The sequence below is a fragment of the Lolium perenne genome, chromosome 5 (assembly GCF_019359855.2).
Source record: "Lolium perenne isolate Kyuss_39 chromosome 5, Kyuss_2.0, whole genome shotgun sequence".
Lineage (NCBI taxonomy): Eukaryota > Viridiplantae > Streptophyta > Magnoliopsida > Poales > Poaceae > Lolium > Lolium perenne.
Window position 1 is genome coordinate 30,250,760 of NC_067248.2, and position 71,703 is coordinate 30,322,462.

The window sequence follows — 71,703 nt, forward strand, 5'->3', positions numbered from 1 at the left end:
GTGGATGTCGCGCGGGATTTTGCGACCTTCTTTGGCGGTGACACATCGTTGGAATACTCCGGAGATGCTGCACTTGTAGAGCTCATTGTTGATGATGGTGAAGGACTTGCAGCGGCGCACGATCATGCATGCTTCTGCCTCGTCCATTGGCAAGGCTTGCCGCTTAAGGTAGCTCATGTACGGTTCCGTCCAATCTCCAGCATCTGAGACGAGTGCGACTAGCACGGAGTTGGGTGCGGGTGGCTCGACGATGTCAATCTCTTGGGGCATACGCACCGACGAGTGAGTAAGGATGTCAAGGAAGACGCCTGGAGGACGTGGCAGTCGCTTGGACCCGAGCATGGCCAGTGCGTCCGCTTCTTCGTTCTTGCGCCTGTCGACCCATTCGATGACGTGACCGGCGAAGCTGGCGCCGGCCTGGTCGACCGCTCGTTTTTAGGCGATCATGTTGGCGTCGGTGGCGTCCCAGGTGCCGGAGGTTTGGCTGGCGACGAGGTCGGAGTCGCCAAGGTAGCGTAAGCGTGTCGCGCCCATCTCTTTTGCGATGCACATGCCATGTAATAGCGCCTCGTATTCGGCCATGTTGTTGGTGCAGGGTTGGAATTGGAGCTGCAGGACGTGCCTCACGACGTCGCCCTTTGGATAGGTGAGGATGACCCCTGCTCCTGCTCCCTCGAGGTTCTTGGAGCCGTCGAAGTATAGTGTCAAATTCTTGAGGTCCACCGGGGGGCATGGCTGCTGGGCTTCTTCCCAGTCGGCGAGGAAGTACGCTAGCGCTTGAGACTTGACTGTGTGGCGTGCCTCGTAGGTGATGTTGTGGACGCCGAGTTCGACTACCCACTTGGCGACTCGGCCGGTTGCGTCGCGGTTGCGAATGACGTCGGCGAGGGGCGTTGAGGCGACCACCTTGATGGGATGTTCATGAAAGTAGGGGGCCAGTCGCCGATGGGCCCTAAGTACGGCGTACACCAGTTTTTGGTAGTGTGGGTACCGCTGCTTCGATTCGGTCAGGGCTTTGCTGATGTAGTAGACTGGGCGTTGTGCGAGCTGCTCCTTTCCTTCTTCCTTGCGCTCGACGACCATGACTGCGCTTATTGTGCGATTGGACGTGGCGACATACAGTAGCATGGTTTCCTGCGGGAGCAGGGCGACGAGGACGGGGGCGTTCCTCAAGGAGTTCTGGAGTTCCTCCAGGGCCTTTTGTGCTTCGTCCGTCCATTCGAACGAGTCTGATTTTTTCAGGAGGCGGTAAAGTGGCGTGGCCTTGTCACCGAGTCGGGGAATGAAGCGACTAAGTGCTTCCACTCGCCCGGCAAGCTTCTGTGCGTCAAGCAGGCAAGCTGGCCTTTTTGTTCGCATGACCGCCGAAGTTTTTTCCGGGTTGGGCTCGATGTCTCGTTTGGAGACGATATAGCCAAGGAGCTGTCCGGAAGGAACCCCGAAGGTGCACTTCAAGGGGTTGAGCTTGATCTGGTAGCATCGTAGGTTGGCGAAAGTTTCGGCGAGGTCGACGACTAGGTCATCTTGCCGAGTCGACTTGACCACCACGTCGTCAACGTAGACGTGGACATTGCAACCGACCTGGCTCTCGAGACTGCTGTTCATGCACCGCCGGTAGGTGGCTCCGGCGTTTCTGAGGCCGAAGGTCATGGCTGTGTAGCAGTAGGCGCCGAGTGGCATGATGAACGCGGTTTTCTCCTGGTCCTTGGCTGCCATCTTTATTTGGTTGTACCCGGAGTATGCGTCGAGGAAGCATAGTAGCTCCGAGCCCGCGACTGCATCGATGATTTGGTCGATTCGCGGGAGGACGAATGGGTCCTTGGGGAAAGCACGATTGAGGCTAGTGTAATCTATACACATTCGCCGTGTCTTGTTTTTCTTCAGCACCAGGACTGGGTTTGCCAGCCACTTAGGGTGCTTGATTTCCATGATGAAGCCAGCAGCGAGTAGCCGGTTCACCTCTTCGGCGATTGCGCGTCAACGCTCTTCGCCCACTGGCCACATTGTTTGCCTTACGGGACGTGTGGTGGGATCAAAGTGGATTTTGTGCTCAGCAAGTTCTCTCGGGACACCTGGCATGTCAGAAGGTTTCCATGCAAAGACATCTCGATTCTCACAGAGGAACTTGATGAGCGCGCTTTCCTATTGGGCGGACAAGCCCGTCCCAATGGTAACCTACCTACTCGAGTCATTCTCTATGAGGTCTACTTGGCGAGTGTCTGTTGTTGGCTCGAAGGTCGTCACGGACGAGTCGAGCTCAGTCGGTTTCTCAAGGATGGCGGGGTCGTTGCGGTCGACCGGGTACTTGGCGAGTCCGGCGGTGTTGTCACGTTCTGCGGTGATGACGGTGTCGGCGAGCTTGGCGCCGTTGTCCTCACACTCCACGGCCAGGTCCGGGTTGCCGTGGACGGCGATGACACCGCGTGGTTCGGGCATCTTCATCATGTTGTAAGCGTAGTGCGGTGTGGCCATGAATTTAGCGAATGTGTGCCGACCGAGGACGCAATGGTATGGGCTGCGGAAGTTGACCACCTCGAAGGAGATCCTCTCGGTGCGGTAGTTCGCATGAGTCCCGAATGTTACCGGCAGTGTGATCTTGCCGATTGGGAAGGCCTTCCGCCCTGGGACGATGCCATGGAAGCCGAGTCGTCATAAGGTGTCATAATACATGATGTTGATGGAGCTTCCTCCGTCCATCAGCATCTTCGATAGCCAGTAATCGGCGACCTTGGGCTTGACGATTAGCGCCACGCGCCCCGGGTACTCGGTGTGTGGAGCGTGGTCGTCGCGGCTCCACGTGATGTTCTGCTCGGACCAATTAAGCCAGCGTGGGATGTCTGTGATGACTGCGTTCATAGCCATCGCCCGTGCGAGGACCTTCCTGTCGCGGCGATCGCTGATACGTCCAAAACGTATCTACTTTCCCGAACACTTTTGCTATTATTTTGCCTCTAATTTGTGTATTTTGGATACAACTAACACGGACTAACGCTGTTTTCAGCAGAATTGCCCTGGTGTCTTGTTTTTGTGCAGAAACTCAACTTTCAGGAAAATCCCCGGGATTAATTGCAATGGGCTTATTTTCACGGGGGATTGACGGAGCCAGAAGACGAGACGGAGGGGGGCCACGAGGCGCCCACCCCACAAGGCGGTGCGGTGGGCCCCTGGGCCGCGCCGCCCTATGGTGGCGACACCTCGGGCAGCCCCCGACGCTCCCCTATGGACTACTTAAGGGTTTCGACCTAAAAACGCACGGGGGTTAGATGAAATCGCCAGAAGACATCCAGAACACCGCCGCCATCGCGAAACTCCGTCTCGGGACCAGAAACTCCGTTCTGGCACTCCGCCGGGACGGGGAATTGGAGGAGATCATCGTCATCATCACCACCGACGCCTCTCCATCAACCAGCCATGTTTCCCCCATCCATGTGTGAGTAATTCCCCCGCTATAGGCTGAAGGGGATGGTAGGGATTGTATGAGATTGGTCATGTAATAGCATAAGATTGTTAGGGCGTAGTGCCTAGTATCCGTAATTGGTACTTTTATGATATTGTTGCAACTTGTTATGCTTAATGCTTGTCACTAGGGCCCGAGTGCCATGATCTCAGAGCTGAACATGTTATCGATTCATGATGATATTCATTGCTTTATGATCTTACCTGCAAGTTGTATACATATATTGCTGTCCGGAACCCGAGGCCCCAAAGTGACAGAAATTGGGAGAACCGGAGGGGAAGGCGGTGATATGAGGATCACATGTGTTCACGGAGTGTTAATGCTTTACTCCGGTGCTCTATTAAAAGGAGTGCCTTAATTACCAGTAGATTCCCTAGAGGCCCGGCTGCCACCGGCTGGTAGGACAATAGATGTTGTGCAAGTTTCTCATTGCGAGCACGTACGACTATATACAGAACACATGCCTATGGTTGTTTATTACTTGGATACTGTTTTATTACTATCTGCAAATGCCCTACCTTGATTGTTACATGAGTTCTCTCATCCATGCAGCGCCCGTTCATCCATCCCTGTACCTATAGTATTTTAATCCTGCTGTTTACTATAATCACTACTGCTGTCTTTGTTACACTACTGCTGATATTTCACTACTGCTACTGCTATAAAACTGTTGCTACTGATAAACTCTTGCGAGCAAGTCTGTTTCCAGGTGCAGCTGAAATGACAACTCCGCTGTTAAGGCTTACAAATATTCTTTGGCTCCCCTTGTGTCGAATCAATAAATTGGGTTTTACTTCCCTCGAAGACTGTTGCGATCCCCTATACTTGTGGGTCATCAAGACTATTTTCTGGCGCCGTTGCCGGGGAGCATAGCTTTATTTGCAAGTTCACTTGGATTGATATTGTTCGCTGCAAATTCTCCATCATGGGTAAACCTCGCGATACTAAAGTCGCCATATTACCATCCACTACAAGAAAAGGTACAACTCTGAGTACCTCTGCTGCTCTTGATTCACCATCTGTGATAAGTCAACTTGTTTCACCACCACAAGCTTCACATGCTAGTACTTCTGCTGAATCTGAAAATTCCTCTTATAATTTTAGTGATGCTTTTGCTGTGCTTGATGATAGTGGTTCGTTAGGATCTTTTCTAGATGCTACAATTGCTAGGTCTAGACAAATTGAAAATACTGAAATTCCTAATGAAAATACGGTTACACATGTTAATTCACCTGAGTCTGTTGAATACTCTAGTGATGATCTTGATGAAGATTATGTGGAACTTGATGATGATTTTATTGTTAAATGCAATGCTACTACTGGTACAAGTAATATTAAAAAGCTTCTTGCACAACATACTGTTAGATATAAACTGTCTCCTGATCCTAAATTTGCTACATCTCCTATAAACATTAAGGATAAGGATTATGATTTTTCTCTTGATTTATCTCATATATCTATTGTTGAGAAAACACCTTTTTGTGGTACTGAAAAAGAAAGTATTGTAGAACACATGAATGAGCTTTCTACTTTGAGTAGCTTGTTTTCTGATGATATCAAGAAGCGTACTTATTTTGTTGCTAAAATTTTTCCTTTCTCGTTAAAGGATGATGCTAAAACTTGGTATAATAGTTTGCCTCCTGATTCTATTGATAGTCCAAGTGGTTTGCTTGATGTTTTCTTTCGAAAATACTTTCCTGCTAGTGCTCAACATATTGCTTTGCAGAAAATTTATAGTTTTGACCCAGAAGATGGAGAGAAATTGCCTGAAGCTTGGGCAAGGTTTTTGCTCTCTTATCAGAGCTCGGCCTGGACATGATCTGGAAAATCATGATTTACTTGATATATTTTATAGTGGACTAACCATTGAGTCTAGAGCATACCTGGATAGTTGTGCTGGTTGTGTTTTCAGGAAAAGAACTCCAGACGAAGCTGAATAATTATTGGCTAGAATAGGCCGAAATCATGATGATTGGACTACACCTGAACCAACCCCAACGCCAATATTGAAGAAGAGGGGTATGATTAAATTAAATGATGAAGATATGAGGGAAGCCAAGAAATCTCTTAAGGAGAAAGGTATTAAATCCGAAGATGTGAAGAATTTACCTCCCATAAAAGATTTGTGTAAGATAACTCCCCATTCATCCATGATTGAGGTACATTCTCTTCAACGCTTTAGTAGGGAAGATATTACTTATTCAAAACCACCTGATCAATGCTTAGATGAGTTTGATAATTATATTGTTAAGCAAGATAATTTTAATATGAGAGTAGAGTCTCATTTAATGGAAAATTCTCAAGCTATTAGTAAATTGCATGATATTGTGGAGAGAACCTCCAATGACGTTAAGATGCTTGTTAAACATTTTCATATGGTTCAAACTCAAATTGATCAACTCACTAAAGTGCAAAATGACTTGTTAAAAAATAGTTCTAAAGAAAAACATTCTTATGAAGTAACAACTAGAGGCGGTGTTTCTACTCAGGATCCTCTATATCCTGAGGGGCATCCCAAAAGAGTTGAACAAGATTCTCAACGAACTGAAATTAGTGCTCCTTCTAAGAAAAAGAAGAAGAAACATAAAACTGTTGTAGAATCCTCTGAGCTTATTAATGATCCTAATAGTATTTCTATTTCTGATGTTGAAACTGAAAGTGGTAATGAACATGATAAAGATAATGATAAGAATGATGCTTCTGATAAAGAAGAGGTTGAAGATGAACCTGAAAAGCTTGCTAAAAATAAAAAGTATACGAAAGAAGATTTTATTGCTAGGAAACATGGTAATGAAAGAGAACCTTGGGTTCAAAAGCAAATGCCTTTTCCTGCTAAGAAACTAAAATCAAAGGAAGAAGAACACTATAATAAACTTTGTGATTGGATGAAACCTTTGTTCCTGCAAATCCCTTTTGACTGATGCTATTAAATTGCCTCCTTATTCAAAGTATATGAAAGATATTGTCTCTAACAAAAGGAAAATTCCTAATGAGGAGATTTCCACTATGCTTGCTAATTACTCTTTCAATGGCAAAGTTCCAAAGAAGCTGGGCGACCCAGGTATACCAACTATTCCTTGTTCCATCAAGAATAATTATGTTAGAACTGCTCTATGTGATTTGGGAGCAGGAGTTAGTGTTATGCCTTTTTCTCTTTATAAGAGACTTTATTTAGATAAGTTGATACCCACTGATATATCTTTGCAAATGGCTGATAAATCTACTGCTATTCCTGTTGGTATATGTGAGGATGTTCCTGTTCAAGTTACTAATAATTGCTTAATATTAACTGATTTTGTTGTGTTGAAAATGCCTGAAGATGATAATATGTCTATTATTCTTGGAAGACCTTTTCTTAACACTGCAGGGGCTGTTATTGATTGCAATAAAGGAAAGGTTACTTTCAATGTTGATGACAAGGAGCATACTGTTTATTTTCCCAAGAGGATTGATAAAGTATGTGGAGTTAATATGATTTCTAATGTGAGAACTATCAAAGTGGGAATTATTGATTGTCCTATATATGAGCCTAAAGAAGGATATCAAAATATTATGATTGGATCCATATCAATACAATACAAGGTAACATGATTGATTTGAGGTTTATTTCTTCTTATGTCATGTAAAATTTATTTGGTGGCAAGACTTGATCAACCTTGTTAACAAGTACATTTTATATGCATGGAAGAGCTAAACAACATTTCTTTCTTCCTCCACTTGCTTTACTTGCTGTAGCACTAATTGTTTTGCAAGATGCTTTAGTGGTTTAGAGGTTTGAAAAATCTTTTTCTGCCCTGTAATAATAATTTTAACACCCAGAAATGTGCATTTTTCAAAGTTTTCAAAAAATTACAAAAATTATACCGTTGGTCTTATTTTTCGAAGGCAACCTAGGAGTGCCTGGGGCTGACCAGTGGGGCACCCCAGGGCTGCCACCCATGTGCCGGCGCGGCCAAGGAGGGGGCGCGCCACCATGTGGTGTGGGCCCCTCCTTGCCCCACTAAGTCATCTCTTCCTCCCATTCTACTCTCTCTCCAGAAAAAACTCGTACCAACTTTCTCTCACTTGCGTTTTTTCTAAAGAGCTCAGGATTTCTCGATCTCTTTGCTCAGCCCAGATTTCTGTCTGAAATTTGGCACATTTGCTCTCCGGTATGTGACTCCTCCGATTATCCAAAAAGAATTTTGTTTGGTTGAGTATATCTTGAATATTTTGCTGTTGTAGGTAACATGTTAAGTGAGCTTGCATGCTTGTTCTAAGTTGTAAAAATTAGTTTTGATGCATGTTTAGTACTCTACCAAGTTCCTATAGTAGTTACCCTCATTGATATGTCTCAAAATCAACTTTTATAATGTTTGTTGAAAAATTTCAGAAAAGGAAGATGGATAATTATAACTTTGGAGAAGTGTTCGAAAGAGAGACGACAAGCACAGGGAGACCCTCAAGGGTAGCCACTCGAATTAGACGATCCTATAATGAGGATGTCATCGCACCGAGCTTCGAAGTTGAAGAGGATAATGGAGTTCCTAATGCTTCATCCTTTCCATGCTATGACTTTTTGTGTAATGCAGGGCCGCGTGATGACTTCTTGTTCCTCATCAATAATGTGGGCTTATCTACCTATATGGAAGATGAGAGGATTCAATACTACATGCTAACTAAAATCTTTGTTGAAAGCTTTAAGTTCAACAATGCACACTTCTCACCATCAGTTACATTTAGGATTTATGACAGGCCTATCACTATGAAGTTGAAGGATTTTTGTGCTGCATTGGATATTACTCCTGTAGGTACATCAAAGAAGATCGAGAAAAGTCTCAAAGCTTTGACGGAGCTCTATCGAGAAGTTACCAATGATGATAGCCGCACCATTCAGCGCGGCAAGATAAGAAACATTCAACTCCCTGCCATTAGATATTTCACTTACTATCTTGCTACTAGCATTCTTGGTAGGGAGAACACTAGCAATATTTCTAGTTATCATCTTGCTTTTCTAGTTGCTGCACTTACTGGAAGTACACCTTATCATCTTGGTGCTCTCATTGCTCGTCGTTTATCCAATAAGGGGCCTATTTTTGGAGGAATTGTTGCCTTACGTATTATTACATATCTAGATCTTCCTCTTGATCCTAGTGATGAGAAATTAACTCCTATAAGGCTTGATATTGCTGCTATGAAGAGTCACCAATTTGTCACAACTGACTCTAGTTTAGAAAATATTGTCTATAAAATGTTGTTCATTGGCGGGGATGAGAGAAAAATCCCTTTGCCGCAGGCCGATTTGTTCAGTATTCACAGGAGACCGTGGTCGCGCTCCAAGGAGGAGGTGGATGAGCAGCTGAGGATACATGGTTTCCACCAGCAGCATGACTCCGAGGATGCCGAGCCCTTCGACAGGTACACTGTCACGTATCCTGGTGCATCTTCCAGCACATACCAAGAATAGGATCCTTCTTCGTCATACTACAGAGGTGCCACCTCATGGGCACCATTGGATTGATCTCCACTTGGGCCAAAAGCCTAAGCTTGGGGGGAGGTGACCCCTAATAAGAGGAAGATGATATTTGGGGAAGTGCTGTCTAAAAACAGATTCTAGACTGCTACCAAAAAAATTCCTAAAAACAGCCAGGACGTTATTTTGCGAAGCCAATTTTTCTGCATGTTCCCCAGGTTATTATCTAACTTTCATTAGTTGAGCACTTTTCGAGCTGAGCAGCGGAAGATTTTTGTAAAAATTGATTACTGAACTGCTGTCAAGTTTGACGGATTTCTGCTACTTTGTGTTTATGTGACTCTTTTAGTTTTCATTCTTTTGTTTTTGCTTTGTTTCTTTCCTAAAACACAAAAAGACCAAAATTATTTCTGTTGTTTCTCTTTACCATTTGTTTATTTTGGTTTCTTGTTCCTATTTTGCTTTATTTGCTATCATTGGTTTGCTATGAGAAAATCCAAAAAGATTTTGCTTTGTTTGCTTATTTCCTTTTGTTCTTGTTTTCAATTCGAAAACACCAAAAATATTTGTTGTTCTTCTTTGGTTTTGTAAAGTTTATTATGGAGTTCAGCGGTCTTTGGTGGCTGGAGCTTGGTTTTCATTTCATATTATTCAAGCTACACAAGTGAAAGGCAATAATGATGATCTACGACAACTCGACTGTGGTGAGAGGCTGGTATGAACTCTATTTGTTTTCATTTTTGTACATATACTCATCCATGTGAGCATGCTTAGTTGGTTCATGTGAGGTATATGTCATTTAATGAAAGTCTAGTAGTTCATGATCTCTCATGTTTAGCTCCAATCTATTAATATGAGTAGCATGTCATAAATATTTGCTTGCATTGTTTTATTCATAGATAGGTATGACATTGTGGTATCCTCCTCTCAATAATTCACTTGAATCAACTTGGCACATGCTCATGCATGCATATGAATGAACAAAAGTCAAATAAGCCTCGATGATTTACTTTGCCTCAGAGTTCTTGTATCACTTTTATGCCTCCGTTAATTTATTTTGTCGCAAGCATGATTATGACAGTTACTACTCTCTTGATTGTCGCTCCCCAGTCTATTGCTAGCCTTCACTTGTACTGAGCGGGAATGCTGCTCGTGCTTCCAAACCCCTGAAAACCAAGTTATTCCAAAGTGTCCACAATAAATACCTATGCATGGCATTTCAAACCATTCCAAGTAAATTCTCATGTGCTACCTTTAAACCTTCAAAATACTTCTCAATTTGTGTCGATGTTTTATAGCTCATGAGGAAGTATGTGGAGTTTTATCTTTCAACCTTGTCATTTACTCCTGACAGACTTTCATTAATGGACTAGTGGCACATCCGCTTATCCAATAATTTTGCAAAAAGAGATGGCAACGGGGTTCCCAGCCCCAATTAATTAACTTTCATCAATAATTCTCTTCACATGTTTTGCCCTGATTTATCAGTAAGCAACTTAATTTGCAAATAGACACTCCTCCATGGTATGCGAATGTTGGAAGGCACCTGAGGATTCGGTTAGCCATGGCTTGTGTAAGCAAAGGTTGGGGGGAGTGTCATCCATAATAAAACTAAAGTACGTGTGTAAACAAAAGAGAAGAGGGATGATTTACCTTGCTGGTAGAGATAACGTCCTTCATGGGAGCCGCTCTTGAAAGTCTGGTTGACGAGGTAGTTGGAGTGCCCAGTACCATTCGTTGACAACAACAAACACCTCTCAAAATAATTTTACTCCTGTTTTAAAAATGAAAAGCTCTAGCGCATGTTAATCCCTGCTTCCCTCTGCGAAGGGGCAATCTTTTAATTTTATATTGAGTCGCCATCCTTTCTTTGAGCACCTTCTTGAGAGCACAACTGTCATTCTTAGTATAATATGCTTGTCCCAAAATGTGATTAACTGTGGTATAACTTTGATGCTTTTATCTTTGATAATCTCTACTTCCAGTCTTTCCATGAACTTCAAAGGTGCCCGGGCATTTATGTTTTGCTGTACAAATACGGGCAAGCGAGATACCACTTTATCATATCCTTTTATGAACATTGCAATCTTGCTGATAGACATGATTCATGATGCTTATTATTAATTTGTTGGTACCTTTTTCCATGATTGACATAGCTATTAGATGACTTTATTTGCATGTATCTTATTATGAATTGCCTAAGTACTTGTCCATATCATGAGAATATTTACATCATATGAACAAATGTGTTCGTGAAAGTTCTTTTATCGCACTCAGTTGTTAATAGAATTGCTTGAGGACAAGCAATAAGCTAAGCTTGGGGGAGTTGATACGTCCAAAACGTATCTACTTTCCCGAACACTTTTGCTATTGTTTTGCCTCTAATTTGTGTATTTTGGATACAACTAACACGGATTAACGCTGTTTTCAGCAGAATTGCCCTGGTGTCTTGTTTTTGTGCAGAAACTCAACTTTCAGGAAAATCCCCGGGATTAATTAAAATGGGCTTATTTTCACGGGGGATTGACGGAGCCAGAAGACGAGACGGAGGGGGGCCATGAGGCGCCCACCCCACAAGGCGACGCGGTGGGCCCCTGGGCCGCGCCGCCCTATGGTGGCGACGCCTCGGGCAGCCCCCGACGCTCCCCTCTGGACTACTTAAGGGTTTCGACCTAAAACCGCACGGGGGTTAGACGAAATCGCCAGAAGACATCCAGAACTCCGCCGCCATCGCGAAACTCCGTCTCGGGACCAGAAACTCCGTTCTGGCACTCCGCCGGGACGGGGAATTGGAGGAAATCATCGCCATCATCACCTGCAAGTTGTATACACATATTGCTGTCCGGAACCCGAGGCCCCAAAGTGACAGAAATTGGGACAACCGGAGGGGAAGGCGGTGATATGAGGACCACATGTGTTCACGGAGTGTTAATGCTTTGCTCCGGTGCTCTATTAAAAGGAGTACCTTAATTACCAGTAGAATCCCTAGAGGCCCGGCTGCCACCGGCTGGTAGGACAATAGATGTTGTGCAAGTTTCTCATTGCGAGCATGTACGACTATATACGGAACACATGCCTATGGTTGTTTAGTACTTGATACTGTTTTATTACTATCTGCAAATGCCCTACCTTGATTGTTACATGAGTTCTCTCATCCATGCAGCGCCCGTTCATCCATCCATGTGCCTACAGTATTTTAATTCTGTTGTTTACTATAATCACTACTACTGTCTTTGTTACACTACTGTTGATATTTCACTACTGCTACTGCTATAAAACTGTTGCTACTGATAAACTCTTGCGAGCAAGTATGTTTCCAGGTGCAGCTGAATTGACAACTCCGCTGTTAATGCTTACAAATATTCTTTGGCTCCCCTTGTGTCGAATCAATAAATTGGGTTTTACTTCCCTCGAAGACTGTTGCGATCCCCTATACTTGTGGGTCATCAATCGCCGACCCCGGTGAAGGTGTGCAACGAGCCGGCGTTATGGACGAAATCATCTTCCTTGTGCTGGTCTTGGTCTTTGTTGCGATCCTTGTTCTGGTTGCCAACGTTGCCTTCCTTGGCGCGGCGGGCCTTCTCTATCTGTTTCAGGGAGAAGCAATTCCCAGTCGTGTGGGTGGATGGCTTTCCTTCCCTGCTGTGGTAAATGCACGGGGCGTCTAGCAGGGTACGCGCGTCGAACCGCTTGCCCTGGGGGCGGTCTTCCCTTGGTCCGGGGTTGTCGCGGTGAAAGGACTTTGGGTCGCGATGCTCGTAGTCGGCGTTGGCGACGAACTCGGTGTGACTGCTATCGGTGCGGCGCTTGCCATTGCTTGATCGGGCGTTGAAGCGATAGTCGCCACGGCGGGTGTCGGTGTGAGAGGGGAGGCGATTGCGCCGCTGCCCGTACTCATCGTCCGAGTTGACCGTAGGGTCTTCGTCAGCGTAGCGCTGAGCGATGTCGAAGATCTCGGTGATGGAGATGTTGTCTCTGCTGACACGGTGGAGCTTGGCGCCGAGCGGCTCGTATCGGCAACACCGCTGAAAGCAGTGTATTGTCGTGTCTGTGCTGATGCCGCTGGAAGTCGTCCACATGTCCTGCCAGCGTTGTACCCATCGGCGAGTCGATTCGCGTGGGCCCTGGATGCAGCGGTCTAGGTCCTCTATGGTGGTGGCGTGGGTGTACGCGCTGGCGAAGTGTTGGATGAAGGCGACACGAGCTTCTTCCCATGAGTCGATGTTGTTCGGGGTGAGGGTGTTGAACCAGTGGCGATTCACTCCGTCCATCATGAGGGGCAGGTAGCGCGCGGCGAGGAGCTCGGAGTAGCCCTAGATGCCCATCGCCATTGTGTACGAGTCAATCCAGACCATGGGGTCGATATGAGTGTCGTACTTCTCAATGTCGCGAGGGCCCTTGAATCCCACGGGGTAGGGCTCGCCTCTGATCATGGGGCCGAAGCACGCTGGGCCGACTGGTTGAATGCGCTCTAGCGCGGGAGCTCGTCGGCGTAGCCGTCATTCAGGCGGTTGCGCGCTCACCATTCTTGGTTGTTGACGATGTGTGTGCGTGCGTCGATGGGCTGCCCGTTAGCAGCGACCATCACTCGTGCTGTGGGCGGCGCGGGGCGTCGGTGGCGGGCAGTTGTCGGCGTTGGTGACTAAGCGATTCGCTGCTGCTGATGACACGGTGCGGCTGGCCGACGAGCGTGAGTAGAGACGTCCCTGGAAGTCGGCAGCGACATGCTGCTGCTCTAGGTCCTAGGCGACTAGGGCCTTGGCATGCTGGACGAGGATCGCGCCATCTCCTGTTTCGGGTAGTTTGGCGAGAACGGCTTGTGCAGCCGCGACGTTGTCGGCCAGCGACGAATGAAGAGGTAGGCCATTGGCGTTGACCTCTACGCGGGGAGCTGGCCGTCCCTCGGGTGGTGGAGGGGGTGGTGGTGGTGGCGCGACATGCGCTATTCTGCCGGTGACGGCCCGACTCGACTCGGGGGCGCCATAGTTCTGGATCTGGGCGACCCGGACCTCCCCGTCTGGATCGTCAAAGTTGAGGCGGGCGTTGGGGAAGCCCTGCACGCGGGCGCGCTCCATGCGCAGGCGGTTGCGCTCTTGGCGATAGTGGAACACGACTCTCACCTCGTCCTGCTCGAGCCGTTCGGCGAGCTCCCTTTTTTCCTTTGCTCCTCGTGGGCCGCCCGAATCGCCTCGATCTCGGTCGCATTAGCGGTTACGGGGAGGGGCGTGGAGAAGGCGTCGTTCGGAGGTACTTCATCGCCACCCACCATGAAGACGGCGATTGGGTATTGATCGTGCGGGGCGTCGACTGAGTCGGTCTCTGAATCGGAGTCGAAGAGAGGGAGGACGGAATTGTCCTCAAAGTCGCTCGGGTGGGAGACTGGGGCAATGGAGTCCCCCAGTGACGCCGCGGTGATGGATCCAGCGACCGACGCCGCGGCCGCCGAATCAGCGTCGTCCTCCAGAGCCGACTCTCCCTCGGCATGCGTGTTGTCGGAGAGGGGGAGAGTGGCCGTAAGGAGCTACCCTGGCGCGAAGGGGTCGCGTTGCGGGCTGGGGCGGGCTTCGTTGGGGTCGTTAACACCGGCGAGCCCGACGAAGAGATTGATCGTGCCGATCGGCACCATCCAAGCGTGGGCGAGGGGCGATGTGGCTGGCTGATAAGAGCTCGACTGGATGTGGAAGAAGTTGCCCGTGGCGATCATCCTGCCAGAGGCGATCGGCCGGCGGATTGGCGAGTAGGGCCTCACCGCAGCTCGGAGGCCGGATGTTCCATGCCCCACGGTTGGCGCCACTGTCGTGGATATGACCACGGCAGGTGCTACGGGGGGGCAGTACTTCGTTGATGCGGGGGCAAGGGAACTTAGCCATCTGCGGAACGAGGTGCACAAGACGCAATGTTTACCCAGGTTCGGCCCCTCTGGAGAGTAAAAGGCTTACGTCCTGCTAGATCTATTTCTCAGTGGAGAATTACAATGGGGGGCTCAGTCGGCGCATACGCCAAGAGCTATCAGGGAGATCGGATCTCAGATGATGTGTCTTCTAAGGCCTAGCTCGGGGGTTTATATAGGCACCCCCGATCTAGGGTTACATGAAGAGAACTCCGAATCATATCAGTTGCTACTAATCCGGGGTACATCACCCCTCTTGCAAGTAATCTCCTCCCTTCAGTCGCGTGGATCTTCATCCAGTCGGCCCATCCAAGGGTTTTAGCCCAATCACTGCAGGGCCCAGTCACCCAGTCGCTTGGGCGACTGACAGCTCCTTGGACCTCCATCTTCATGGCGAGTGGGACTGGTGACACACCCCCTAAGGCATATCCCCATCAGTCGGGGCCATGTACCCCGCCTCATGTAGGGTGCAGCTGTCGAAGTCGTTCTCGGCGGCACCGTCACCCTCGTACCTCTCAGTGATGGTGACTGCGGTAGAGGATTTTAGGGTTTGGGAGGCGTGGGGAACATAGGCGACAACAACAAGAGAGGTGGGTGTGAGAGCGACGCAGAAAGACAAAGGGGTAGAAAATAGACAAAGGGCAAACGGGACAGGGCAGATGGTACCGCATTAACACCGATGTGTATCGTTGATGCGCTGAGAGCCTGCTCGCCTGTCGCATCTGATGGAAAAGCTGCGGGCGCAGAGACGTAATGAGTCACTGGCGAGTTGGGCCCGCCGACCATGCCGAGATTGGGGTTGGCCTGAGAGCCCCAACAACAACAAAAAAAAACATTTATTACAACACCCTCGGGAAGAAAGGTAGAGACCTGAATTTTCACCTAATACCAAACACTGGAGATTAATGCATGATCATTCCTCGGTTGACTTTTTTTTCAAAAATACACCCTAAAAATGTATCAATGACATAGAAGAGTTACATAAGAGCATCTTCACCAGCGGTCCCCATAGCAACCCCGATAGCGATTTGGGGGTCGCGTGCGAAAATGGGCTCACACCGGCGCCCCCCAAACGGCGCTGGCACTTTTTTGAGCCCAATAGAAGCACCGGCAACCCCGTCCCAGCCCCTTGGTTTTCGCGGGTGGGGGCGGCTTGTAAGCGAGAGGACGCGGTGGTTCGCATCGGAAATGACGCGGGGAGGTTGGTCATCGGCATTAATGGCCGCCCGCACGGAAACCCAAACGGCGAGGGCGACGACTGGCCACGCGGCGTCCACCTACCTTCCCCACGTGCCTTCAATGCGCGTCCGCCGCCTCCCTTAAAACCACACCGCGCGCACTTCTCGTTGTTCCCCGCCTTCCAACTCTAGCCGCCGCCATCCAACCACCGCGCAAACCTCCCACGCACCCACCGACGATGGCACACAACTACGAGGCCGGCGGCAGCGGCGGCGGCATGCTCCGCTCATTGCAGCTCAGCCTCGACGAGGCCGACGTACTGTACTGGCACCGCATCCCCGTGCCGGTGCAGTACAAACTACCGCACGGCTGGCACATCTCCAACGCCGGCTTCGCCGTGCCACCACCGCCACCGGCAGGAGCACAGACGCGAGCCCTCGCGAGGAAACGGCGGAACCGGATGACGCCGGTGGAGAGGAGCTTGCCGGAGAACGCCGTCCAAAGCCCGACCTGGCAGCAGTGTTTTGAAGATGAGCGTGCAGTCAAGCTCGCGCGTGCAGCTGACCACTCCGCTGGTCGCTTCAACACCGTCGGCCGCCGTGCGTGGTGGTACGGCCGTGACGTCGACACCACACTGTGCCAGTACGGCTACCGCATGCGCATCCGTGGCGACTGGCGCGCGTCCCACTACACTTCCCGCAGGTGGCCTGCATGGCGCCGGTGGCGCCGACGTTGCAGAGGCCACCGGAGAGGACCGCGGCGTCCGGAAGCTCGCGCACTGGATCGTCGCATGCCGTCGCGCGCACGCGCTCGGCCGCGCCCGCGCCTCCTTCCGGAGGCGTCGTTATTCGCGACGAGACGAGGCGCGCGTCCTCTGCTCCGGCCCGTCGGACGACGGGGTCAGGCCACTGCCCCCGCGTCAAGCAAGAGGACATCCCGGACTCACCATCACTTCCGTCGGCGAAAAAGAAATGTTGGGAGAAGGAGGCCAAGGCGCAGGCGGTCCTCCGTGGCGATGAGGGGGAGTTCCCCGGCACGAACTTCATCGTCAGCCACTTCGTCGACGAAGACTACCGGCACATTACGCTGGACCCGCGGCAGGCAGCGGTGTGATCCGCCAGGGACCACGGCGCCAACTTTGCCTTCCGAGCTGCCGGCGCCGAAGGAGGAGAAGCCCGACGAGGTCGACAGCTGGTCCTTCGGGTCATCCAGTGGCGACGACCTGGACTTCAGGGCCTTCGACTCCCAGCGTTGCTAGATTTTTTTTTTTTTAGTTTGAATTCACGTTAACTTTGTACAAATTTCGTTCAAAATTCGTATCAACATATCGTTTTCAAATTTGAATTTAACTTTCTAAATATATCGAGGCCGCCGTCTAGGACGCCGGTGTGGGAGCAGCATCCCCAAATAGAGGATGCAATGTCGGGGCCCCTCATACGGAGGTGCCGACGGCCCTACCGACGTCTATTTGGCAACCGCCGGTGGAAATACTCTAAGGCAACAACAACCCCAAAGCAGGTTGTTTTGCTATCAACATGGGGCACTGGCTCTCGAAAGCCAAACACATTTCCGTGAAAAAGCTTCGCCATGTGCCACCTATCGTACTCTTCGTGGATATTGCACCTAAGAGCATCTCCAGCCGCGTCCCCCAAAGCGTCCCCCAAACCGCGCCGGATTGAGCGTTTGGGGGACGTGTTTTGTTCGTGCCGCCTTTGGGGGGCGTCGCTCCCCAGCCGCGTCCCCCAAACGCCGCCCCCAAATGAATATTGGTGCATGAAAATAAAGGTTTTCATTCAATTTTGATTATATATTACAAAGTTTGAATGAAAACGGCTAGATTTCATCTAAACCTAGACTACTGACCGCCCGGCGGTGCGTTCGACGGCCCCGCCCCGTCGTCGCCTCCCCTACGCCGCAGCTCCTCCTGCGCGCGCCTCCTCTCCTTGCGTTCGGCGGTGGCCCGACGGCTTCGTTCCCACCGTGCGTCCTCCTCCGCCCTCCCCTGCTGCGCCGCCTGGAGGGAGAGCTCGACGGCGCGTAGAATCTGCGCCTCTTCGCGGGCACGGGCGTCGTCCTGGAGCTTCTTCTCCGACTTGAAGGACTCGACGAGCGCGCGTTGCTGATCGGCCGTCTCGTCCGGGTGCGGCCCGTCGTCATCGGACCACTCGAACTCGTCGTCGTCGTCGTCCTCCACCTCGGTCTCCTCCGCCTCGGCCTCCTCCTCCATTGGCGCATCGTCCTCCACATCTGTTGGCGCCTCCATCATCGCCGTCGCCAACAGGTCGGCCTCCGCCGCCAACTGGTCTGCCCGCCTCCCCCAGATCGCCGCCTCCCGCTGCCGACGCTCCTCCGCCGCCAGCTGCTACTGGGGCTCGATCGACTCCCGCCGCCGGCGCTCGATCGCCTCCCGCCGATCTCGGTACAGCGCATCCCGCTCAACGCGCTGGCGCCGGCGCTCGTCAGCCCACCGCTGCTCCATCTCCTCCCAGTACCGGCACCGTCGCGCCTCTTGTCCCGTCGAGGCGTCAGACGCCGCAACGGTGGCGCACTGCTGCTCGTGCCACGCTGCTGCCGCCGCGGCCTCGCCAGCTGCGGGGCCATGGGCGCAGAACGCTGCTAGATCCGCCGCCTGCGCCGCCTCCCGCTCTTCCCGGGTCGCGGGGTCGGTGTCGACCTGCGTTTCCGGGACTGCAAGTGGAGGAGATGGCGGTGGAGGGAAGTGGCCAGCGCCGGGGCGGTTCGCCATTGCCACTGGTGGTGGAGGAGACGGTGGTGGAGCGACAAGGGCTGTGTTTGTTGCCGGCGGGGTGTGTTGGCTACCATTGAGCCGGGAGACCTTTTATAGACGCCGGCGTCGGGAAGAAAGCGCGGGAACAGGCGACAAGAGGCGGGAAGAAAGCGCGGGAACGGGCGGTGGCGTGCGAACGCCGGCGACGCGTGGAGGCTACGCAGCTCCGACGAGACGTCTCGCCTGCCCCTCCGTCGCCATTAAGGCAAAGATGCCGCCGTGTGTCACTGCGCGCGAATAACTTCCGTCGCGAGGTAGGCGACGGTTAGGTTAAAATTAACTGTGCCGCTGACAGGTCGGCCCCGCCAGTCCCCGCCTCGCTTTTCGTTGTGTCCGGCGTGGCCGGAGCGTCCCCTATGGGACGGGGACGGGCTCGGGGCGCCGGACACCGTATCGGGGCGCGTCGGACAAAAATGGGTTTTGAGGGACGCGGCTGGAACGGTTTTTTGGTCCGGCGCGCCCTAAATCCCTTTGGGAGACGCTTTTGGGAGACGGGGCTGGAGATGCTCTAAGCACTGCCGTTACTGACGTGGCTTTTGCGTCGGTGAGCCACCGGACAAGAAAGCCTAGTCCACCACTGCACCAGCTCAGATTGGCCATCTGGCATCTAGTCAAACTTGCCCCAACGTCGTAGCGCCGGAGCACCGTGTTTTACCGAGCTTCACCTGCGGGGACGAGAAGACGTTCCTGCCATTGTTGCAGATCATAGGCCGTGTGCAGTATTGCTCTCGTGCAGAGGTAAGCATGCTTCGCTGACAACAATGGGAACCGTTTTTGCATTGTCGCTGTTTTTTTTTCTTTTTTGAGGGAATGCATTGTTGCCTTGAACATGAGAGCTTTTAGAGAGAATCGAGGTGAATCCTATACATCGCTCATTGCGAGCTGTATCTGGGGCATCGCACAGGGGCTATTAATAGTGGGCCGGGCCCATTTCACCGACTGCTCTGGTTTTACTACGGGTTTTATTCTGGTTCTGATTTTCTTCACTTTTTTCGTGTTCCTTCTGGTTTTCTGGGTTTTCACGGTTTTTCGTTCATTTTTTTCAACTTTTCAATTCTTTCAATTTCAAGTTCTCCTCTTGAGCTTATCATGTTATACCCAATAGTAAACTTGGCATATTTAAATCGTGTATTGTACACAAACTTAATGAGCAGTCCCATTACGGCCAAAGCTATAATCGTAGTCTCCTGACATCTGAGGTAAGGTTCTTGAAAATCCACTCCAGCTATTCTCAAGCCCAGATGTGGATCCTTGAAATACTCTCGATCAATCAAATCTTCTAATCTATACCAAGACTGATAGAAATGATCTTTAATCATCTTCAATCCTTTTGGAAGAAGGGCTTCATTCCATCATACTCAAGCTGGATGGGTCGGTTGAGCACGGGTTAAGTGCTTCTTCATATGTCGATGGCTCTACCACTTGATTACATTCATTTCTTTTCTTACGGATATGACTCAAAGGAAAGAACGGACATTTCTACGAGTGAACTCTTCATTCAATAAACAAAGCATGATTGGAGCAAGCTGCCTTGACCAATATACTGGATCTATACCATCTGAGAAGAAAGGGGTGATTCCTACTATGACACCAGATAATCCACCAGAGAATAGTAAATCCTAAACTAGATAAAGCCGAGTATGCGAGGAAGCCTAGGTAGCTATTTGATCGGAGGAAGCACGGCGGAAGGAGGCGGCTAGAACATTCCCTCAAGGAAGAAGCCATATGTTGTCTTACCATGAGCTGTATCCATTGGTCAAAATGGAAATCATTGGTTATTAATTCGGAAAAGAGTATCAGTCCCGAATAAATCCACTTAAGAAGCAGCTTCTTTTGCTGGGAGCAAGGAACAAGAAAGGTCTTGAGCTGCCAAGAAGAATGTACCTGGGTCGGTAATGTAGTGCGAGAACCGAGAAGAGAGATCCGATTGACCCGATCTAGCAATAAGAGAAACAAAGCTGGGAAAGCCGAGCGTAATGTTCGTACCAAGGCAGGGGAGGCGGATAGGGATCCGGTTCTTTATGATCGGAGAAAGACACCAGATGATTTTCAATCAATCAAGATTAGGTAATCCTTTCACGCACCAACTTAGGAATGTATTTGGGGAGTCAAAATGACTATAGGATAAACATTTTTCAGATTTAATTTTAAAAAAACTGAACATTTTTTAGATTTGAACTTTTAAAATTTTGTTCAATTTTAAAATTACTCAAATCTAAATTTGTTTAAAATTTAAATTTGCTTAGATTTTGAAAATGTTTTCAGTTTTAAAAATGTTCAATTTGAAACAAAATAGATTTAAAAATGGTCAGTTTTAAAAAATGTTCACTTTGAAATTTGTTCAATTCTAAAAAAATGTTCAACTTCAAAAAATGTTCTATTCTAAAACTGTTCACTTTTTAAAAAAAGAAATTTTTAAAATGTTCTTGTTTTTCGAAAACGTTCAGATCTGAAATTTGTCTGAACAAAAAAAAAACAGAAAATATAAAAACGACAAGAACACAAAAAAAGAGAATACCTTTTGTTGGGCCACGCCCAAACGGCCCACGAAGTGGCCACTTGGAGTGTGACGGAGGTTCGCTTCCGCTAAGCGGGAGGGGGTCCTCCTCCCTCTCGCCCGCGCGCCTGGGAGTCCCTCTCGCCCGCGCGCCTGGGAGTTTCTGCTTCGCACAGGGAATCGAGCGGCTGGGCTTTTCTATGGACGGCCCATTATATTTACCGGTGGTTCGCGACCAGCTGGGCCGCGCTCCCGGGAGGCCCACATATAGCTCCGTTCGGTTCCGCCACGGGGAGCGAGCAGCTTGTATGATACGTCTAAGCGGAACGAGCTATTTAAACCGGTCGCGCTTTTCCTAAAGTTTCGAGGTGGGACTAATTCCCTGGCATGCGGTCACGTGAAGTAGGACTCATTTGCCTGGCGTACGGTCACGTGAAGTAGAAAACGAAGAGGTACAGACTTATTTAAGAGCATGGATGCTGAGCAACTCGGTTGCTTTCTTTACTCCACAATTACTCGACACACTAATTTCCTTGTACTTTTCCTTCGTAGCAGTATTCCAGGTGCAAACGACTATGTGATCTATAAACTGAGTCTACTTGCGCTGTTTGACAATAAATAAAATCTTGATGTAAAAAAAGGACAAATAATCACTAAGATAAAGAGAAAATCAGCTCGCATGAAAAACAGCATGCTAGCTTATTGAGCGATTCTTTTTTTTATTGAACATGCGCATGCAATGCTGATCGATGCATGCAGTACGTACGGAGTGACAGCTGCTTGCTTCTTCTAGCTTCCTTTTCCCGCATGCATGTGCGTGGTGGCTAAAAAAAAGTTTCTTATCATCGTACGTGAAAAATGTTAGAGCGTCGAGCCTTACGAGCGATGCCTTTTTTACTGAACATGACGGTGCGACGCATGCTGTCGTTAACTTGCTGTTTAACAACGTTGACGGTGCGGAACAACTATCTACACAGCAGGGAACAACTATCTACACGACAGGGAACAACTATCTACACCGCGTGGAACAACTATCTACACATCAGGGAACAACTATCTACACCGCGGGGAACAACTATCTACACCACATGGAACAACTATCTACACGCAGGGAACAACTATCTACACCGCGAGGAACAACTATCTACACGGCGGGGAACAACTATCTACACGGCAGGGAACAACTATCTACACGACAGGGAACAACTATCTACACGGCGGGGAACAACTATCTACACCGCGGGGAACAACTATCTACACGACAGGGAACAACTATCTACACGGCAGGGAACAACTATCTACACCGCGTGGAACAACTATCTACACCGCGGGGAACAACTATCTACACCGCGGGGAACAACTATCTACACCACATGGAACAACTATCTACACGCAGGGAACAACTATCTACACCGCGAGGAACAACTATCTACACGACAGGGAACAACTATCTACACCGCGGGGAACAACTATCTACACAGCAGGGAACAACTATCTACACGGCAGGGAACAACTATCTACACGGCAGGGAACAACTATCTACACCGCGAGGAACAACTATCTACACGGCGGGGAACAACTATCTACACGGTCGGGAACAACTATCTACACGGCGAGGAACAACTATCTACACGGTCGGGAACAACTATCTACACGGCGAGGAACAACTATCTACACCGCGGGGAACAACTATCTACACGACAGGGAACAACTATCTACACGGCAGGGAACAACTATCTACACCGCGTGGAACAACTATCTACACAGCAGGGAACAACTATCTACACTGCGGGGAACAACTATCTACACGACAGGGAACAACTATCTACACGGCAGGGAACAACTACATCAGCAAAAACATAGAATAATTCTAGTCCAATTATTTTAAGTAACTAGAATAATTCTAGTCCAAAAAGAATTAAAAAAATACAAGAAATAAACAATAGAAAAATCTAGAAAAGAAACATACCAGCAAAACGAAAATGAAAAAGGAAAAAATTACAGAAATATACGTATCTTAGTACTGTAGTTGTACAATTATACCTTGCTAAGTTCACGATGTGGCCAGCCAAACCAGCTGTCGTGTGGAACGAACGAACGAGCACTTGTAGCATTTTTTTTTAGCTTACGCACTTGTACCTGTAGGGAACAAACGAACCAGACAGCTCAAACGGGCCGGCCCAGTAAGAAACATACTTTAGCGAACCGGTGCTACGACGCGCGCGCGCGCTAGGGAGCAATTTCCGCGGGAGGGCGAGCGAAGGCAGCGCGTGGAGCTAAATGGGCCCCGGCCCATGCTGCGCTCCCTTCAGCGATTTGGTCGCCTGGCATCGTTTAAAGCGATAGATAGGACCACCTGAGAATCGACCAGCTGTACTCAGGCTCATATCTTTAACAGGGTCTATGGCCTAGTCAATTTTAAGATGGGCCCTGGACCTACCGGCCCAGGAAACTGTAGCCTGGCTTTTCCTTTATTTTTTTCCCACAACGTACATACTCCGTAGTAAGTGTGCATACGCCGGTATGTTTTGTACCACACCGCTAGGGCAACACGGGAATTTGTGGTTTAAAAGGTGGTGTTCCGACCGTGCCCTTGCCCCCACAGTAGGTGGGGGTACGGGCATTAAGCCCGTTCGTAGGTACACCGGGTACAATGTATGTACACTGTACAAATGTATACTGCGATGTATATGTATGTACAACACATGTAAATGAAAGATGTACATATAAATTATAAAAAAATATTTTTTTTAATCTTCATGCAAGTACACATAGCTAAAACCTCACACAGATCCTAATCGGATCCTCTCTTCCTTTCTTTTTGAGATACTAACCACCAGGATTGTGCCTTGCTGCTGCTGCTCAGACGACTACTGCTTCTTGGTAAGCCAAACCTTGCCTGAAAAAAAAATCATCTATCTGAAGAACACGGCACTTCTTCGTCTACACGACGGCTCCACTGGTAAAGCATTGACACCTTGTCTCGCTCAAGGCTCTGGACGCACAAAGACCTGCACAGAGCTGGCCAGACCTACACCAATGCCACGACGTCCTGCTGAGTTCAGGATAGTTGCATGGGCGCAACGAGCAACAAAACATTTAAGAGAGCATTACTAATCATTCAGTATGTTATCATACATGCGTTTCATAGCAGTATGTAGGCATAAACCACAAAACACAGGGAATACAACGGAGGAGCACGGCACACCAGGTCAACAGTGGCAGTTACATCCTGTGCATTTTTTTACATAACGGACACCCACGCAAACTGTTGGTAGGTACGGCCTCATTCTGCACAGGCGCAGGTATCGAGATCATCAGCAATAGCGCAACACAGATTCTTCAGGTCTTCAAAGGCACCATCTTCGGGCGAGAACGAGGCCATTCTGCTGGAAATCTCGGCCTCAGAAGCTCGGTCGAAATCAACCTTGGCGTGATAAACGAAGTAGCCGCAGCACTCCCAAGCAGAAAGATAGCAGCCCGTAGCCAGATTTTTCACCTAAAACATAACATCCAAGATTAATGCATGGCCATTCTTTGGTAGATAAAATGTTTGATTAGAAATGGAACCCTCTGCTTCAAGGAGTTACACCTGCGGAAATAAGAAAACATTGCTGCCACTGTTGGAGATCATTAGGCTGTGTGCGGTATTGTTCTCACGCAGAGTTAGGCATGCTTCACTGACAACATTGACAAGCGCATTTGCATTGTTGCTGGAGAACACGAGGGCTTTCAGAGGGTAGTCAACTGTTTCGTAGACACAAACTCCTGATCTGGTCTTCATGTCTGTAACATTTTGGTATTCAGGATAGTTGCATGGAACAGTCGATGCAGACTCCACTGGTAAAGGATTGGCAAAATAACATGCCTGTAACATTTTGTAAGAATAACACCGTGAGATTTTCCTCCAGAATCTGTTGCAAACTCCTAGTCCTAGCACCTTCTTAAAATCCTATTGCAGAAAATTATCTACTCACTGGTTTTGATTATTTATAATAGAACGGTTACATAGATCTATGGTATCTGCTTTTATAACTATACTTTTTTTTCTCGAATACATGCCAAAGAGAAAACCGTCGAGAACACGGGTAGGGCACAACAGGTACAGCAACGCTACAAAACAAAAATAAGAAGAAAGAAAAAGAACTGTACAGGATTAGCATTTACATAATGGCGTATTAAAGTAACAGTTTATAAGCAATTAAATGACCTTAAGGTATGCTGTAACCTTGCAACTATGCATTACAGCACAAAGCACATGACTATAGTAGAATGCTTAGCGATGATCAAACCACCAAACAACTCAATGGTTACTCCCACAATATCGGGCAGACAGGTGAGTACAGCTGATGGCAGATCAATAGTAATATACTTAGAGTAAGATCAAAACACTAAGCAGAGTAAGATCAAAGCATTAAGCACAAGAACTATAAAATATTACCTGAAAATCTGTGTGGTTTGGCACAATAGATGTACCATCAAAGAAAACCCGGAACGCTGCACTGTTTACTTCAGCGGCAATCTTCGTAATCAGCCCAAACATCTTTTTATCCCAAAAGGGAGATAATCTATTAGTTGGATTTGGGACCAAGAAGATGTGGCCATATTCAACAGGATACGCCTTCAGGAAAAGATGCCCATCAGAAATGAGAAAGCATGATGCAGATGACAACTAATACTTCTATTTATGTTAACATTGACAGAGGGATGGGTTATCTGAAGGTACGTACATTTGCAATCAGCATTACTCCATCATTTGGGGGTGTAGTCAAAGGAACAACCTCCGGTTCATTCTTTTCTCCTTCCTCAATGCACAAAAGCAATTCCCCGCAGATTTTAGTAGAACTTAGCTTCGAGCATCCAAAAGGATGACTGAACTTGCCATATTCGTTGAGCGAAAATGAATTCCACTTATCATTCATTTGAATAACAAAATCCCTTTCACCTTCAATGACCTGTACAACCATTCAAAACCATTTATTCCAGTAGAGCTCAGGGTTTCATTAACAGGTTGACGGTTTACTAAATTCTTTGAAAGGGAAATACATCATTAGTTTAACAAATGCTATGTCTGGCAGAAAATAACTGTTTGTTGGTTGAATACACTTCTAGCATTGTGACATTCCTCGATAAGTTTAAATTTCTGCCACCTAGGATGGAATAGTGATGGATAACAGGACAAGTGCCAGCCAATAGTATTTTATTAAATCTTTCCCACTCCCTCCTCTCCTATTTCCTGCTGCTATGTTTCCCAACATCCCCATTCCTTGAAGTACCACCCATAGCCATCACCATTGCAGCACAAGAAAAATCAGGCTGTTATCACGAGGTCAACAACAATGCAAGAAGCGGGAATCTGAACAATAGTGGAGCTTCTGCCAAGGTAAGGTTGCAGGAATATTTAGGGACAATCATGCCACTCTGCATTTTATTCGTGGATACCGCTGAGAAGAGGTTAAGTATACAACTATACTATAAGTGTGAAATTATAAATTAGCACTAATGCTCAAACAGAAACTTAAATATAGTAAAGACTGTCAATTTGATTGTTATGATGATGTGTGGCTAATTTCACCTCTCTGGCTCATATCGTATGATGATCTTGTATTTTTAGTTTGCATATCAGAATCTGAAACATGTATAGAGTTAATATTCCCAACCATGGAAGAATTAGGAAAAATCAAAGAAGCACCTTAAGTTTGCAAGCAGTAACATCATATGCCAACTGGCCCTCCCTGGAATTATTCTCCCACTGGCGGAAACAGAAATCATCAATTACAAATGCTGCCACAATAACTCATAAAAAAATTGTGAACTCTCGGGTAACACAAACCTGAGACAGAATGATTGTATCAAGTAAACTTGGGCTGCCTTGATCAGCACATGCGGAACTTTTGAGAGCATCAAGTTCACGTTCTTCTGTACCTAGACGGTAAAGATGTATCTTCACACCTGAACATCAAAGAGAAATTTCTGACTATTACAGTGCTACAATCATATATAACTGAACATGTGCTGTTATTTCAAAGGACCAACAGCAAACACATGGATAAATTTTGCGAAAAAAGTTAATGTGCTTGAGTACAATTATCTAGGAATACTTTGCTATTCCATACTGCAATTGAGAATCAAGCAGGCACACATCATGAATCAAAACTCTAATATAGCTATCTAACACAACATCATACAGAGTTTAAATACGTTGAAGAATAGCGGATAAGTTCACATGCACTAGTTAATCCTTCTTGGAGTACTCTAGTGTTTCCAGTACCACAATACTATTTTATTTTTGGTGGCAGACCAGTGTAGAGGATAATTACATTTTTAGACAGGCGTAACAATCAAATTGACAGTTCTAGCATTAAATATTAGACAGTCTTTCCTAAATGAGAGAACCATTTCAAAGTTCAAATAACTATTGCTTACCTTCAAACTGATCCAGAGGAGTATTCTTGCCATGGAAAGGATAGTCACCGTCTAACCTGGTGGCTGACACCATACCTACAACGCTTACTATATGCACTACTAACTGAACTGACTACAATGCTAGAAGTCTACTTCAGACTTGTGCAGCACCGCCACCAGCAAGGTAGGTCAGATCGGAAGGATGCCCCCCTGCAGAAGGGAGGGCACCGCGGCCACCGTGGAAAGAAGGCGATGCAAGAAGGAACTTAGGAAAGCGATGGACACATTGCGTTCCCCTTCTCGGTGTGACCCGGGATCCTTTCCTTAGAGCCGTGGCTGATCTCCTGAAGCCAGCCCTGCCGGACTAGCTACCCTCTGTAGGATCAACTTTGGTTCTTCTTCTAGGAGCTCCCGACAGGTTCTTCGGTCGTACAATGTAGTCTTTCTGCAGGAAAATCTGTACATGAAAAAGCTTTAGCTGATAGATCAAACCATTAACTGATGCTTTAAAGAAGCATATAAAATGTAGTTTTTTTTTTGCAGGACAATCTGGACATGAGCAAAGCTTTAGTATATAGTAGATCGAAATGTTAACTTAGGTCTTAAAAAACAAGTAATCTGAAATTGCAAGCATTTCTTACAAGCACATGATATTCCAATACCACAAAGATTCTCTCCAGGACCATACTCCCACTTCTGAGCGAACTAGATAATGCATTTCGTATGCTCTACACCGCGTAACCAAACGAAAAGAAAACAGTTTCCCCCCTACATTCTCTTGAACAGAAGCAATTTCGAGCAACCAAAACCCCGAATCGGGTGAAAGATTGCAAGAATTTCGCGCAACCATCAGCGATTCCCTCTGTCCTGTCGCAAGTAGTGCCAATTGCGCCCGCTGGACTCGGGAGGAACGAAGAAATCGAGGTAAAAGCTAGTGGATTGCGATCTCGCGCACAACAGGATACAAGAATAGTGGATTAAAAAGGGGATGGATCGATCGGTCGGTACCAGGGGAGGCGCTCGCTCGATCGGGTGCGCCCGTCCGTCCGGCGAAGAAGAGGAAAACAGGCGGAGGAGAGAGACGTTTGCGTTCTGCGTGCTGGAGACGCCTGTGCCAGGAAAAGTTGAGGAAAATAGGCGCTTGGCTTCTCTCCCCCCTTCCCCTTTCCCATTTGCACATCTTTTTCAGTAAAACAATATTGTACAAGTGGATACCTATTGTTTGGATGGATTTTGGTTAAACATTTTGCAAGATCTCGTCCAAACACAAAGGCATGAAAAATAAGAGGAAACCACTTTTTTTGTTAGGATAGATGATTTGATCGATCTGCAAAGTGTGCCATAAAACTTAATTTTTTTGCATAATTAATCATTTTACATGTAATAAATGTTTTCTTTGTTTGACAAGGATAAAGAACAAAAAGAATTGCATCCACATTGTCGACAACTGCAAAGTGTGGTGTCTTTTTCGTTATGTAAATATCTACTTAAGATTTAATAAAAGAATTGTTGTTTCCCCCAACAACAAAAAATTCTAAAGTTTAGATATAAGGACACTCGATTTTTTTCTTATATGCTACAAGATGGATTATTTTTAAAAAATAGCATGCACATGCATAATACTCAAATATCTTTGCATGTCACGTTTTTATGGGAACATTGAGAGCTTGCGGTGTAATTGTATTCTAGGCAGGACGGATTGCGCTTGATAGCCAAACCGTGATGGGGGGAGGGAGTCACATTGTGCCCTATTTTGTGTGCATTTTTTTGACTCTTCACCCTTTAATTTTCAAATTGAATGCCTCATGGTGCTTTTGTGTAAGTTTTCTTAATGAAAAAAAAGTCTTCACAAAATGTTGTCAAATTTAATCAAAATTTTGTTGTTGTGCGGAATGTGTTTGTTGACTAGTGCATTTATAAGCAGGATTGGAGATTTGGAGGGCAAAAGGACAAAATCTCAGAACATTTATCAAGTTTATCTGTGGTGGATTTATATTCATGCCTTCGTGAGTTTACACATCCTCCTTAATGAGATGATGAGTTCATATTTGGAAGTGCATCATACATCCTACTGGCTCATGGGCCCGTATGAGTGTCTTGTGCCATACATTGCCAAGGACTAAAATAAAACATGCCACATTTTTTTGTCAAATACTTCCATTAACTAGTTGGCAATAATACAATTTCTAGTGCTTTCCAATTCAAAAACAATGGAGTACAGAAACTGCACTAGTTACAATTTACAAATACATAATTACTGTAATACAAACTAGGACTTAAACAGTCACCAACAATACAATCTAGGGCTACAACATGCTGCACCTGCTGCATGCAAAGAAACAATCACCCAATTTTCTCAAAAAGAGAGAAACACTACACCCACAACCCATCCTAAAAGCTATAAGGCGCACACAAATAAACCCTACAGGTTGCTATTGCCAACTACTAACTGCACACTATACAAATGAAGCCTAAAAAAACCTCGGTCACACTAGCAATTGAATCATGCTGTCTATCACTGACTGCATCTAGCTCTGTAAGTTAACAACTTTGTTTCCTCCTAGTAAGTCACTGCAAAAACTGACTGACTGCCCAAAACTATTCTCAGGATCATGTCCAAGTCAAATGTATACACGGATAGTGTTGTTAATATTTCAGCAGAGTGTTACATTGCTAAACACTTTCTCCTTTCAACACCTTCTGCACTAGATTCAGAATCTCTGTCACCTGAAGGAATCATGAAAAACAATTATGAACCGTACAACCTTGATCGCAAGAAGGTTACATGTACAAAAAAATAGAATAACTGGTATCATGGAAATTTATGGAGTAACTCTCTTACCCCAGGATAGTGCTTCAGAACAGGAGAATAATGGTCAAGTGCTATATAGATTTTACCAAGAACACTTAAAAGGGTGTCGACCTCATCGCCAAGTATATCAACCTGAACCACATTAGAAAATAATCTATGAATTATGTCACTACAGATAAAAAATAGATACTTAAGAAACCAAGAAGTCTCATTGAGATTGAGATGATCCCAAAAAATTACATCTTATCTGGATTCCAGATTTGCCTTTTTTGTTTGGGTGGAGTGCAAAATTAACAAGCTTCATGTATTTCTCTACTAGAAATGGATATGTTATTTATCATTTTCACCATTCTTCTTTTTCATCAGTCCCAAGTTTGAAAATTGCTTGGAATTTTGTTCGACATTTTCACCTTAGAAAACTCAAACCAGCCGAAAGCAAAATGAAGCAACGCAAAGAAGGCTAACCTCTGCTTCTGCTTTCCTGAGATTCGAGCATTTAATCTCAAGTATTTGTTTATACCAGAATTCCTTCTTCTTTAATACAGAAACTTGCTGCACCAGTGGGTTGAACTGACACATTATACTAGTCAACCTGCAGAAATATTTAAAAATTAACTATCGACCAATACATTTGGAAACATGAACTAGACAAACTGCAAGTTGCTCCACTTCTGTAACATGCACATGTTTAGAATTTAGAATAGTGAGTGAACTTGCTCGGCAAGTGTGGCTCTAATTGAATAAACAGCAACATCAAAGTGGGAAGGGATATCAATGCGCACCTAATTTCACTTTGCTTCATACTTTGTGATATTCTGCTTTCAAAATCACTGTATGCTTTAGACAACTTCTCCATACTAACGAGGTCAAATTCTAGGTGTCCTTCATGACCGTCGACGCACGATGCCGATGTTCTCTTCATTTCCCGGATAGTAGCATCAAGAGACGCATTCTGTTCTTTTGCTTCCTCCAAAGCAACAGACATGGAAGTCAAGCTCTTAGTCAGCCCACATATCTCTTCCTTGCAGACATTGATCTGCTGCAGAGCCTCATACAAACAGCTCTTCATTGAACTCGACTCGCTTCTGAACTCCAAGATAAGTAGCTCCTGTTCGCAAACTTTCTCCCTGTACATCATAAGCTCGTCGTTGACCAAGTCGAATTCCTCGTGGTGCTGAACCAGAGTCGATCCTACAATAGACACAAGCTGGTCGTTCTCATACTTGAGCTTTTGCCTGTCTCTAGACATGGCACGTAGCTGCTCTTCTTTTTCCATGATCAGCTCTTGGAGCAAGCACTCCTCCTGGTTCCCATCATCAATCTGATTTTCATAGTTACCAAATACTTCTTTTAACAGAGATTGTTCCAGTAGATCTTTCAAGTGGCTCTCGATCTTTAGGTCGTCAAGCTCACCGCAGAGCTTCTGAATTTGATTCGAAAGTTTTGACTCTGACAACGAGTGTCGCGCGATACTGTTCTGCGCGTCCACCACCTGTGAAGATAGCTGCTTAGCCTCTTTCCTTTTATCTGCCAGCAAGCCTCGGAGACGCTCATTCTCCTCCAGCAGAGAAGCAATTCTGTCCTTTAGTCTGCAGAGCTCACCATCCTCATCGTAATCAAAACAATCAGAGCCCTCTTTCCTCGCGATAATGTCATTCATTTTTGAGATAGTCTGAATCAACTTTGACTTGATAAACTCGAGCTCCCTCTCTTTCCTGAGAGGCAGGACAGCTCCATCTTTCGCGAAATCCCTCTTGAGCCTGAACAGCTCTTCGGTCTTGAGATGCATTTCGTACTCGTGCTCCCTCTGGAGTTTCGTCCACTCCGACTTGAGGAAGCCCATGAACTCGTCAGCGCTCAAGTGCTTCAGGAGCGAGAAGTCGGGGATGTAATGCGCGGCCTCGTCCGTCTGCGCCACGACGGGGGGCTCGCCGCTGTCTTTCACGCTGGGCCCTGAAGCTGCCGCCACGATGCTGGCGAGATCGTCTCGCAGCGTGGTGATATTGGAAACGTTTTCTTTGAAAGTTTTGGTCAGTGTGCTGATAATGCTGTGATTCTCCAGTAGCTTCGTCTCGAACTGGCGGTGTAGGTTGCTGATGTAGCCGTGGATCATGATGTCGGAAAGCTCTTGCTGCAGGTCATACTCCAACTGCAGAAAGATGACAAAACCATGGGAGTTTAGGGTGTGTTTGGTAGACCGGGTCACCACAGAAAGACTATCCCACCTGGGAAAATCTGACCTTATACAAGTTAAGCTGAGATTTAAGACGTGTTTGGTAGGTCGGGCGTGCTCAGCCATGGTGAGGTAAGATGTTGTTTGGTGAGCCAAATCTGAGCTCAACCGGTCACACATAAAGCAATTTGCAGAGAGGTCCAGAATTTTACACAAAGAACCTTCAACACAAAAATAAAAAAGCAATCAGGCCCTCAGCCGGGACTGGAGCAGATTGCCGGCGATGGCTGGCCGTGGGGCGCCGGCGGTGGTGGGAGGCGGCGGAAGGAGGGCCGTGGGGCGCCGGCGCTGGCTCGTCTGGCCTCTTTCCGGCGCGGGAGGAGCACGGGCCGACGCGCGTCTGGTCGGGCGGCGCTCCAGGCCGTGGTCGGGCGGCGCTCCAGGACGGGCGGCGGCCGAGGACGGGCGGCGCTCCAGGGACGGGCGGCGGCCAGCGACGGCGGGGCGTCCATGGTCGGGCGGTGTCCGGGACGGGCGGCGGCGGGGGTCGGGCGGCGCTCCGTGGACGGGCGGCGGCCGAGGACGGGCGGCGCTCCAGGGACGGGCGGCGGCGGCCGACGGCGGCGGGGCGTCCGTGGTCGGGCGGTGTCCAGGACGGGCGGCGGCCAGGGTCGGGCGGCGGCCAGGGACGGGCGGCGGCCAGCGACGGCAGGGGGCGTCCAGGGTCGGGCGCTCCAGGGACGGGAAGAGAGAGAGGAGGCCGGTTGGGGGAAATGATGCTGCGGGGTGGGGGTCTGGGGGTCGGGCAGGGCACGGCTACAGTGTTTTGCGGGATTGCCTCATCCCGGATGAGTAGGGAAGCTCGATCTGAGCTTCGCTCTCCAACCCGGCTCTGAGGCCTTTTCTGTATGCCCTCAGCAGTGTGGAGATGGCCCGAGCCGGGCTAACAAACACCGGATCTCCTCAAAATCTCCGTTGAGAGGAGAATTTCTGAGTAGCCCCGGCTTACCAAACACACCCTTAGTCTACGGTGTCAGCGAAAACATTCCAAGATTCTTTTCCAGATTAAACAAATCGAAGAGATTATTCAACTGCGTAGCAAGGCAAAATGCAGCCCTCCAAGCTTCCAGATTGGACGTTGATTAAAAACGCGCTGGCAATTCAGAAGTGGAGGGGCTCTGTTCTGTTCTGCTTGGAGTATGAACATTTGCAGTCAAACTGTTCGTTGTGTTATACTCATAGCATAGGTTTGAAAGTCAAACTTCTTGGGTGATTTTATTAACTACTGTACTTTTTTTACTTGTTCATTGTCTTTCCTTTTGCGATTGCAACTCCCTGCAGAATCTATCCACACTTCCGAGCACGTTAATTGACCCCTAATTATCCGCTCAATAATTAGACCGAACATGGGCTGAATTACTAAACTAAAGTACTAGACCCGCTTCATTGACTGAAGAACCGATGTGCGGAAAGGAATGTTCGGTGTTCTTTCTCCGAAGTGGAGGAAAACTTATTAAAAAAAACAAGAGGAAGGTTAGTTGAGGAACTCACGGGTTCAGCCGCCGCCGCCGCCATGTGTTGTCCCCGGCGGCAAGAGCAGCAAAGAAGCCAACGGACGGAGCCGCCTCCCGGAGACTCGCTCTGTGTATCAATTTCCCCCTTGGCTACTTCAGGGGCGGGAAACGAAAACGAAAACCCAAAAGAGGGCGCGCGGGGGAAGCAGAGCGAGGTCGAGAGAGAGAGACGCAGCACAGCCACCGCAGCAGTGCGCTGCGCTACGCCGCGGCCTTTCCAGCGAAGGCGGCTGCTTTCTCTCTGGGCTGTCCCGTCCCGTCGCGCTCCTCCGTTGGTGGAGAGAGGGAGAGGGGGAGCGGTTGCCAGTTGGAATTGGAAAGGAAGACAGAAAAATCAGCAGGGAACTGCAGAGAGATCCACCCACGGGTAGCCAGTTGGATGGGGCGGTGGTTGTTGCTGGCTGCTGGGTCAGGGCGAATGGGCGATGACGATGACGCTGACGGGGTTTCCGTCGGGGAAGAGGGGCCAGGGGACGCGCCGTTGGCCGTTGGTGCTGGTCGCTGTCTTTCTTCACCTGTCCACCCACGGGTCGCCCGCTCCACTGCTTCTTGATTTTCGAGTGCACAAACAAACTGAGACCAAAAAAATGAAAAATTCAGACGAACGTTTAGGGGACCCCAAACAAAATAAAAAGAACTTAAGCATCTTTCAGCCCCGTCCCCCAGACAGCGTCTGATCTTTACAGAATGCCTTTTCTTCATGCCGTGTTTGGGAGACGTCGCTTCTCATCCGCGTTCTCCAAACATAAATTTAAATAGTTCCCCCAACCGACAGTGCATCCTGAGTTGACGTAGGCCCGTCGAGCACGACAAGGTCTGCCTGTTCCATCACCGATGTCGATGCTGATGCCACTGACGTAGGTGTACTAGCAGACGTTGTCGTCGACGCGCCTGCTGGTGCAGGCTCTGCCTCTGGAGTGGGATTTAAGGTTAGGAATGTGGTGGGAGACTGGTTAAATTTTTATGTGTCAATGATGCGTCAGGCCCACCACTCCCCACCTTGCTTCTTGATGTGTCCGGCATGTCTAGAGCGTCCTATGTGGATCGGGGACGGGATCGGGGTGCCGGACACCGTATTGAACCGCGCTGGATAGAAAGGGCTTTGAGGGAGCGACTGGGAACGAAAAATTGTCCGGCACGTCCCAAAATTCTTTGGCGGACACGGGTGAAGATGCTCTTAATTCTTTCAAAGCTAAATAGCATTTCATTTCCGCTGTCTCTGTACCTGAATTTAGCATTGGATATGAATCTTACATCGGATGAAAAGTATGGATGCATGCATGCGAGGTCACTGGTCGTTCATTTCTGCCTCATCTATCTCGCAATTTATCCCACCTAATTTTTTCTTCATGGGCTAGTTTCCTCTGCCCATGTATGCATGCATGCATGCATTCGGACGGTGTGTTTAAGTCATGCAGCTAGAGCTAGGTAAAGGTTTTTCTTTTATCCAGAATTTTTATTTCTTTTTGCACGACGCTCTTGTAAAGACGCATCAGATTGTTGTGTCGAACGCTCTTTAAGAGGCACGAATAGAAATGCTCTAAAACCCGTGTATGAAACTCGACAAAAATTGGATCCATCGATCAATCCGTGCTCAAATCGACTAAGGTTTTTCCCATGTGTTTGCGATGGATCGTCGAGCTTTTCTTAAATCCTCGTCATCTGAAGAAAGTGCAACTGCAATTCAAAAAAAGGTGCAACTCGATCCAGTTGCACTTTGACTTCAGAAAATCTCAGTTAATCGAGGCATAGCAAATCCATGCCCATTTTATCTAGTTTTGTGAGTAATTTAACAATTTATTATAAAATTGATCACGATGTGGCATGGCAACAAAAGGAGTTATGCAATGGCTTACACCACCGGTTACATAAAAACAAGGCGTATAAATTTAGTCAAACAATGCAAAGTTTGATAAAGTTGGAAGAAAAATTATATACCTCTGCAATGCCAACCCACCCTTATTAGGCCTTGTTTGGTACTAGTGTATCAGTGGGGATTACTGGGGATAATACTCTAGAGTATTGGGTGAATTACTGCTGTCACCCAATCCCCACAAAACCCCATCCCCAATCCACTAGGTAGGGGTAGAGTATTGGGGATTGAAAAAATTACACTAAAATTTGGGGGAAAAGTGGGGATAAGTGAGAATAAGTGGGGATTAAACTCTCTCATACTCTAGCACCAAACATGCATTGGGGATAAGTGGGGATTTAAAATTTCGAGCGGATTATCCGCGCTAATCCCCACTAAAACTCTAATACCAAACAAGGCCTTAGGGGTATCAATAATCGAAGGAGCTGAAGACGGTGTAGCTGCCACAGTTTCAACCTAGGATTCTTCAAGTTGGGCTCCTTTTCGTTTGATTGATTGGTCATGGTCAATCACTTTGGTGCGTTAACTTAATTTATGCTCACGAGTCCAAGCTGTACAACGCCACACCAGCAATGGCGAACTACAGAGGCGAAGCAAGAGGAGGGTGGGGGTACTGGGGGTGGCCGCAGCGTTGGAAAACTTGGAATACACGCTAGGTATTCCAAGACGGCGGTTGGTTTGTCGGGGACGTCACGGCCGAAAAGCAGGAGAGAGCGCCGTTGGCGGTCGCTGTCTTGCGTTGTCCACTCACCCGCTCCAGTCACGGGTCGCCCGCTCCGCTGCTTTGAGATTCGGGCGTGTGAGAATTTTTCTCTCCTTCGACTATTTGAACGCACGAGGTTGCGTGGACCCGGTAGACATACGAAAACCCTGGTCCAGTACTCCTTCCTGTCTAATTACTTAATTATTTGTCGCAGATTTAGACGAGATAAATCTTAGAATCTGTATAGTCATTATATCTGCTGCTACTGATAACTTAGATCAAAGGAAGTATTTCTTTTTTTAATACCATACCTAACAATAGTTTATTTATCAAACACTCAGCTCCCTAAAGATGATGCCGTGGTACGAGGGCCCACCATGCTAATTGTAGAAAAAAAAAAGATGATTTTTTAAGACTTTTGAGCTGATGAAATTTTGACTTCACTATGAAACTTAGTGATTATTTGACATGATCATTTGTTGCTAAAAATAGTTATTTCATTTTGGGTGTATTCCCTTGCATGTTTATACAAACAGTAGTCAACAGCTTGTGGACATGTTGGCGTGGATCCGTGAGAAAAATGTTCAATAAACGAAGTTTTGGAATATATATTTGCACTCAAATTAGAAATGTAGTTTTCTTGAGAGCAAACCTACGATTAGATTTTTAGTAGGGTGGTTGTACCTGCAGCTCATCATCAACGCATTAACGCTTGAAACAGCCACACACGCATAGATCCTAGCAGCTCTTTGCTTTGCCACCCTGTTCTAGGCAGATTGATTGTTTTTGTTGACAACTACCACATTACTCCTAGGAAAGTAGTGTCCATCTTACTAGCATTAGTTCCTTAACTGGAAGTCCACGTCTCATCTTGTCAACATAAACCGTCTCAAAGAGGTTACATGATAAATATTAACTTTTGTTAAATTCTAGCGGTAAATTTTAGATCTAACTATTACGATACTTCGGATTTTTTTGGACTAACGTGGCGCCTCTATTATACCCATGCATATTGTGTTCAGTATATACTAGATGCAAGTGAAAAATTGGTGTAAATTCCATCTCATATGGTTCTTGCAGACATGGCATTCTAATATTGTGAATTTATAATCGTATGGTTTTAGAAGGTTTTAAGCCAAAAAAGACAATATAATATTTTTTTTCGATAAATGATGCTTTATTACTTCAAGAAGCAGTTACATCCAGCCTCTGCATAACCAGGATGCACACAGCCGTTTGTTGTCTCAAGTGAAAAAAGTTACATAAAGAAAACTAGGCGAGATACATATCGGAGATGACGCCTAAGGTGTAGGTGGAGCTACTATCCGTAGACTATGCTGCCACCCATGTAGGGAAAAAGTATCCCTCGCCGTATCCTCCAACCGTGTACAGACCTCCGTAAATAGGTCTCGGTTCTCCACGACAATATAATAGTTGATGCTCAAAAATACAATATAATATGTTGATGATCGGTGCAATCCGTTATAGTCCTGTATTTCAAGCTTATTTCAAAAGTTCCATAGTTGTTTACATCATTCAGTTGAATTGGAGCTAAAGAGAGTATAGCCGCCACAGCTTTGCACTAATATTTGTTTGTAGTGGAGTTGGCTCGATCACTTTAGTGCTTTACCTTAATTTATGCTTGCTGTGTTCAGCTCGATACAAACGTTCATGTTTGTCCCTTCTGGTAATCCACTAGTCCTATTAAATAACAGAAATTCATCACTACTCACTAGTCACTAGCATCTCCTCTAGTATAATAATAAATGAGGAAACTAACAAACTAGGCATATGTCCCTGACCTTTTCTTTAAATATCATTGGTGTTGTCTCAACACTTGTGGTTTACAATTTTATAATTTCATCTTGTCTATCGGATGAGTAAGTCTTTTTCGGCACGGGCGGTTTGTGATAATCATGTTAGGTATAATTTTATATAATTGGGTTGCATGTGTCAAACTACAGACATACATGAGAACGAACCAAAGGTTGGATGGCTAGTGTGGTGATTATGATTGAAATGCTAGTTTGACTTCCCTTCTGTGTGGGCGCCTGTGTGGTAGGTGTGCCAATGTATCGTCTGTGTCTACGTTGCACTAGATGTTTTCCAAAATAATAATTACAAACAGACATCGAAGAGTCCAGCTGACTCCCAAATTTCAGTGCTCTTAAAAATCATATTTACCTGCTTAAAGAATCTAATTTTTATTTGGAAGTATTCAGTGATGTAAGCATGCAAAATTGAATTGAGAAAGTCTTTGTATTATGGGCTACAAAAAATGACCAAATCTGATAAATAGTTAGAGATTTCAGAATATGCATTGTTCATTGTATTTAGATCCACTTTTTTTTTGTAGCTCAGATTACAAATTATTTAAAAGTGAGAGTTTGCATTGAGAAATATGATTTTTTATTTCTTTAGAGCTTGGGAGTCACAATTCTCCATTCCAGTAGACTTATTCTAGTTTCGTAGAACTACGTGAAAATCTTCCTTTCTATTTACGTCACTTAAGTAGTACTCCCTCCGCCGACAAAAGATGTACTTCCATTTGTTTTTGAAGAGTCAAACATTTTTAAGTTCAATTTTGTTTAACTAAAATGGCACAAATAAATTAGTACTATCATTAGGTTCGTGATAAAGTATATTTTCATCATATAAGTATTTGATTCATAAATAATATTATATTTTGCATAAACTCAATTAAAATTTAAAATAGCTTTAACTCTCCAGAAAAAAGCTAGAAGGTCCTAGACAGAGGGTGTGCTATATTTCTCTTTTATTACTTAATCTCCACGACAGGTAAAAGTTAGGCGTTGGAAACCTGATAAATGTGTGGTCCATTTTTATTGGCCGTGAGTGCGCATCCGTGTTTTGACCTTTCCGCGTTAGTACCCCCAACAAATCCCTTGCTTTCCCTCCTAATTAACTCCTTTGGTGCAATAGCCGTATTTTACATTGATTAATCATGCTGACTAATCCTCTGGTACATCACGAGTTCATCCGCATAATATTTGACATACTACATAGGCTGTACTGTCAGCTACCGATTTGTTATTAGTACTCCAGTACATATCCTTTTAATTTAGATCTAGGTCCAGCATTTAATCCTACCCACATAAGTCCAGTGTTCTATCACATCTCTTACACAAAGAAAGACAAAGTGTTCATGAAACAGATCTTCAAAAATACAGAATTCACCTTTCATTTAGTCTCCTTGCCAACATTGTGTCCAACATGTTTTTTTTTCTTTAGAAAATAAAATAAAAGTCTGTGAAATGCATGCGATCCAAAACAAAAAGAAGGCGTCGCTATTTCAGACCACCAGACAAAAGAGTGCACATGGCATGTTACAATGCACTTTTTGTTTCTACTGATTTAGCAACTACATTCATAGATGACACATTCTTCCTTCAGTCTGGCCTCGAACTAGTATCAACGAACACACAGTACAGTAGAGTCCAAAAACAGGTGAGTCCATCCCCACAAATGTGAAAGAAAGTCCAGCTATTTCTAGGAAACAGAAGCATGCCAAAAGTGAAACCATACCGGGTAACCTCTCCCTCTTCCATATTCGTCAGACAGATAATAATAACCATAGGTAACCATGCTAAAAATAGTGCATGTTTGGTCTATATCAGGGCACCCAGGTAAGTCCAGTTAAGTCAGATTAACCAGTAGTAAGTATCCAGCAACAAGAAATGACAACAGGAGACAATCCAGGATGGCTATATTTGTCCCCAGATCGTTACAAAGTGCAAGGAGCGTGTTACGACACAGAGCTGGATTATGGAAGTTTTTCACAGGATGTCAGTGTCAGTGTACAATGTTACAACAAAGCAGTAACATTGATGCAAGATTGTATACACAGCAGCCAGTCTTCCTTTCCTTCCGTTCTCCAGAAAGACTTCTCGCAGAACTTGCTGCCCCGTGAACACAAGCATCCTCTCAATGATGTTTCACAAAGAACATCCCTTCAATTCTCGTAGAATCTGCTCCGGTGATCCAGGCATTTTTCTTGGCATTCTCTCGGATGCCGATCAATGCACCACTTACGGTTGCAGCTCATACGCTGGACAGCCAACACCTGGTCTTTCCGAAAGAACTCCTGAGAATCCATTGCAGAGAAAAGGAAATTTGGACAGTCAGATTCACCCGCCTTTCCATGTAAAGAGTTCCTTTTGCTCCTTGTTTCTCTTTTCGGACAAAAAATTAGTTGCTTATCCAGGCAATGTTTTGGGTCAGTCTATTTACAAATACAAGCGTTTGTATTATTTGCCTTTTCCCAATGTCACTGTCACCTGAGGCCCCATGCGGCCAGCCATGCTACTTAATGTCATTCCCTGATGACGATCGCCGCCAACTTCTCATTCCTTTCTGAGGTAGTTTGAAGGGGCTCCAGCTTTTCCTACGTTTCGGGCTGTCGGTGAACACGCCTGTCGCTAACGCCTGCTGGAGCCACATCTCGAATTCGTCCTCAGGGATCATCTCTGCATCCAAGCTGAAGGGATACCGAGAGCTGTAGGATCTCTGAGGCATCCTATCAGCGCCAACCATGTTCACCATAAAAGTTGGACCATGAGTGTTTGGTTTGCACTCCATCCCCTGGATAATCAACAAAATTGTCAAGAGTTAGCAAAATGTTTTCCCCTTCCCCAGATAACGCCAAACAGCATCTTTTGTCTATTATCAGAAAATGATATAACAGCGGTTGATGGTACCACTTAAGTGCAAGATAACTTTTTTGTCCTACTTTTCCAGAGCTTAATATGGTCATTGTGCTTTAGAAGACCATGGCATGGATATTTATTATTTCAAATAAATTAAGCAATATTATCACAAGTATAGTCAATTCTGTATCGATCCATATCACAGGATTCATGGAACAACAGAACCTGTTTTCAAAGTACTATACGATCCTAAACTACAGAAACTAAATTCGGTCATGAGCAAAGTGATACTAAAACGTTGACCAAAGGGGGAAGATTCCCTCCCTTTTTTTTGCGCAGAAAAGGAGATTATATTAAAGTCCAGTTCTTACAGAAAGACCCAGAACAAAGGCAGAAATACGGAAAAGACCCCTGGATCCCGATGAAGAAGACGAGCTTGATGCAGCCGGTGGCGCGCCGCCGCCGCTGGACCCTTGATGGCTTGGATCGGGCGCAGCCCCTCCGCGGACGGGAAGTCGCCGGTCGCCAGCTCCTGAGAACTTACACCGCCGCACCCCAACTCCATCGCCGGACTCCTCATAACCTCCTCTTCCTTATTCTTGAAACTCCGGCTCGACCGCCACGCCGCCGCCGGTGAGGGGAGACCGAACTCACCAGATCCGCAGACCCTGAAGCTCGGAGAAGACGAAGACATGGCCACAGGGCTCCTGGGAGCGCCATCGCCAGAGAGGGAGATCTTCACCTCAAAACGCCGCGCCGACCTTGCCGCCTCCTCCTCAGCGCCGCCGGCAAGCGACCAAGACAACCCTACGCTATATACAGGCCGTGGATCGACGATTCCCCACCCTCCCGCCGCCGGAGCGACCGCCGGAGGGGAGGGAATCAGCGACCCAACGGCGTGCGAGGTGGATTTCCCGGAGGTGTTCAGAAAAAACGCCCCTCCCTACTGTAGCGGGGAAGAGGAGCGACCAATTGGCGTTGTTAGATAGATGAGACCTCTCCAGCAGCAGAGTTATACGCGCTAGTCCACTAGATAACACCCCGTTTAATTCGGTCCCCTTGGGACTCCAACCTGGGTGGGCTGGTTGCGCACTCGCAAGCCTTGCCACTGAGCTAGCACTCAGTTCTCAATGTGATACTAGACAATCGATGCATAAACCACAAGGAAACTACAAAAGCAGAATATGTCACAGCATGATGTTTCATTATGAACTGCAGAGTAGTAGCATATGAAGAGTAAAGCAAGGAATGCATGAAAACCCTCTGAATAACGAAGATGCGGATCATATTTGTGTGAAAACTTAAATAAACAAGGAAATTAAAGACGACAACGAGGGAGATGAACACTCACCTGGCAGGTAGCCCACTCAGACACATCAAATATTTTACTCTCCGCACAAACAAAAGCTTGGGGTATTTGTATCTGAAATGAACAAACAAGAAAGAACTGAATACATGTTCTACTGAGCATTAGTCTTCCCAACTGCAAAACATACGCGCATGCTATCAGTTGAGTGTTTCTTAAATGTGCTATCCATATACAAAATAGTTTGTTTATGCAATGAAGAAATTCACTGTAGGTCTGTAGCTAATATTGCCATTGAGATATAAGTTTACTCAAATACTTTGAGCATCCACCTTTAGCACAGTTAATATTTTCTTTGGATGGCATATAATCAAAAGACAGTGGGACTGCTACAGCTCAATTCATCAAGTTTGCTCAAGCTCAAAATTGCCTTCAGGAAATACATGACTAGATCAGTTTAAGCAATAAAACAAGTAGTAAGGACCAAGGCCTCACTATGTAAAATGAAGATTTGATGAACTTCCTATCAAATATCTGTGTAGAATGCTAGGATTCAGAAGATTATGCTTTTGAACATCGTTCTCCATTTGTTTCAGACACCAATACTTAGTCTCTAGTGTTTAGATTTGATAATCCAGAAATGGCCATCTAGAAGTGCTTCATGTAAACAGAGAGGTAAAATGTAATTGAGTTTACATGTGATTACACAAAAGTATACCTTCAAGGATGTTGAATATCCATTTTCCACCCATCCATCTCCATCCTTGGCAACATGGTACTGAGAACAATCCTACACACATCATTCATTCAAATTAGCTGGAGTGATACGATCAGTTAACAAATGCCCTAAAAGTACATGTCGGGGTCCTAACCTGGCACCATCTTGCTTTTGCTTTGCTTCTCTTGGTGCATATCCATAAATGAAAATTACCACACTTTGTGCACTGTATACGCCTCGACTCTTCAGAGATGAACTCTACCCCACTCTACAAAAGGAAGTTAATCAAATGAGCTTATTCTTGAATTAAACATGAGTTACACAAAAAGAACAGTACCAAACAAGTTGTTCAAAACAGGGAGTCATGTAGAAATCACATTGTTTACAAGATTGCCCAGGTTATGTGCAAAAAGATTACTGAATAGATGCCATACTAACAAAACAAGAATAGCTGTTGAGAGATGGCACATTATATCTGAGTCATTTTTCAATATACATGAACTTGATAATAAAGTGATATAGAAAAGGTCTCAGACAGGGGATTGTGCAGAAAACTAGAGATCGCATTGTGCACTCCAAAAGTTAAGTAGATCATGTATACATGAAAGACATGCAGATTCCATATTTAGTTATTTACAAGAAGAACCCACCGGTTGGGAGACAACTCGTGATCTCTGATTCATTTGACGCGATTCTTCTTTTCTCAGTTGTTCATCATAGCTGTTTTTCTTTGCTAAATCCGAGAGTACCTGCATGAAGGTATGACTACAACAGTTAGCTTTATCGAGGGTCAAAAAACAGAGTTCTGATCTAAGAACTGTAAAGCTACCAGACTTGGTAATAATCTAATCAATGAAAATGCAGAAGCATGTACTCCCAAAGCACTTGCCTCATAAGCTGACTGAAGCTTTTTGAATGATTCACATGCCAATGAATTTCCCATGTTTTTATCAGGATGGACAAGTCTTGCCTAGAAAGACAAAATGCACCACAAGAGTAAGGAACAGAAAGATGAATGATCTCTCAGCTTATAGGGTTGCTGTGTATTACCATTCTTTTGTACCCATTTCTCAGTTCCTTCAGATCAATACTCAAGTTCCGAGGGACGCCCATAACTTCATAATAGGTTGAACCATCCATTATCCTCTTGATCTCATCCAACGAAGTAGTATCTGATTCTACTATTTTACTAGGAGATGGCTCCTTTTGTACATGTAACACATCTTGAGTAGGTTCTGAGCGAAAGGGCTTTGCAGAAGACACGGTCTCTGGTTCACTGTCCGGAGTAGGAGGGTACTCAGGGCTACCAAAGAAGGCATCCGTGGCTGGATCAGAATCCTTCATTTCCTCAAACGTTCTCTCTTCTGTGCTTCCCTCGTATCCTAGCAGCAACTTGTTGAGAAGATCATTCGTAATGAAAGAAAGGTTCAGCGTGGAGAAAACCCCAAGCCATCCGACACGAACAGCCACACTATAAAGAGCATACATAGCCAACACAGGTATCACAAAGCGTGCATGCTTCAAAGAGCACATACAACCTGCATTATCACAGAGGAGCCTCCATTAGATGAAAGGGTCAAATAAATTGGCAAAAACAAGTCATGGCTTTGATGAAAGAAAATTGTAAAAAAAACATCGACTTAAATAATCATATCAAACAAACCTCCAGCAACCAGAAGCATTCCTGTAATCCAAAAGTAGCCATACATCCACATAATCATTATCCCAAACAGTCCTACAATGAGAAGGCCAGGCGTATAGCCCATATAGTGAATTACTGCCCCAACAGCTCCCTGAAACAGCACACCATTAAAAAATTATTAGATAGCATAACCTCTTTGATATCCTTCTTGCATGGGAAACCTTGTAATCTTACTTGTAGGCAGAAGCTACTAACTAAACAGGTACATTAGACGTTGATGAAGCAAGTGACATAGTCTGCATTGCAATAAGAAAAGTGGCAAGGACAGGGAGAAAACCAAAGGAGAAATAGCCTTATTTCTCTCTGTACTATTTCACTCGTGATTATTGATTCAGTAGTGTCCTATAGCTGAAAAGGTCAGACATCCCCCAGCCACACGCTAACCCATCTCACAAAAAAACACAAAGGGAAAATGCTAACAGGTACAAACTCCTACTATGGTTGGATAAACATTGTCTAGCAATCAACTGCATGAGTAGTAATAGGTGCGCCAGTCTGAATAAATAGTCAATGACTCAATATACTGCATAGTAAGAGCAACTGGATTGCCCGGTACCTACTACATAGTGGTTTCGTGGGGGAGATTATACATACACCTCTCAACATCACATAATCAACTTTCTTAAATGGCAAGTTGCTTTCACAAGTCAATCACCTCCAATTTAAACTTAAGCATTTCGGGAGGACCCAACAAACAAGAGGATCTAATAATTAGCATGGCACTGATTTACTAGGAATGGATTAGAACAGCCTGTGGTGGTGATCTTTCAGTTTTTTTTCCGAAATGGGGTCGCCCCAGCCTCTGCATCAAAATGATGCCCTGTGGTGGTGATCGTTAAGTAATGCAGTGTTTTTTTTTACATTGACACAGTGACACCCAATCCTTCCTCTAGTGAGAGTGAGACAGAGTTAGACAAAACTTAAAGCATCTTAAATTGTGGATAGATAGAATCTAGAATTTGCACATACTCCAGATGAGTACTAATAAAGCATGACATAAGATTACACTAGACAGTAGTAATACTACATCAAGACAATTTATTAATGGGGGTTCTGGTATACTTTTGCAGCAGCAATTACTACTTTAACTGTACTTTAGTAAAAGATGGATGGAACCTAACATGCAATCCACAATTAAGCAAAAGCATCACATGACAAGATTTACAATCTGAAACACACAATAAACCCTTATCCAGTAGTACGCATCCGAGAGCTAGAATGTGGGAACGAATTGCAGCAAGGCGAGCAGGACGAACCAGGGCGAGGAGAGCGTAGAGGGCGCAGGCGGGCGAGGTGATGCAGACGAAGCAGCTCCAGAGGACGACGAAGACGGCGGCGGGGCCGAGGCTGGCGAGCGCGAGGACGCCCCTGGCCGCGCAGCCCCGCCACTGCCTGAGCGCCTCGAGCAGGAGGCGCGACGAGCTGGCGCAGGCCCGGGCGACGGCCGGCCAGTGGCGGTCGACGAGGTCCCGGCCGCAGCCCGCCCAGGCGACGAGGTGCTTCTGGGAGAGCACCCACGCCCACCCCTGGCTCCACAGCCCCAAATCCGCCATTTTGGGCGACCGGCCGCGGGCGGGAGGGAGGGGGCCGAATTGGTCAACTGCGGGACCGCAGGACCGCCATTTCCCTCCGGTTGGGAGCAAGGCGCGCCGGAATCGCTCGCCGGGGGCACGAGAACGGACGGGCTTCCCCCCAAAGCCAATCAAACAGCTCCAAGAAGAGGGGCGGAGGCCGCGGCCTGCTCAAGAGCTCGTCGGGAAGCGCCGCCTCTGGCCTGAGAAACGGATCGAGCGCCGGAGCTGCACAAGACCCGCCGCGGAACCGCAGCAGAGCAGCGCCGCCTCTGGCCCAAGAAACGGCGAGAAATCCCCGGGGGAAAGAAAGAAAAGCGCCCGGTGGTTAGGAGTGCCGCCGACCGACAGCTGGGGGTTGGATCTTCCGTCGATGAATCGGCGGTGGGAGGTAAAATAGCGGCGACGCCCACCGCCCCCGGGAATCTGAGCTTTGTCTGGCCCTGCCGCTGCCGCTTTGGCCGGAGCTCTCTCTCTTGCTAGTTTGGGGCAAGCCACATCTCGTGACAAAAGAAGGAGGGATTGGGAGCTGAAAGGGAAAAAGAAGGGATCTTTCAAAAGAGAGCACACACTCTCTAGCTCTAGAGAGAGAAGGAGATTTAGCTAGGGTTGCTTATGAGGAGTGAGAGAGCAGTAACTGTCCATGGAAATGGGGAAGAGAGAGAGAGAGAGAGAGAGAGAGAGAGAGAGAGAGCAGAGCATGGGGCTCAGTGGTGGTGGTGATGAGGGTGGGTGGTTAGAGAGAGAGTAGCTAAACTAAACTAGTATGCTTAGCTTAGAGAGGGAAAGTGAGTGCTTGTCTATTTTGAAGTGAGTAGTACTGATTAAATGGTTAACTAATAATAATGGCACTGATTAATGTGCTAGACTTTAGTTTCTTTCTATTTTTGAGAAAAAATATACGATTTAGCTGTCTTAGAGTGAGAGATCATGGGTGAAACAACAAGATAAAAGTAGAGACATACTTCATTTGTTCGTATTTAGTCTACATCACAAAAAAAATCAGATAAAATAATACTACATTTACTAGTGCTACCAAGTCTTAGTTTTATCTAACCCTAGATATATCTAAACATATTTTAGTTATAGATTATCTATATCTAGAAAAAATTAAGACACTTATTTTCGAACAAAAAGATTATTAATTTTACTAATCCAAGCTACACTAAAAGTAGTGAGATCCAATAGAAAAAGTAAGACCGCTTCGTATTTATATGATGTTGCTAATCACAAAGTTAAAATGTAGACTGATTTAGAATACATTTTAGATCTAGAGTGGAAAGTATTTTAGAACGGAGAAAGTGTTTTTTGATAGAAAATTGTTTTTTGTATTTGGAAATAATGAAGTTGCAAAATTAATTCATGTGTTAAGCATTGATTAAGTAGAACTACTGTGCACGGTACCGTACGGACCGTGAGAGTAATGAGAAGAATTAAGGTTGCAGTGGTTGGAAGAAGTAGTACTAGCTGCCAATTAATACAAGCATGTTCCTCCTGGCATAATAATCAAGCTTTCTTTTGGGTTTTATTGAGATGGATTTGTGTTGTAGTAGTATCTCTCTGGGGGGCCAACGCACGTGTCGAGTGCCAGTGCTCATTGGATTTCGCTAACCACTCTATCCACACGCAGATACAGATGCTACGACGTGTATCCATTTTTATCATGTCTTACGTCTTCGTGTAAAGTAAGAAAACCCTCAAGTTCATCGCAAGTAGGCTAAAATATTTCATTTTCAAAAAAGGGGTTAAAGAGTTTGTAGTTTACAAGATAAATTATATTACCTCCGTTCCACAATATAAGCTTTTAGAAATTTAAGTTAGCTCTGTAAAAAGCTTTATATTTCGAAACAGGTAGTACATCACATGGCATTTAAGAATTAAGAATAGAGTTATACACCGGACGGATTCGATGTTGGTTAACACATTTTAAGAAATTGTGAATCCATTCATGTGACGCATCTTACATGCCACCAACCACCTCCAATTGTCCTAGCTCGTATTGGGAGCGCCGCTGTCGATAGTATAGTTTAGAGGGACGTCTTTCCGCGGCCGCCACGTCTCAATAGTTTTCTGTTGAAATTTTTAGAAGTTAAATTCAACAGATGAACTTATATTTCGTTCAAATTGTAAAGATATTTTATAAAGTTGAATGAAATTTTAACTAAATTTAACCTAAACTAAACCCTAGCTGCAACGGTAGCGGTAGAAGATGTTGTAGTCCTCCTCCTCGTCCGAGTCCTTGTGCCTTCATCATTGTTGTCGGTGTTGCTAGGGTCATTCTTGGAGCCTTCGCCTCTTCCTCCATTGTTGACGCTAGTGTCTGCGTTGTTCTGGCCGAGGTCAATGTAGTGATCATGTACACCACTACATGTTATAGTGTACAAGTTGTTGGCATAACACTAACGAAACACCGTTCCACGAATATTGCACCGAACAGCATGACAATAGAAACATCGCGGGTCTAAAGATTCCTCACTTTAGTATTCATCTCAAAAGATCATCTGCAATAGATTTGTGGAACCTCCGTGGCACGGTGAATTTTTCAGGTAAGTTCCTGTTCAAACCAAGATCCAGAAGAAACAACTCGTTGACTATTCCACGACGCGACCTATTTCGAGTATTATTTAGCTGATGATTGCTACTAACTACTAAGCAATACTCTATGAATATGTTCTTGGGCTTGGGATTGGTCCCGTCCTATTCTACATCCTTCTGTCTGATAACTATAACTACAGTTGTGACTACTTCGCTCATGGTGCCTGACTTCCCCTCCTAGCAGTGGTTCTCCATGCCGTCATATTGGGTTTGGACGGGTGTCCCTAGTCTAGAAAGGGTAAGAAGATAGATTGTGTACGGGTGTACTCAGCAAGCTCAATTATGTGGGTGTGTGATGTATACCATGGACCAAAGGATCCTAGCCATGCAAAGGTTTTCGGAATCGGGTTTTTAAAAAAAGGTAAGTTTTAGATTATGAAAACTATGCCTATCAGCTTTCACGGGTTGTGAGAACTTCAGAAAGTTTCTTTCACTAACTAGTCTATCCACGCCCATATATATGTATGCATGTGATGCTACCACGTATATCCATTTTATCATGTCGTGTTTCTTCATGTAAAGTAAATATAAAAGATCTCGTGTTCATTGCCGAGGCTAAAATATTTCATTTTCGAAAAAAAAGGGCTACAGTTTCGCATTCACAAGATAAAACTCTACATCCAATGACATTTAGGAGTGGAGCTATACACCGGACAGATTCGATGTTTGTTAAGACATTTCAAGAAATTTTGGATTCATTCATTCGGTACTGTAAGGGTATTTTACCCTTATCCATTATTTTGGTAACAATGACACCGTGCTAGAGTATTTGACCTAATACATGTTTGTAAGGATAATCCCAGGTATTAGCCAAAGAGGCATAAATGGTGTATCAAAGGAACAAGAAGGCTAAAGGAGACCCCCCACTTCGACAACAATCAAAAAGGGGTCTACAACATCTTGCCGGTCAGAGGCCCGGTCGGACCGGCCCATGGGCCGGCTGGTTCCGGTCTGCCGCCCGGTCGACCGGGCGCTGGGCCGAGCGCCCCGGCGCATTCCGGCCCCTGCGCTCATGCCATCTGGGAGGGCTACTGGAAGACACGGAGCTGCCCCGGTCACGGCCCGGTCTGTCGCCCGGTTTGGACCGGGCGCTTCCGGTCAGCCGCCCAGTCGGACCGGGTGCAGGACCGGGCGCCCCGGCGCCAACCGGGCTCTCCGTTGATGCCTTCTAGGAGGAGTACTGCGCGACACTTCAGCGCTCCGGTCTCGGTCCGGTCTTCCGCCCGGTTTGGACCGGCGGGTCCGGTCCCTGTCCCGGTCGGACCGGGCCCTGCGCCGGACGCTCCGGTCTGTGGTCCGGTTGACCGGGAATCTCGAGGAGAAAGCTGAGGTGGCAAGTTGACAACGGCCATATTTCAAGTGACACTATATATACCCCTTCGCACTACACTACAAGCTGTTCTTGAGCTCTCTCTCTCATACTCCATTGCTAGAAACACCAAAAGCCTCAGATCTCCCTTCTCCTCCACCCAAACTCAAATCCCTCCGGGGAAACGACAGAGGAGGACCCGATCTACTGTTCTACCAAGCCAAATATCATTCCCCCTTGTATTCATCAAGAAGCTTGCTCTCTATGGTTCCTTGGAAACCCTAGGTGGGCAAGAGTGGTCCGGACGCATCTGGGCTGTGGATTTGCTCCTGACAAGATTGTGAAGGTTTGGAGGCTACCTCAAAGTCTACCACAAGTGAGAGAGCTATTCCTTCGTGGGATAGGCTCCGGAGAATAGGGTGAGCCTTCGTGGCGTGGGGAATCCTTCGTGGGACCTCCACCCCTCCAAACGTGACGTACCTTCTTGCAAAGGAAGGGAACACGGGAATAAACCCTCGTCTCCGTGTGCTATCGGTTATCTCTAACCGAACTCCTTACTTGTGATATAACTTTATGTGAGAGCCTTCGTGCTCGAGTTACTTGTATCCTCATATAGGTTGTCTCACCTAGTTTGCATTAGGCTCGCCTTTATATTCCGCAAAGCCTAATATTGCAAAGAAAGAATTAAAATCTGTAGAAACCTATTCACCCCCCCCCCCCTCTAGGTTTACCATCTCTGAACTTTCAATTGGTATCAGAGCTTGGACTCTTATTAAGGGCTTCATAGCCTTAAGAGTGAGATGGATAAACTATTCGAGGGTCTGGATGATGACTCTAACCTTTCGGTTAAAGAAATGAAATCCAGACTCTTGGCATATGGTGCCGAGAAAAAGAAAAAGGAGGATGAAGTACAAAGCCAAATGGCACAGATGACTGCCATGCTTAAGAACTTGACTAGTGGGACCTCTAGTGGGACTTCAGTTCCTCCAGAAGGTTTCCACCAAGTCAATCATGACTATCCCAAAAACACTTCACCCATGCCTCATATAAACCATAGTGGGAATGTTCCCCATTTTGATGGAACTCACTTTCCTTTTTGGAAATCTTCTATGGAATCTCATATTCGCAGCTGCAGTGTGGAGCTATGGGAGATCATTGTTGATGGATACCGGAATCCACAAGATCCCACTCGGTTGACCTCCACCGAATTCTACAACCGTCAACTCAATGCCTCCGCACGTGACAAGATTAGAAGTGGCATCAACCGCAAGCTCCTTGATCAAGTCAATGACATTGACTCCGCTAAAGAGTTGTGGGATCGAATCGTAGTACTCCAAGAGGGAACCGATTTGATCTAATCAGCTCTTTACGAGTTCGCAAAGCAAGAGGCCACTATGTTCATGATTAGAGAAGGAGAATCCGTGGCCGATGCCTATGCAAGGCTTGGTGCTCTTAGAGTGAAGGTCAAGGGTCTTGGAGTTGAGAAGTACAATGACGGCTTTGAGATGAATGAAGCATTCATAAAGTCCAAGGTCATTGCCATGATTGTAGTCAAGCAAGAAGACACCAACCTTGCACTCAACTTGCAAATCATTACCAAGAGTGCTGATCTGAACTCCGATGATCTTGTCTCCTATGTGGCGGCCAATGAGAACATGGCCAAGACAGGAAAAAGGCTCATGGCAATGAACCGTGTTGATGAAGCCTCACACAACCATGATGCCTCACACAACCTAGCCCTCAAAGCTAGAGCTGACTATCGAAGAGAAGAAGACTATGAAATTGAAGAAGATGAAGAGATGACTTCAACTAGTGACATTGCTACCGACTTTGCTTTGTTTGCCAAGAAGTACAAGGAAAAGTTTCCAATGTTCCTCAATGAGAAGAAGAAGAGAACCTGCTACAACTATGATGAAGATGGCCACTTTAAAAATGAGTGCCCTTATGAGAAAAGGGTAGACAAGCCAAAGTTTGTCAAAGGGGTCAAGTCAAGATTGAAGCCAAACCCAATCAACGATCGATACAAGAAGAACAAGGGAAGAGCCTTTGTTGGGGCCGAGTACATGTCCGATGAAGAAGAAGAAGATGAGGAGAAGGAGGCCGGAGTGTCTGGTTTGGCTTTCTCCAAGCCCGGGTCACTCTTCACATATGACTACTCCAAGGATTACTCCACGGAGAATGATGTTGGTTCTTCGTTCATGGCAAGAACAACTCAAGATGATGACTCTGATGACTCTCCCTCCTCTACAATCGTTGGCTCTTGTCTAATGGCAAGAGAAACCAAGGTAATGGAGCCTCCACCTTCCTTATCTAGTGTTCTTGATGATGAAACTGAAAATCAAGAAGAGTTAGCTATGCTTAAGGAACTTTACAAAGTAAGATGCACCCTTCGTGGTAATGCTCTTGTCAAGTTTGATTTCTTGATGGACTGCCTCAAAGAAAAGGATGCGTCCATTGAGGAATTAGAATATCATTTGAATGAAAAAGAACGGAGATTCAATCTCCTAAGACAAGAGCTAAAAACTGAAATGTGCATATCTCAAGGTCTTAAGCAACAAATTGAAACCTATGAACTAGATAAAGTTAAGGATCTTGAAACTATTGATACTTCAAAGAAGGAGCTTGAAGTTGCTCATGCTTCTCTCACTAGGGATCTTGACCACCTTGAAAGGGCTAACAAGCTCGTCAAGGATGAGCTCAAGAAACTTGGAGAGAACCATGACATACTTCAAGAAACCTACAAAAAGGCTCCTTCATTTGGATCTCTTTGGGCCATCACATTATGATACTCTTGGTGGGAGCAAGTATGGACTTGTCATTGTTGATGATTACTCAAGATACTCTTGGGTCTTTCTCCTTAAGTCTAAGGATGAGACCCATGGAGAGTTCATCACCTTCGCCAAGAAAGCTCAACGTATGTATGAATCCGAGATCAAGGCGATTAGGACCGACAATGGCACCGAGTTCAAGAACTACACCATGCAAGAGTTTGTTGATGATGAGGGCATCAAGCATGAGTTTTCGGCGCCATACACCTCTCAACAAAATGGTGTTGTTGAAAGGAAGAACCGGACTATCATTGAGATGGCAAGAACCATGTTGAGTGAATTCAACTCACCCCACAACTTTTGGGGAGAAGCCATCTCTACGGATGTCCACTACTCCAACCGGCTCTTCCTCCGACCCCTCCATAACAAAACTCCATACGAGATTCTCACAGGTAACAAGCCTAATGTCATGTACATTCGTGTCTTTGGATGCAAATGTCTTGTTAAGAACAATAAAGGGAAGCTCGGTAAATTTGAAACTAGAACTATTGAGGGCACATTTGTTGGATATGCGGAGAACTCCCACGCCTATAGATACTACAACAAGTCCACTGGGGCTATTGAAGTATCTTGTGACGTGGTGTTCTTGGAGGATGCCAAGTTGTTCCATGTGTTGCAGGTAATGATGATCCTTCTAATGCCATCAAGCTTATGGGCATTGGACACATCCGGCCCACAGAAGTTCATACTAATGATCGAAGTGATGAAGTAGAAGTATCAAGCACAGCTCAAGTGGATCCTAGCTCAACTCAAGCTGAACCATCAAGTGCAACTCAAGAACCATCCTCCACTCAAGTTGAGTCACATTCCGAAGAACAAGAAAAAGTCCTCATTCCACTGAGCAAGACCATGATGATGATGAAGAGACATCCTCAACTCATGATCAAGCTCAAGTGGTCCCTCATGATCAAGTACTAGCAAGAGATGAGTTCATTGATCATGAAGGAATCATTCGGAAGATCAAGGCCGCTACAAGGGCAAGTGACATGAAAGTAGATCAAGTCCTTGGTAGCATCTCAAAAGGAGTGGTAACTCGTAGAAACCATGCATTACTTATCACTTATTGTCAACACCATGTGTTTGTGTCTAGTTTTGAACCACTCAAGGTACATGAAGCCTTGGTTGATCCGGATTGGGTAATTTCCATGCAAGAAGAATTGGAGTGTTTCACGCGTAATGAAGTATGGTCTCTAGTTGAGAGACCCAAGGATCATCGCATCAATGTTATTGGGACCAAATGGGTATTCAAGAACAAGCAAGATGAGAGTGGCATTGTGGTACAAAACAAAGCAAGGTTAGTGGCGCAAGGGTTTGCCCAAATAGAAGGTATGGATTTTGAGGATACCTTTGCGCCGGTAGCCCGTCTTGAAGCTATTCGCCTTTTGCTTGCATTTGCATCTTTCCACAATTTCAAACTATATCAAATGGATGTGAAAAGTGCACTTTTGAATGGTCCCCTAAAAGAAACCGCATATGTGGCTCAACCCCCGGTTTCGAAGACCCACGCCGACCCAACCACGTGTATTTACTCCATAAGGCACTCTACGGTCTCAAGCAAGCTCCACGTGCTTGGTATGAGTTCCTTAGGGATTTCTTACTACATGATGGGTTTTGCATGGGTACGGTCGATTCCAGCCTTTTCACCAAACGGGTTAAAGGGTGTGGCTTATTTATATGTCAAATATATGTTGATGATATTATCTTTGGTGGAACTAAACCCAATCATAACAAAGCTTTTGATCTATTGATGACTAGGAAATTTGAGATGTCCATGATGGGAGAGTTGAAGTTCTTCCTAGGCTTCCAAGTGAGGCAACTTGCAAAAGGCACCTTCATCTCTCAAGAAAAGTATGTGAAGGACATGCTCAAGAAGTTCAACATGACCAATGCAAACCCACTGAACACACCCATGCCCGTAAAGGGGCAACTTGGATCATGTGACAGTGAGAAGGATGTGGATATAAAGGTATACCGCTCCATGATAGGATCCTTACTCTACCATTGTGCCTCTAGGCCGGATATCATACTAAGTGTAGGGATGTGTGCTCGTTTTCAATCTGCTCCCAAGGAGAGCCATTTGATGGCGGTCAAACGGATTCTAAGATACCTTGTTCTCACTCCTACTCTCGGGCTATGGTATCCAAAGGGGTCAACCTTTGAACTCATTGGCTATTCGAATTTCAATTGGGCCGGTGATAAGGTTGACCGGAAGTCTACCTCCGGGGCTTGTCAATTTATTGGCCGGTCATTGGTGAGTTGGTCATCCAAGAAACACAAATCCACTGCTTTATCCACCGCCGAAGCCGAATATATATCCACGGCATCTTGTTGCACTCAATTGTTATGGATGAAGAAAACATTGAAGGCTATGGTGTATCTCTTGGTACGGTGTCTCTTCTATGTGACAATGAAAGTGCAATAAAGATCGCCAATAACCCGGTTCAACATTGTCGCACCAAACACATTGACATCCGCCATCACTTCCTACGTGACCATGTTGCCAATGGGGACATTGATCTCACTCATGTGGGGACAACATACCAATTGGCGGATATTTTCACTAAGCCTTTGGATGAAACCCAGTTTGTTAACTTGAGAGGAGAACTTGGTATTCTTGATCCTAAAAACTTAGATTGAATAACTTCTTGCACTATATTCTTGCATTTATCTTGCTATCTAGCTTAGAGGCATAGCACATATGGGGATAGTCATCTTACCATGTCTTGGTATAATGCATACCTATGTGTGCAACATAAATAGACCCAATGTCATTATATGGACCCAAGCATGTCTCTTCGAGGTCTCATGACATTTGCGCTTTCACATAGGGGGAGTAATTCCCCGCCCCTCATTAAGCCTCAATTGCAACTTGATTTGACTATATAAGGCTAAATGATCTTATTGCAAAAATCACTTAAAAATGACTTATGATTCTTGATATATATTTCGAATCATGCCTATTGTTGCTATTTACATCTTGTTTGGATTTTCACTCCAATGGGTATGCCTAGAGAACTTTGTGTTTCCAACCCCATGTCTATGCTCATCTCATCATCGTCTATCTATCTATATGTACATGTCATCATCTGAGCATTCATACACATTTACACAAAGAATAGGGGGAAAACGAGGCAAAACGAGACAAAACTGGGCAAAATACTCTAGCATGTCTCTGGCCCGGTTGGACCGGCCTCTGCGCCGGGCCATCCGGCGCCTGGCCCGGTCAACCAGGCGGCAAACCGGCCGTGCGGCTAGTTATGTGGGGAGTAGGTTACCCCTTGGGGGTCTTCTTCCTCACTTCCTCCCTCCACCATACACACCATTGCCACCGCCTCCATCATCCCCACTCCTTCCTAGGGCCTTCCCACCACTAGGAACCTCTCAAACTTCACCAAATCATAGATCGGGACCCTTGCATCATCTCCACCAAGGGATTTGGTCCCTCTCAAGCTACTTTGGGAGATCTTGGGGATTTGGCTCTCAACCCCTACCTAGGTGTTCTTCTTGTTCCCTTGAGCAAGGAGGACCATGTCTTCGGGTAAATTGTTCTCCCTTTCCCTCTTTCTCTAAGTCCTCCGCACACATTGCACTTTTCTTGAGGAAAAGTTGAGAAACCTTGGGTTAGGGTTTGTAAGTCCTCATGTTAGAGTGTCTCACACCACTATGCACATATTCCACTCTATTGCTATAGTCTATGTTCAAGTTTATGAGTTTTTGCATGATTTTGTGGTGCCTAGAGTAGCTGGGGCTAGCTGCAAGGTCATGTTTTTTCCTTGGACCGACACTCAGAGGGCATCATAGATGGGATTTCCGGTCTAGTTCCCTGAGAAGGAAACTTGAATGGTTCATCTTGATTAGTTGATCTTTCTTATTGTTGGGAGAAGGCACAACCTTATTGATGAGCTACTGAATATACTGAGCATATATAGTTTGGAATCATCCGGTCACGAACAGAACGCATCAATTCACAGTAGAGGAGGTCACAACCATCAATTGTCCTAATGTTCTCAGGACGGCAATAGTACATAAGATTAAGATGGTAGGCACGACATTCACTTGTATCTCCTGACTTGCTGATGAGATTCTCACGGAATAACTTGGCAAGCACAAGATAGGAGTAGTACATCCCAGAGATAGTGGGAGGACCAGCTGTAGGTTCCGAAGGATAGCAGAAAGCAATGTCCACATGAGTGAACTTATCCTGAGAGTGAATTTTAAACCCATGAGCACGACCACCACTAAATCCCATGGCTTCACATAAGTCAAGATAGTTGCAAGAGTACTTCTCTTTACCAGTCATCCAAGTCATAGTGCGAGCAGGATCATTGATACGTCTCCGACGTATCGATAATTTCTTATGTTCCATGCCACATTATTGATGATATCTACATGTTTTATGCATACTTTAGATCGTTTTTATGCATTTTCCGGAACTAACCTATTGACGAGATGCCGAAGGGCCAGTTGCTGTTTTCTGCTGTTTTTAGTTTCAGAAATCCTAGTAAGGAAATATTCTCGGAATTGGACGAAATCAACGCCCAAGATCTTAAAATCCCACGAAGCTTCCAGAACACCCGAGAGCCGCCAGAGGGGAGCCCTGGGGGCCCCACACACCAGGCTGGCGCGGCCAGGGTGTGGGCCGCGCCCCCTGTTGTGTCACCGCCTCGTCGACCTTCCGACTCCGCCTCTTCGCCTATATAAAGGTCCCTGACCTAAATCTTCGATACGGAAAAGCCACGGTACGAGAAACCTTCCAGAGCCGCCGCCATCGCGAAGCCAAGATCTGGGGGATAGGAGTCTCTGTTCCGGCACGCTGCCGGGACGGGGAAGTGCCCCCGGAAGGCTTCTCCATCGACACCGCTGCCATCTCCACTGCCATCTTCATCACCGCTGCTGTCTCCCATGAGGAGGGAGTAGTTCTCCATCGAGGCTAAGGGGCTGTACCGGTAGCTATGTGGTTCATCTCTCTCCTATGTACTTCAATACAATAATCTCATGAGCTGCCTTACATGATTGAGATTCATATGATGATGCTTGTAATCTAGATGTCATTATGCTAGTCAAGTGGATTTTACTTATGTGATCTCCGGAGACTCCTTGTCCCACGTGTGTAAAGGTGACAGTGTGTGCACCGTGTGGGTCTCTTAGGCTATATTTCACAGAATACTTATTCACTGTTATGAATAGCATAGTGAAGTGCTTATTTATATCCCTTTATGATTGCAATGTGTTTTGTATCACTATTCATCTATGTGCTACTCTAGTGATGTTATTAAAGTACTCTATTCCTCCTGCACGGTGTAAAGGTGATAGTGTGTGCATCGTGTAGTACTTGGCGTAGGTTATGATTGTAATCTCTTGTAGATTATGAAGTTAATTATTGCTATGATAATATTGATGTGATCTATGCCTCCTTCATAGTGTGATGGTGACAGTGTGCATGCTATGTTAGTACTTGGTGTAATTGCAATGATCTATCATGCACTCTAAGGTTATTTAAATATGAATATCGAATATTGTGGAGCTTGTTAACTCCGGCATTGAGGGTTCGTGTAATCCTACACAATTAGTGGTGTTCATCATCCAACAAGAGAGTGTAGAGTATAGCATTTATCTATTTTGTTATGTGATCAATGTTGAGAGTGTCCACTAGTGAAAGTATAATCCCTAGGCCTTGTTCCCAAATACTGCAATCATCGCTTGTTTACTGTTCTACTGCATCTGTACTGCCTGCAATATTACCACCATCAACCACACGCCAGTTGTAGCATCAAGCTATTTTCTGGTGTCTTTACCACTCATATTCATTCATACCACTTGTATTTCACTATCTCTTCGCCGAACTAGTGCACCTATACATCTGACAAGTGTATTAGGTGTGTTGGGGACACAAGAGACTTCTTGCTTTGTGGTTACAGGGTTGCTTGAGAGGGATATCTTTGACCTCTTCCTTCCTGAGTTTGATAAACCTTGGGTGATCCACTTAAGGGAAACTTGCTGCTGTTCTACAAACCTCTGCTATTGGAGGCCCAACATTGTCTACAAGAATAGAAGCACCCGTAGACATCAAGCACTTTTCTGGCGCCGTTGCCGGGGAGGAAAGGTAAAAGGTACTCACACTCCGGATCTCGGCTACTAAGCTATTTTCCGCCGTTGTAAGTACTCGAAGCTATTTTCTTTAGATCCTGCAATTGCATCTTTTTGTTTCTTGTTTACACTAGTTAGGCATAATGGAAAACAACAAAAATATGAGAGATCTTTATGAACTTTATCTTGAATTAGGACATGATGTGTTTGAAGAGAGAATTAAAAAACCCATGGAACTTTATATGCATGCTAATGGGAATGTTATTAATATGAATGCTTTGAACACTATTGTTGCTAATGCTATGGAAAATTCTAAGCTTGGGGAAGCTGGCTTTGATGAGCATGATCTTTTTAGTCCCCCGGGCATGGAGGAGAAAATTTACTTTGACGATACTTTGCCTCCTATTTACGATGATTATAATGATAGTAGTCTTTTGGTACCGCATGTTATGGAGGATAAATTTGATTATGATTACAATATGCCTCCTATATTTGATGATGAGAATAATAATGATAGCTACTTTGTTGAATTTGCTCCCACTATTACTAATAAAATTGATTATGCTTATGTGGAGAGTAGGAATTGTATGCATGAGACTCATGATAAGAATGTTTCATTTGATAGTTATATTGTTGAGTTTGCTCATGATGCTAGTGGACATTATTGTGAGAGAGGAAAATATGGTTGTAGAAGTTTTCATGTTACTAAAACACCTCTCTATATGCTTAAAATCTTGAAGTTGAGCTTGTCTAGTTTTCTTATGCTTGTTGCATTATGCTTCATGAACTTGTTTATTTACAAGATTCCTTTTCATAGGAAGCATGTTAGGCTTAAATGTGTTTTGAATTTGCCTCTTGATGCTCTCTTTTGCTTCAAATACTATTTCTTGCGAGTGCATCACCAAAACTGCTGAGCCCATCTTAATGGCTATAAAGAAAGAACTTCTTGGGAGATAACCCATGTGTTTATATTACTACAGTAATTTTGTTTTATATTTGTGTCTTGGAAGTTGTTACTACTGTAGCAACCTCTCCTTATCTTAGTTTTGTTGCATTGTTGTGCAAAGTAAAGTCTTTGATAGTAAGGTTCATACTAGATTTGGATTACTGCGCAGAAACAGATTTCTTGCTGTCACGAATCTGGGCCTAATTCTCTGTAGGTAACTCAGAAAATTATGCCAATTTACGTGAGTGATCCTCAGATATGTACGCAACTTTCATTAAATTTGAGCATTTTAATTTGAGCAAGTCTGGTGCCTCTTTAAAATTCGTCTTTACGGACTGTTCTGTTTCGACAGATTCTGCCTTTTATTTCGCATTGCTTCTTTTGCTATGTGGGATGGATTTCTTTGTTCCATTAACTTCCAGTAGCTTTGAGCAATGTCCAGAAGTGTTAAGAATGATTGTGTCACCTCTGAACATGTGAATTTTTGATTATGCACTAACCCTCTAATGAGTTTGTTTCGAGTTTGGTGTGGAGGAAGTTTTCAAGGATCAAGAGAGGGAGATGATACAATATGATCAAGGAGAGTGAAAGGTCTAAGCTTGGGGATACCCCGGTGGTTCATCCCTGCATATTTCAAGAAGACTCAAGCATCTAAGCTTGGGGATGCCCAAGGCATCCCCTTCTTCATCGACAAATTATCAGGTTCCTTCTCTTGAAACTATATTTTTACTCGGTCACATCTTATGTACTTTACTTGGAGCGTCTGTTTGTTTTTATTTTTGTTTTTGTTTGAATAAATGCTTGTGTGGGAGAGAGACACGCTCTGCTGGTTCATATGAACACATGTGTTCTTAGCTTTTAATTTTCATGGCGAAGGTTGAAACTGCTTCGTTAATTGTTATATGGTTGGAATCGGAAAATGATACATGTAGTAATTGCTAAAATGTCTTGGATAATTTGATACTTGGCAATTGTTGTCCTCATGTTTAAGCTCTTGCATCATACACTTTGCACCTATTAATGAAGAAATACATAGAGCTTGCTAAAATTTGGTTTGCATAATTGGTCTCTCTAAGGTCTAGATAATTTCTAGTAAGAGTTTGAACAACAAGGAAGACGGTGTAAAGTCTTATAATGTTTACAATATGTCTTTTATGTGAGTTTTGCTGCACCGCTTCATACTTGTGTTTGTTTCAAATAGCCTTGCTAGCCTAAGCCTTGTATCGAGAGGGAATACTTCTCATGCATCCAAAATCCTTGAGCCAACCACTATGCCATTTGTGTCCACCATACCTACCTACTACATGGTATTTCTCCGCCATTCCAAAGTAAATTGCTTGAGTGCTATCTTTAAACACTTCAAAAGTTATTACCTCTTATTTGTGTCAATGTTTTATAGCTCATGAGGAAGTATGTGGTGTTTATCTTTCAATCTTGTTGGGCAACTTTCACCAATGGACTAGTGGCTTCATCCGCTTATCCAATAATCTTGCAAAAAGAGATGGCAATGGGATTCCCAGTCCCAAATTAATTAACCAAAATAGACACTCCTCCATGGTATGTGATTGTTGGACGGCACCCGAAGAATTCGGTTAGCCATGGCTTGAGAAAGCAAAGGTGGGGAGGAGTGTCATCTAAATAAAACTAAAATAAAAAGGCACTCCTTCATGGTATGAGATTGTTGGCAGGCACCCGAGGATTCGGTTAGCCATGGTTTGTGAAAGAAAGGTTGGAAGGAGTGCCACCCAAAAATAAAAATAAAATGGGAGCCGCTCTTTGAAGGTTTGTCTGGCAAGGGGGTTAGAGTACCCGCTACCATTCGTTGACAACAACAAACACCTCTCAAAATTTACTTTTATGCTCTCTTTATGTTTTCAAAATAAAAGCTCTAGCACAAATATAGCAATCAATGCTTCCCTCTGCGAAGGGCCTTTCTTTTACTTTTATGATGAGTCAGTTCACCTATCTCTCTCCATCTTAAGAAGCAAGCACTTGTGTGAACTGTGCATTGATTCCTACATACTTGCATATTGCACTTGTTATATTACTTTGCATTGACAATATCCATGAGATATACATGTTACAAGTTGAAAGCAACTGCTGAAACTTAATCTTTCCTTGTGTTGCTTCAATACCTTTACTTTGAATTATTGCTTTATGAGTTAACTCTTATACAAGACTTATTGATGCTTGTCTTGAAAGTACTATTCATGAAAAGTCTTTCCTATATGATTCATTTGTTTACTCATTGCATTAACATTGTTTGGATCGCCGCATTCATTACATATGCTTACAATAGTATGATCAAGGTTATGATGGCATGTCACTCCAGAAATTATTTTTGTTATTGTTTACCTACTCGGGACGAGCAGGAACTAAGCTTGGGGATGCTGATACGTCTCCGACGTATCGATAATTTCTTATGTTCCATGCCACATTATTGATGATATCTACATGTTTTATGCATACTTTATATCGTTTTTATGCGTTTTCCGGAACTAACCTATTGATGAGATGCCGAAGGGCCAGTTGCTGTTTTCTGTTGTTTTTGGTTTCAGAAATCCTAGTAAGGAAATATTCTCGGAATTGGACGAAATCAACGCCCAAGATCTTAAAATCCCACGAAGCTTCCAGAACACCCGAGAGCCGCCAGAGGGGAGCCCTGGGGGCCCCACACACCAGGCTGGCGCGGCCAGGGTGTGGGCCGCGCCCCCCTGTTGTGTCACCGCCTCGTCGACCTTCCGACTCCGCCTCTTCGCCTATATAAAGGTCCCTGACCTAAATCTTCGATACGGAAAAGCCACGGTACGAGAAACCTTCCAGAGCCGCCGCCATCGTGAAGCCAAGATCTGGGGGACAAGAGTCTCTGTTCCGGCACGCTGCCGGGACGGGGAAGTGCCCCCGGAAGGCTTCTCCATCGACACCGCTGCCATCTCCACCGCCATCTTCATCACCGCTGCTGTCTCCCATGAGGTGGGAGTAGTTCTCCATCGAGGCTAAGGGGCTGTACCGGTAGCTATGTGGTTCATCTCTCTCCTATGTACTTCAATACAATAATCTCATGAGCTGCCTTACATGATTGATATTCATATGATGATGCTTGTAATCTAGATGTCATTATGCTAGTCAAGTGGATTTTACTTATGTGATCTCCGGAGACTCCTTGTCCCACGTGTGTAAAGGTGACAGTGTGTGCACCGTGTGGGTCTCTTAGGCTATATTTCACAGAATACTTATTCACTGTTATGAATAGCATAGTGAAGTGCTTATTTATATCCCTTTATGATTGCAATGTGTTTTGTATCACTATTCATCTATGTGCTACTCTAGTGATGTTATTAAAATACTCTATTCCTCCTGCACGGTGTAAAGGTGACAGTGTGTGCATCGTGTAGTACTTGGCGTAGGTTATAATTGTAATCTCTTGTAGATTATGAAGTTAATTATTGCTATGATAATATTGATGTGATCTATGCCTCCTTCATAGTGTGATGGTGATTATTGCTATGATAATTATTGCATTGAGGGTTCGTGTAATCCTACACAATTAGTGGTGTTCATCATCCAACAAGAGAGTGTAGAGTATAGCATTTATCTATTTTGTTATGTGATCAATGTTGAGAGTGTCCACTAGTGAAAGTATAATCCCTAGGCCTTGTTCCCAAATACTGCAATCATCGCTTGTTTATTGTTCTACTGCATCTGTACTGCCTGCAATATTACCACCATCAACCACACGCCAGTTGTAGCATCAAGCTATTTTCTGGTGTCGTTACCACTCATATTCATTCATACCACTTGTATTTCACTATCTCTTCGCCGAACTAGTGCACCTATACATCTGACAAGTGTATTAGGTGTGTTGGGGACACAAGAGACTTCTTGCTTTGTGGTTACAGGGTTGCTTGAGAGGGATATCTTTGACCTCTTCCTCCCTGAGTTCGATAAACCTTGGGTGATCCACTTAAGGGAAACTTGCTGCTGTTCTACAAACCTCTGCTCTTGGAGGCCCAACACTGTCTACAAGAATAGAAGCACCCATAGACATCAATCATCATGAAAGAACACGGTGCAATGGAATTGACGGACAAGGATTGGGCAATAGTACCCAACTCCCTTTTCATCACCGGGCTTCAAGCACACAAGATCATACAACCCCATATTCTTCAAGGTATCAATCACAAAGCGGTACTTGGTGGCTTGGTGCATGGTAAGCACTTCCTTGTTGATGGCCTTGGGCATCACAATGACACCATTCTTCATACACTCTCTAGAGTTGTATAAATCATCTCATATGCTCACTTGAGTTTTGGTCCAGAATAACCTATCTCCACCAGTGTAAGTCTGTTCCTCGGACCGATAAGGATTTTCCTCTCTAATTCTTCTCCAATCAGCAAGATGTGTTGTGCCCACATTGATTGTTGGCACTCTCTCAATAAGATCATCATCTTGAGCTGCATGCTTTTCTTTCTTTGTCTTGGCAAATGAATTGCTTCGAATACTAGCTGAACTACCTGGACCAGTGCCCTGAACTGCTCTGGGAGGCATGCGAGAGCTAGTACGGCACCCTAGAGACCTCTCATGCCTGCCTATCTTGGAAACAGTGCCACGGGCATCATCAGTTGAATCACTTGTGAATGAGTAAATAGAGCGAGGATAGCAGTGGGATAAGTGTACATGTCATCAGAAATAAGGAGGCCAAAGAGTATAGCATATGTTAAAGTGTTTTGACGAGATTATGCGAAAGACTGGGTGAGCCGGCGTATGGACCGGTCCAACCGACCGAGAGACCGGACTGGCCGGTCTATCATCCGGTCGACCGGGCGACACACCGGACCGGCCGGTGCAGGGGCCGGTTGACTGGATCTGGGGCCGGGTACTGTCGATTTGTTAGCTTTTGCCCAGAATTTCAATCACAAAATCATGCAAAAACTCATATACTTGTACATATACTATAACAATGTAGAGTGGAACATGCATAGTGGTGTGAGACACTAATGGCATGAGGACTTTAGACAAACCCTAACCCTAACCCTAGTTTTCTCAAAAACTTAACAAATATGCAATGTGTGAGGGGATCGAGATATAGAGGGATGAGGAGAGGAAATTACCCGAAGACATGGTCCTCCTTGCTCAAGGGAACAAGAGGAACAACAAGAGGAGGTTTGAGGGCCAAAAAATCCAAAAACTCCAAATATGGCTTGAGAGGGACCAAATCCCTTGGTGGAGATCTTCCAACGTGCCCGATCTATGGTGGTGTGAAGTTTGTGTGGGTTCTAGTGGTGGGAAAGCTCTAGGGAGTGGTGGAGATGGAGGGGGCGACGCCAATGGAGTCTATGGTGGAGGGGGGAAGTGAGGAAGAAGAGACCCAAGGGGTAACTTCCACCCTAACTTAACCAGTCGTGCGACCAGCGCGCCGCCTGGTTGCCCCCGGGCCAGTGACCGGGTGGCCCGGCGCTGGGCCGGTCCAACCGGACCAGGGACCGGCCAACACAGTTTTGCCTTGTTTTGCCCCTATTCTTTGTGCAATTGTGTGTGTATGCTCAGAAGATGACATGTACATATAGATAGATAGATGTATGATGAGAAGAGCACAGACATGGGGTAGGAAACCCAAGGTTTTCTAGGCATACCCATTGGAGTGAAATCCAAACAAGATGTAAATAGCAACAATGGGCATGATTCTAAATATATCAAGAATCATAAATCATTTTAGAATTGTTTTTGCAATAAGACCATTTAGCCTTGTATAGTGAAATCAATTTACAATTGAGGCTAATGAGGGGCAGGGGATTACTCCCCTATGTTAAAGCGCAAATGTCATGAGACCTCGAAGAGACATGCTTGGGTCCATATAATGACATTGGGTCTTTATGTTGCGCACATAGGTATGCATCATACCAAGACATGGTAAGATGACTATTGATACGTCTCCGACGTATCGATAATTTCTTATGTTCCATGCTTGTTTTATGACATTACCTACATGTTTTATACATACTTTATGATGATTTTATGCGTTTTCCGGAACTAACCTATTGACGAGATGCCGAAGTGCCAGTTCCTGTTTTCTGCTGTTTTTGGTTTCAGAAATCCTAGTAAGGAAATATTCTCGGAATTGGACGAAATCAACGCCCAGAGTCTTAAAATTGGACGAAGCTTCCAGAACACCCTGAGAGCCGCCAGAGGGGGGCCATAGGCCCACCAGACGATAGGCTGGCGCGGCCAGGGGGTGGGCCGCGCCCCCCTACTGTGTCGTCGCCTCGTCGACCCTCCGACTCCGCCTCTTCGCCTATTTAAAGGTCCCTGACCTAAAACTTCGATACGGAAAAGCCACGGTACGAGAAACCATCCAGAGCCGCCGCCATCGCGAAGCCAAGATCTGGAGGACAGGAGTCTCTGTTCCGGCATGCCGCCGGGACGGGGAAGTGCCCCCGGAAGGCTTCTCCATCGACACCGCCGCCATCTCCACCGCCATCTTCATAAACGCTGCTGTCTCCCATGAGGAGGGAGTAGTTCTCCATCGAGGCTAAGGGCTGTACCGGTAGCTATGTGGTTCATCTCTCTCCCTATGTACTTCAATACAATAATCTCATGAGCTGCCTTACATGATTGAGATTCATATGATGATGCTTGTAATCTAGATGTCATTATGCTAGTCAAGTGGATTTTACTTATGTGATCTCCGGAGACTCCTTGTCCCACGTGTGTAAAGGTGACAGTGTGTGCACCGTGTGGGTCTCTTAGGCTATATTTCACAGAATACTTATTCACTGTTATGAATAGCATAGTGAAGTGCTTATTTATATTCCTTTATGATTGCAATGTGTTTTGTATCACTATTCATCTATGTGCTACTCTAGTGATGTTATTAAAGTACTCTATTCCTCCTGCACGGTGTAAAGGTGACAGTGTGTGCATCGTGTAGTACTTGGCGTAGGTTATGATTGTAATCTCTTGTAGATTATGAACTTAATTATTGCTATGATAGTATTGATGTGATCTATGCCTCCTTCATAGTGTGATGGTGACAGTGTGCATGCTATGTTAGTACTTGGTGTAGTTGTGTTGATCTATCATGCACTCTAAGGTTATTTAAATATGAATATATAATATTGTGGAGCTTGTTAACTCCGGCATTGAGGGTTCGTGTAATCCTACACAATTAGTGGTGTTCATCATCCAACAAGAGAGTGTAGAGTAGAGCATATATCTATTTATTCTGTTATGTGATCAATGTTGAGAGTGTCCACTAGTGAAAGTATAATCCCTAGGCCTTGTTCCCAAATACTGAAATCGCTGCTTGTTTACTATTTTACTGCATTTGTACTGCCTGCAATATTCCCACCATCATCCGCACGCCAGTTGTAGCAGCAAGCTATTTTCTGGTGCCGTTACTACTGCTCATATACATTCATACCACCTGTATTTCACTATCTCTTCGCCGAACTAGTGCACCTATACATCTGACAAGTGTATTAGGTGTGTTGGGGACACAAGATACTTCTTGCTTTGTGGTTGCAGGGTTGCTTGAGAGGGATATCTTTGACCTCTTCCTCCCTGAGTTCGATAAACCTTGGGTGATTCACTTAAGGGAAACTTGCTGCTGTTCTACAAACCTCTGCTCTTGGAGGCCCAACACTGTCTACAGGAAAAGAAGCGTGCGTAGACATCAAGCACTTTTCTGGCGCCGTTGCCGGGGAGGAAAGGTAAAAGGTACTCACACTCCGGATCACGGCTACTAAGCTATTTTCCGGCGCCGTTGTAAGTACTCGAAGCTATTTCCTTTAGATCCTGCAATTGCATCTTTTTGTTTCTTGTTTTACACTAGTTTGGCATAATGGAAAGCAACATGGAGCTTTTTATTCCTTTTCCTGAGTTAAGACATGGATGGTTTGATGCGAAAATTAAAAAACCCATGGAACATATTAGTATGAACACTTTGAACACCATTATTGCTAATGATATGGAAAATTCTAAGCTTGGGGAAGCTGGTTTTGATGAGCATGATCTTTTTAGTCCCCCAAGCATTGAGGAGAAAATTTACTTTGATGATACTTTGCCTCCTATTTATGATGATTATAATGATAGTAGTCTTTTAGTACCGCCTGTTATGGAGGATAAATTTGATTATGATTACAATATGCCTCCTATATTTGATGATGAGAATAATAATGATAGCTACTTTGTTGAATTTGCTCCCACTGTTACTAATAAAATTGATTATGCTTATGTGGAGAGTAATAATTTTATGTATGAGACTCATGATAAGAATGTTGCATTTGATAGTTATATTGTTGGGTTTTCTCATGATGCCACTGGATATTATTATGAGAGAGGAAAATATGGTTGTAGAAATTTTCATGTTACTAAAACACCTCTCTATATGCTGAAATTTTTGAAGCTGCACTTGTTTTATCTTTCTATGCTTGTTGCATTATGCTTCATGAATTTGTTTATTTAAAAGATTCATTTTCATAGGAAGCATATTAGACTTCAATGTGTTTTGAATTTGCCTATTTATGCTCTCTTTTGCTTCAAATACTATTTCTTGCGAGTGCATCATTAAAACTGCTGAGCCCATCTTAATGGCTATAAAGAAAGAACTTCTTGGGAGATAACCCATGTGTTTATTTTGCTACAGTAACTTTGTTTTATATTTGTGTCTTGGAAGTTGTTACTACTGTAGCAACCTCTCCTTATCTTTATTTTATTGCATTGTTGTGCCAAGTGAAGTCTTTGATAGTAAGGTTCATACTAGATTTGGATTACTGCGCAGAAACAGATTTCTTGCTGTCACGAATCTGGGCCTAATTCTCTGTAGGTAACTCAGAAAATTATGCCAATTTACGTGAGTGATCCTCAGATATGTACGCAACTTTCATTCAATTTGAGAATTTTCATTTGAGCAGGTCTGGTGCCTCAATAAAATTCGTCTTTACGGACTGTTCTGTTTTAACAGATTCTGCCTTTTATTTCGCATTGCCTCTTTTGCTATGTGGGATGGATTTCTTTGTTCCACTAACTTCCAGTATCTTTAGGCAATGTCCAGAAGTGTTAAGAATGATTGTGTCACCTCTTAACATGTGAGTTTTTGATTATGCACTAATCCTCTAATGAGTTGTTTTGACTTTGGTGTGGAGGAAGTTTTCAAGGGTCAAGAGAGGAGGATGATACAATGTGATCAAGAAGAGTGAAAAGTCTAAGCTTGGGGATACCCCGGTGGTTCATCCCTGCATATTTCAAGAAGACTCAAGCATCTAAGCTTGGGGATGCCCAAGGCATCCCCTTCTTCATCGACAAATTATCAGGTTCCTCCCTTGAAACTATATTTTTATTCGGTCACATCTTATGTACTTTACTTGGAGCGTCTGTATGTTTTTGTTTTTGTTTTTGTTTGAATAAATTCTTGTGTGGGAGAGAGACACGTTCCGCTTGTTCATATGAACACATGTGTTCTTAGCTTTTAATGTTCATGGCGAAGGTTGAAACTGCTTCGTTCATTGTTATATGGTTGGAAACGGGAAATGCTACATGTAGTAATTGGTATGATGTCTTGAATAATGTGATACTTGGCAATTGTTGTGCTCATGATTAAGCTCTTGCATCATATACTTTGCACCTATTAGTGAAGAAATACATAGAGCTTGCTTAAATTTGGTTTGCATGATTGGTCTCTCTAAGGTCTAGATATTTTCTAGTAAAGTGTTTGAACAACAAGGAAGACAATGTATAGTCTTATAATGCTTGCAATATGTTCGTATGTAAGTTTTGATGTACCGGTTCATACTTGTGTTTGTTTCAAATAGCCTTGCTAGCCTAAACCTTGTATTGAGAGGGAATACTTCTTGTGCATCCAAATCCTTGAGCCAAATACTATGCCATTTGTGTCCACCATACCTACCTACTACATGGTATTTCTCTGCCATTCCAAAGTAAATTGCTTGAGTGCTATCTTTAAACACTTCAAAAGTTATTACCTCTTTTTTGTGTCAATGTTTTATAGGTCATGAGGAAGTATGTGGTGTTTATCTTTCAATCTTGTTGGGCAACTTTCACCAATGGACTAGTGGCTTCATCCGCTTATCCAATAATTTTGCAAAAAGAGCTGGCAATGGGATTCCCAGTCCCAAATTAATTAACCTTCATAATTTTACAAAAATAGACACTCCTCCATGGTATGTGATTGTTGGACGGCACCCGAGGATTCGGTTAGCCATGGCTTGAGAAAGCAAAGGTGGTGAGGAGTGTCATCTAAATAAAACTAAAATAAAAGGGCACTCCTTCATGGTATGAGATTGTTGGCAGGCACCCGATGATTCGGTTAGCCATGGTTTGTGAAAGTAAAGGTTGGAAGGAGTGCCACCCAAAAATAAAAATGTTTCATGGGAGCCGCTCTTTGAAGGTTTGTCTGGCAAGGGGGTTAGAGTGCCCACTACCATTCGTTGACAACAACAAACACCTCTCAAAATGTTACTTTTATGCTCTCTTTATGTTTTCAAAATAAAAGCTCTAGCACAAACATAGCAATCGATGCTTCCCTCTTCGAAGGGCCATTCTTTTACTTTTATGTTGAGTCAGTTCACCTACTTCTTTCTGTCTTATAAGCAAACACTTGTGTTAACTGTGCATTGATTCTTACATACTTGCTTATTGCACTTATTATTTTACATTATGTTGACAATTATCCATGAGATATGCATGTTGAAAGTTGAAAGAAACCGCTGAAACTTATATCTTCCTTTGTGTTGCTCCAATGCCTTTACTAAGAATCTATTGCTTTATGAGTTAACTCTTATGCAAGACTTATTGATGCTTGTCTTGAAAGTACTATTCATGAAAAGTCTTTGCTATATGGTTCAGTTGTTTACTCATGGTCTTTACCATTGCTTTGAATCGCTGCATTCATCTCATATGTTTTACAATAGTATGATTAAGATCATGTTGGTAGCATGTCACTTCAGAAATTATCTTTGTTATCGTTTACCTACTCGGGACGAGTAGGAACTAAGCTTGGGGATGCTGATACATCTCCGACGTATCGATAATTTCTTATGTTCCATGCTTGTTTTATGACATTACCTACATGTTTTATACATACTTTATGATGATTTTATGCGTTTTCCGGAACTAACCTATTGACGAGATGCCGAAGTGCCAGTTCCTGTTTT

The 71,703-nt window shown here is 45.1% G+C and overlaps 4 protein-coding genes across 4 annotated transcripts in view; all 4 read right to left on the minus strand.

Moving 5' to 3' along the window:
* LOC127303124 (uncharacterized) overlaps positions 1-342 on the minus strand; it is a 474-nt gene extending 132 nt beyond the window's left edge. The window contains exon 1 of the mRNA XM_051333899.1: positions 1-342. This exon is cut by the window's left edge and continues 132 nt beyond it. Coding sequence (XP_051189859.1) covers positions 1-342 — 342 coding nt within the window.
* Positions 343-24,355: 24,013 nt separating this feature from the next.
* Positions 24,356-28,143, minus strand: LOC127298659 (GDP-L-galactose phosphorylase 1). Its single transcript, XM_051328505.2, has 7 exons — positions 27,690-28,143; positions 27,097-27,215; positions 26,956-27,015; positions 25,994-26,218; positions 25,705-25,884; positions 24,856-25,131; positions 24,356-24,762 (listed from the first exon to the last, which is right to left on the minus strand). The coding sequence occupies exons 1-7, from the start codon at positions 27,760-27,762 to the stop codon at positions 24,550-24,552; spliced, it is 1,146 nt and encodes a 381-aa protein (XP_051184465.1). The 5' UTR covers positions 27,763-28,143; the 3' UTR covers positions 24,356-24,549.
* A 1,700-nt stretch (positions 28,144-29,843) lies between these two features.
* On the minus strand, positions 29,844-34,534 carry LOC127298658 (WPP domain-associated protein). The gene is made up of 5 exons (XM_051328504.1): positions 34,205-34,534; positions 31,263-32,629; positions 30,946-31,072; positions 30,511-30,612; positions 29,844-30,395 (listed from the first exon to the last, which is right to left on the minus strand). Exons 1-5 carry the CDS (start codon positions 34,226-34,228, stop codon positions 30,342-30,344), a joined length of 1,674 nt encoding a protein of 557 aa, XP_051184464.1. The 5' UTR covers positions 34,229-34,534; the 3' UTR covers positions 29,844-30,341.
* Positions 34,535-40,451: 5,917 nt separating this feature from the next.
* Positions 40,452-47,449, minus strand: LOC127298657 (uncharacterized). The gene is made up of 9 exons (XM_051328503.2): positions 46,453-47,449; positions 45,158-45,287; positions 44,545-45,032; positions 44,384-44,464; positions 44,145-44,243; positions 43,649-43,762; positions 43,495-43,566; positions 42,822-42,893; positions 40,452-41,405 (listed from the first exon to the last, which is right to left on the minus strand). The coding sequence occupies exons 1-9, from the start codon at positions 46,747-46,749 to the stop codon at positions 41,127-41,129; spliced, it is 1,632 nt and encodes a 543-aa protein (XP_051184463.1). The 5' UTR covers positions 46,750-47,449; the 3' UTR covers positions 40,452-41,126.
* Positions 47,450-71,703: the final 24,254 nt, after the last annotated feature.

Coding starts and splice junctions, on each gene's coding strand:
- LOC127298659 (XM_051328505.2), bottom strand. CDS start 27,762: ATGGTGTCAGCCACCAGGTTAGACGGTGACTATCCTTTCCATGGCAAG. Junction 27,016..27,096: donor ATACAATCATTCTGTCTCAG/GTTTGTGTTACC, acceptor TGTTTCCGCCAG/TGGGAGAATAATTCCAGGGA. Junction 26,219..26,955: donor TTACTGCTTGCAAACTTAAG/GTGCTTCTTTGA, acceptor ATGGTTGTACAG/GTCATTGAAGGTGAAAGGGA.
- LOC127298658 (XM_051328504.1), bottom strand. CDS start 34,228: ATGGCGGCGGCGGCGGCTGAACCC. Junction 32,630..34,204: donor CGGCGGCGGCGGCTGAACCC/GTGAGTTCCTCA, acceptor ATCTTTCTGCAG/TTGGAGTATGACCTGCAGCA. Junction 30,396..30,510: donor TTCTGAAGCACTATCCTGGG/GTAAGAGAGTTA, acceptor TGATTCCTTCAG/GTGACAGAGATTCTGAATCT.
- LOC127298657 (XM_051328503.2), bottom strand. CDS start 46,749: ATGGCGGATTTGGGGCTGTGGAGCCAGGGGTGGGCGTGGGTGCTCTCC. Junction 44,465..44,544: donor GAAATGGGTACAAAAGAATG/GTAATACACAGC, acceptor TTGTCTTTCTAG/GCAAGACTTGTCCATCCTGA. Junction 42,894..43,494: donor GATATTCAACATCCTTGAAG/GTATACTTTTGT, acceptor TGTTCATTTCAG/ATACAAATACCCCAAGCTTT.